Genomic DNA, 71,352 nt, shown 5'->3' on the forward strand with positions numbered 1-71,352 from the left:
TTTTTTTTCATTCATAGAAGTCTCAATCAGATAGAAGGTTTGAAATAAGTCCTAGAATAAAAATGTAATATTAATTTTTTTCATTATTAGAGAGGTATGATAGGAATTATAAAACATTCATTAGACTCCTAATTCCTTTCTCTCCAAATCCGCTTGATTTGGTGGAGAAAAAAATTATAGATTTAAGAGGGTTTGTATTGCATATGTTTCTCTTTTTTTTTTTTTTTATTTGGTGAAAAAATTTTCAATCAAGAGAAAATATTAGCTTTCTCTTCTATTTTTTTCTTTTCTCTCTGATTCTTCTCTCCCAATCAAGATGTTAGGGTTCAATTAGTTGAGGTTAATCTCGTATAGAAAAATAAATCCCATATTAGATTACCATATTTGATGTAAAAAATAAAAGAGAGAAATGATAAAAAAATTGATGAATCCTATGTTTATTTTTAAAAAGAGAAAATAAAATAAATACCATTAGGATTGATATTTGATAACTTCTTGAGTAGTAGTAATTTATATTTGACAAAAATATTCTCAATGAAGCTATATATATAATCATTGAATTTATTTTTATTTTTTTAAAATTTATTTAATAAAAATTTTTTATAAAAAAATGAAGATGCTGATAGCTTTATGCAAAAGACTATGCAATTATAATTATTATATAAAAAATAATTAGAGATAATAATACTTTCTTAATGTTAAAAAAATATTTTATATTGAAAATCATATTTATAAATTTTATCATATTCTTGTAGAGGATTAGCTTCAATCAAATATAGTAATCTTTTTTTAATGTCATTTTTTGAAGTCATTTTTTTCACCAATCAAATATAGTAAAAATTATATTTTTTTGCACCCAATTTTTTAAATAAATGATTCGCAACTAAACAGACCTTTAATAAGTGAACTAATCAAAACTTATTGAAACTGATTATTAATTTGGTGCATAATTTTTAAAATAGCCATGATATTTTGACTATAGTTTATTTTTCTTAGCTACGTCATATTTCTTTTGAAGAAATATTTCAATAAATTAATATCCTCAAGTTGCTTTTCCCGATCTTATGGCAAGCCATGGTGTTTCCATCTTTTGGTAAAAATTCCACATTTTTTACGAATTCCAAATCTTTGCCTCAGGAAAATCATCTCCAAACATCACGCTGGACGCTCGGCAGTTAGGAAACTCCAGCCGTAAGCACGTCAACGATATGCAAGACTTCCTCAAGATCCTCAACGACTAAAATCCCAAGCTAAAATCTGCCTCCGGGGCCCAAAAGTGGATACCGTTATAACACTCCATGGAACCTGGCTCTAATGGTTCAAAGCTTAGCGTGAGGCTACGATTGGATTAAACGACCCAGATAACCAACCTTTTTACTCAAATCAAAGAGACAGCATACGGACCCGTTACGGCTGACTTCCTCCATCCCGGGCCTCTTCCTGAACTCACAGAAGCAGTTTACAGCACACAATGGAGTCTCGAGTGATTGCAAAGGGAAACCACGAAACCCACAGGGTCTAGCTACAACGATTTGCTGATCGCGTCTGGTAGCCACATCACGGGCTTTTGTTGGAGACCTGCTATGTTTCGTCATCATTAGAGATTCCTACGTCCAAAAAGGTGGCCATGATCCTAGAGACATTCATCACCTACATTCTCAAAAGATTGGAAGTGCAATACCGATGGAGGTTTTTCTATTCCTTTTTCTTTGTTGCAGAAATTCGTAGTCATGCTAGCTGACATAGAGAAAAAATTGCTTCAAACATTTCAGGACGGAAAGAATTACAGCGTTTCCTCATTCAATGGTGTTTAGACTGCAGAACATAATGACGAGATGGAAAAAAATGAGACAGCAGAATGGCATTGCTTCTAATACACCTATCTATTTGAATATGATCATTATAAAGCCTAGTTTGCAACATAAATACTCGCTATCAAATGCCAACAATGAAGAATGCAACCACATTTTCTGAGAAAAGAAGGTAGGACAAATTGGGATAAGGCAACATTCAACAAGGGCAATTTGTTTCCAAGCTACACAAAGCATCTCTGATGAAAACCACCAACATACAGCGAAAAGAGTCATTTCAAAGTACCATCAGATCATTGATAGAATAAACTCATTGAATACTTGCAACAACAGATGCAAAGGAGGCAAGAAGATGTCAGAGGAGATACAGCTTACGAAGGGTAATACAGAGGCTGACCAGCTGATGCAGTAGTAGGTGGCCGTGCATTTGGCAGCAGACCATACTGAGGCATTGGTTGTGAAGCTTGAAGTGATTCAGCTGGAGCACTAGAGATGGCTGCTGAAGCAGGGTAATGGGAAACAGGGGGCGGTGCAAATGTTTGTCCCGGGTATGTGCTTGGAGCCGCGACATAGGCCCCTCCCCGTACGCTAGGATCCCAAGTGGGCATTTGCCCATTGGGACCTGGCGCCGGTGCACCAACAGCATTACCCGCATACATGGTTGCAGCCTGGTGATTAGCCTGCCAACCAGCGGCACCAGTTAGCAAACCAGGAGCTTGGGGCATCGTAAGCATACCTGTCTCTGGAATCGTGTAGTCTCTGCTTCTATCATTATGTGCCTGAAAACACAATGGTGTATCATCAACCACAAGAAGAGCAATATATAAATAAAATAAGGTGTCAAGAAACATACGCAGTTGGACAGTCAACAAATGGACATCAAGAACCCAACTGTTCTTTTTCCTGATGGACACCATAGGTTTCTTCCTCTAAACCCACTTTTTAGCTTGTTTTAACAGTTCTTATTACTTTATGTAACCCAAAAAATCATATTTGTACCTTTACATTGAGATCAGTATGACGAGAGTATGACAGATGAAGCTTACAATAACCACCCTCATAGATGCAGTGTCCCTCCAAAGACTCTTTGGCAACTGCCGCGGTTGTTACATCTGAAAGAACAGCGACTCGGAATCATAACCGTACCATTTACTTGGAAGAATAAGCATGCATGATTTTTCTCACCATAATGAAATACCAAATAGATAAAGATTTATCATTATAAAAAAATGTTCAAAATATAAGGGCACCAATTCACGTCTGAACACAAGGGTTGGCCATTTTACAGAAAAAACTCTCAAGCTGAGGCAATTGCCATGATGCTCAGTGCTACATTTAGAATCTCAGCACACACACACACAAAAAAAAAAAAAAAAAAAAGAAAAAGAAAACACATACATATGTGCATACAAAAATGAACAATATGAATTCGTTAATGGAAATAAAAGATTAAACCACAAAAAATCATCGAATATACTCAGTTTATTCAAAAGTAGTCAAAATTTAGCAGTTATGGATTAAAAACTCCAATTCATTGATCACTACACAAATCACCTCTTCAATCCCACAACACTTTTTCCCTGGTCAAGCATCAGTTCACCCTTTGAATGATTATTTGAACCAATGACCACCTTAACTATTTATACAAACATCTGAACAGCTAAACAGATGTAATGGCTTATTAATCTTGACCCAACCACCATCTGATTAGTCCTATGCATAAATGTGAAAACAGATCTCAGATTCTGGCTTGTGATAATAAGATTTGGCTTGAAAGTGAGAACTAAGTGAAAGCATAGGAGTTGTGAAGGATGAAATGGCAGAATCAATTAATATGTATGTGAAAACCTGAGGGGACTTCACATGATCTTGTTTGTGGAGAAGGGTCTGGAGAGAGGCAGATCAAAAGATGAGACTAGGTAGCAAGGATTAAAAAATGCTTGTACAGATGGCAGGATACATTCTTAGAACATTTAGCATGGCATCTCCTAAGCATGAACAAGCACGGTACATATCCACCCTCATGGCTTATTCCGTATTGGCGCTGATTATTTCACCAAAAAAAAGCAAATGTTGTTATGCATAGTTACACATGAATATGATTTTAACATCTTATGGAAATCGCAAAGGATTACAAGCTCATATTAGGCTCTTGAGGAGGCTCCCAAACCTTTAGATGGAGTCATCATAGCATATCAGACGCACCATTAAACATCATCAGAGCATCTGATGGAGTCCTTATAGCATGTCAAATGCATCACCAAACATCATCATAGCGCATCTTTGGAGCCCAAATGAAATTACTAAGTCTTCACTACATGTTTTAGTTTCTTTTTTGTTTAGTCCCTACTGTTTAGTTTTAGTGTGAAATAAGATGAGTTTAAGTGAATAATTTAGTCACCATGCTTAAGAAGCAAAAGGGAAATTTGGGCATTGCAGAAGGAACAACCCTTCATATGGGTTGGCTTGTTCCTCTATTTCCATTTTATATAGCGTCTGCACTTCTCTCAATGAAGCTATTTTCTTTTCCTTGTGTGGTTGTGGGTCAAATGTGAATGCAGGTGTGAATCCCTGGGAGCTAGTCCCCAGCCACCAACATGAGACCAGAGACCATAGCTTTCTTCATCTTCCTTTTCATTGCATTCTTGTTATTGTTTTCAGTTTTCATTTCTTGTTTTCAATCCAATCACAGCAAACTAAGCTTTCCATCTGTGTTTGACGTGGCAGCAGCCTCATCCATCCAAAGCAGGCTTTATCGGAGTACCTGCCTGGCTGGAACCAGTGCCTACAGGCACTGGCCAGGTCTGCTGTTCCAAAGGACCTCCTCGTTCCTTTCTTGAAGCTTTAATATTTCCTTTATTCCTCTGCTGAACCTCCACAAGTGCAACCAAATGATGATGCAAATTTATCACCTTGCAATCCCTTTTGATTTCAATGAGCTACAAAATTTTCTGATATGCTTTGTTCCAATCCCTCTGAAATTAATCTTTGAGATTCTTATTCATATTAACCCTTAAAATAGTTCCTGGAAGTCCTTGTTGTAAGCAACACCCTCAACCCAAGGGAAGCATTCAGCTGGAGGGCAGCCATACATGCTGCAACAGCAAGGAACAGGAACAAGATTGGACCATGCAGAGAGTTGTGGTCAGCTCACACTGAAAGAATGGACAACAATCATCACAAATTCTTCTAATTGATGGAAACTTTCACTATATTGTCCACAGACTGTATTTAGTTGTCTGCTAATTATCATCTGATGTTTATTTTCAGCAACCTGTATACACGGCATGGCTCCCATAAATTCTCTTTGCATCTAAATTAACTTCCAGTTCATTTACCAGGAATAGTAGTCCCTGAATTTAACTTCCAGATCATTAAATTCACTATCATATTGGAATTGGTTTCACATCATTATAAAAGCTAGGATTTCATTGAAAATGTGTGACACTGCATATGAGGTTCCGAAGGGTTGCCAGCATTAACAAGCCTTGTTTCTCTTTTTTAAAATTTTGGCTAAAGTAAAAACCCTTTCCATTATTCACATTGTAATCCTTACCAAACAAATGGTTCTATGAAGTAGATTTCTCTGAACCCAGCATGGCAGCATGCTTTAACAACTAAGCATACATTGGCCCCTTATTTCTTGGAAAGGCTTAAAGAAAGGGGAATTTGTCACAGATAGCAAGAATTTTTAAGAATGTGTAACATCCTGGGACAAATAAACCAAACACAACCCAAATGCCCTTTTCCCCAAAGGAGAACAATTATAAAAGGTGAAAAACTTCTGAAAAAGGCTAATAAGATGTCATTCAGACTCTAAACAAACATAAAGATTTTTAGACCAAACAAATAGACAAAAAATATCATGCAAATGTTGCAAGTACTACCATGGCTTACAAAAAAAAAAAACAACAAAAAATGAATCAACAAAATTTACACATGCATGTGTATCAGCATATCAGAATCATCTGTTATGATGCATGCATGCATGCCTTCCTGCAAACATGAGCACGAGCACAAGCATGTCCGACTAGAACTGCATAGTTATTAGCTCATACCTTACCATAGCGTGTGCCTAATATCAGTTTAATTATCATGTAAAAACCTCAAACAAATTTTCATAAGAAACATGCTTCTCATCCAACAGAAGCATAATATTCACAATTATTGTATGAAATTGATACCAGATATATTAAATACTATGCAAATAACATCCCTACCAGGATACTGAATTAAAGCCTGCATTCCACCATTCTTCTCAAAAATTGCAATTTTCTGCACAGTACCAAATGTCGAGAACACCTAAAAATGAAGTGCCAAATTTATTATTTGTCTGTACTTCAATATAGAACTGAAAATTAATATTTAAAAATATATTAAGCATCTTACCTTGTGAAGAACATCGACTGTCACAGCATATTGCATATTCTCGATAGAAGCTAAAAGTACATTACTCTCAGGCTCCTTTTTCTTTCCATCTGGACCCAATGCAGGCTGCAAATAACTACTGATGAGTACACCACAAAAAGAAGGAAAATGCGGTGAATAATTCTAATACACAGAAGTCACCTGTAAAGTTCCCTCAATAGCCGAGGGGTTTACAGGAAGATAAGGGTTTGTGTAATCCCTGCACAATCAACCAAAAAGTTAGGACGATCTAGTTTGAAACAAAACTAATCACATGCAAATGCAGAAAATATAGCAGTTGAGAAAGTAAGATGCTAATGTAAAGGGGAAGGCAGAGCATGTGTAACAGCATAGTGCATTCTAACCCAATATAATCACCACACGCAACCTAAAATAGTGATGAACTTATATCTTATAATAACTTTTATACAAGTGGTTCATTTAAAATCCCTTCTTTTTTGCATGATCCCTTAGAGGGCCAAGGCATCAGTAAGTGCAAGATTATTGAGATGCTGTCGCAACATCCATCTCCAAAGTCTTCCTTTCTTCCCGAACCTTAAACACAAAACCCAAGCCCTTCCGCGTGCCTGGTCTCCACTGGTATTTACAGGCACATAGCATCACAACCACCATCATCACTTGAAACTCCAGAAACATCATTTATGTAAAAGAAAGAAAAATACATCTGGCCATAAAAGGATTATTACTGCTCAAAAACATGGTATGCACCACTTCATACTCTTTAGCAGCAAGTTAAAAGATCCATATGCATTCAACTTGCCAAATGTGACATTTCTATGACTAACATGACTTCCACGCTTTTAAGAAGTGAGATCTATTTTTTGCTTCATACCCATTTGTTCCTCCAGTTTTCCTTGACTTCACCACCACCATGCAGAAACATATTTAAAGATATAAAAGGGGCAGGAAGACTTTAGCATTTGGAAATTCCCTGGAAAGCCTATAATAAACAAAACCACTTTAATGTATCCAAACAGGTTAAGCGAATTATCTACGCCTCTCCAGGCAGTTTCTTAGCTCTTGCAGTCCACAAGTTATCACACTCATGGAAAAATTTGCACAGTGAACAAAAGGACCCTAACAAGGAAAACAGCTCTTAACCAACATTACCAAATTATTGTTATACTCTTTATATTTCACATGCAACCCCATGCTAAAGTGGTATTTTTCCTGCACTTAATGGCCCCACCAGTAATATATGGTAGGCCTGTAATTGGTAAGATCCAACTTGAGAGACTTGTTACATGAAAGCTGATCTGCATAAGTGGCTTCATCATGCCAGAAGATGAGGCTAAGTACATCACATCTGTCTTCTTAAAATATACTATTCAAGTTCCCATAGGTCATGCTTCCCAACATCAGAAAATCCAAAAACTTTGGGCATAGCAAAACAAAGTAAAAGCCGTAACAAGCACAAAGTATATGAAGGGTACTGACTAAAGGTCCTTCAAGCTACATGCTTAAACAAGCCATATGTTCATCGGCTTACGTATTAAAGATTGTCAAGCATTCCTCAAAAGTATTCATCAGCCCCCACCCTATAACATTAAAACTAATATTCTTTGACGACTCACTGGATAAGTATTTGCTACAACACTTGTCAGAAATCTAAGATCTAGAAGAGCCAATCTTATAAAGTTCAATCAATTAGCAGTTGACATGAATCTCATGTAGCAATTGATGCAACTGCATAGATTTCCTTATGACCTTTGGCAATGTAGCCATGAGCTTAGGTATTACCAAATTAGCAAGGTTCAAGCATACACTGATATATAAGCACACTACTGAAACACTTGACAGATAACTAACAATTACAAAGGCTGCACCATACTGCACAATCACTACAGAAGCAGGTGGGGTGTCAATATTCTAGACTCGGCCTGTTTGTACAATAAGGGCAATGTCAAAGTGACAAGGTTATAGCAGCATTTGTATGCACAGAACTGTCTGAACATAAACTAAGCTTTGTCCCAAGAAAAACACAGACACATATAACACAAGTAATTAAAGAGAGAATGGTGATTTACAAATCAACATGAAACAGAATTTTCCATATAGTTATTTATAATTACAAAAACATATTACACGTTTAATTATGGAAACATAAGTTGCACCATACCACACAATCAGGTAGGAAGTAGGTGGGCTGTTGATATTCAAAAAGTTGCATCTGATTGTGCAATAAGGGTGATTTGAAAATGACCAGGTTGTGGCAATATTGGTACACACAGAACTATCTTAACATAATTTAATATATTTCTCAAAGCAGATCTAAAATGTTTCATTTTTGTTTTCAGCTAAAGATGTAATAATGCGTAAAACATGTTATACAACAGTTTCTTGCAGGAATAGATCATCTTCATGCTCATGAGACAAGAAGAATTACAAAAGGAAAATGAACTAATAACTCATATGAAGCAGCATGACTTTTCAGGAAACATTATAGCGCAATGAATCAAATCATCAATTAATATAAAAGCAAGAATGGGGTAAAACATAACCAGCACTCATAGATTGGTTGCACTGATTTACCTGCTACGATGTGATTGGAACTTGATATTCAAATCCGTGTGTGCAGAAAATGAGATACGCAAGTGGCAAGAGGTAACATGCTCCGGAAGTAAGTATCTGGAAATCTCAAGTTCAATCAGCATGTCATTCAAGAAAAGAAAATCGAACCTTGCATCCCAAATTTGTATTTTAAATGAACAAAAATTAAGTGGAACCTTGGAATACTTCTTCCATCCAAGGCATTTCTTGCATTTGAAGCAGTTTCTGAATCAGTGTACTGAATTAATGCCTGTGAAAAGTTCAAATACCAGGGTAAGGGACTGCCTTTAGGTCATATAAAATACTCTCCCCAGATAGCTATGTTTGTACCTGAAAACCAGCAGCCTTTTCAAAGGTAGCAATTTTGTGCACAAATCCAAAGGCAGAGAACACCTAAAAGACAAAGATGGAATATGATTACTGCACAAAATATTTTTACAAAAAATAACAAACAATACAGATGTTAGGTGCAACACCCCCCCCCCTCCCTTTTTCCAACACCCCCTGCGCACAAGAAACTATTAGTTGATCTCATTTGAAGGGCAGAGGGGGGCATGTAGGCCGAGCATGGCATTCATCAAAACTCTAGAAGCATCATATATAGTGTGATTGATATTTAAAGGATGGACATGATGCGTGAGATATTTATTTTCAACACCTCCATCAGAAAAAACAAATTAAATGAGGGAAAAAATGGATGCACCCAACGAATATGCCATTAAAGAGGAAGCATAGCCAAATCATGCTGGCAACCAGAAATTTAACCTGTAAATTAAATACTTCAGTTGTGAAGAACAGATTAACAAAAAAGCATTTGACAAATTACTGTCAAGCACAAAAGAACTTGCAAGCCCACCACAACATGCATTATATATATACATATATATATGTATATAACATTCATGAGGACTGTCATATTTCTAGGTATTGAAAATTTGACGACTAAAACAGTCCATTCAGATCAACTTTGCCATAGAACTCCAACGAGGCATGATGATAAAGTACAGTTAGAAAGTACCATTCTCTCAGGTCTAGGTTCAAAAAGCTCTAAATGGATTGGTCAAAAGAAAGAGATATCAAGAAACGTTGCATCTCTCCCAATGCAGTAGGTTGACAACAAGCATATCTTCATGTTAACATGGACCTGCTGATCCATGCAGAGAACGTCACGAAAAGTCAAAAGGATAAAGCAAGACCATCTTGGTTTCCAAAAAATACAAGTGACAAATTTCCACACATTTTTACTCATTAATACAGTCCAATCAACCATAAGTGCACTACTTAAAGATGATAACCATAATAGCTAAATGGGTCTCTTTATAAAGAAGAATCTCGGCAAATAGGACTAACCAGATGAATGACATCTATGCTAACATCGCCAGCTTCAACACCTTCAATAGTGACAAGTAAGACATTCCCTGCAACATCTCCAGAGCTCTTATTATTTGTAATTTCCTGCCTATTTGAATACTGTATATAAACAGTTTTGCCACGAACTTGTGCAGGCTCAGATGAAGAAGCATAATACGAGACCATTGAAATTGCTTGATTAAGATCCGCCTGAAAGAGGGGAAAAGTTACTAAATATAAATAAATGTGAATACCATGAAATTTTGAGTGAGAATACAAAATAAAAGTCGAATTCTAAAAAATAGCAAATTATACATTATCTGAATGCAAAAGGCTTCATCAATAACAATGCAAACAACTAAACTCAAAACAACCTCAACAATATAGGGGTACAACGTAGCAGGAAAACCATGAATAAGAACAAAAAGGAAAAGCAACAATTTGTGATGTTACAGCAACCAATATAGAAAGGAATTAAAAAGAAATTACAATCTGACAGGAAAAACACAGAAAATATACTTCCTCGCTTTGTCAGCTTTGTGCCTAGTGCAAAATGAAATAAGAAGTTTAAGAAATGGTTGCAAAACTATAAACTATACAAGTCATACATTAAAAATGAAAACCAAAATTTAAGCTAAGAACATCCAGGGAAGTATCCTGAGGTGGGTTCCCAGTATGATTGTATATTTGATGGATGACACGAACACCCCCTTTTAACCCTTCATCCTGCATTTAAGGCCTCCTGGGCATCTAGGCTCACCAAAACATTTTATATTATTTTTCAGATAATAGAAGCAGAAATAAATTTAATAATTTGTCTACACCAACTTATTTCTTCTAAAGTGATTAGAATTATGCATGAAGTCTTTCTGTTTAATGCAGCTCTACAAAAAAAGTAAACCTTCTTGGCAGCTTGGCAAGCAACAAAACGAAAGCAGCAGGGTTCTTCTCAACCCTCTCTAAAAGCCAATAAGTACAAGACGACCACCTAAACTTCCACTGAAAAGCAGCACATCTACCTTTATCAAGCATTGCACCATTATTTACAGCAATACCAATAAAAACATAGAATTTGTATCTAAGGATCATGGACTTCATTCCTGGAATATTCACCCTCACGAAAAACAGACTCTTGATTTTCTTGTTTCCCTGATCCCATCCATTAGGCTCACCGATTCTATGTCATCAAAAGCTACAGACATGAGATATGGCCATCTTGCCAAATCCCTGTACCCCAATACAATCAGAGACATCAGATAACATGTAAAACCTAAAGAGAAATTCACGACACAAATCCAATTGGATCATTGCTGGATAGCTCATAAAAAAGAAGTTTATTGTTTCTTTTTGCACGGAATTACTTACAAATTCGACAAAAGCCTGGTTGCGATTGGCACCGACGTTGCATTTGGTGTTGACGATCTTGCCGAAGGGGTTGCAGAGCTCGACGAGCTCCTCCTCCGTGCACTCCCACGGCAGGTTGCGGAGGTGGAGCACCTTGGATGGCGTCTGCGTGTACCGGAACTGCGGCTGCCCCGAGGTCGAAGACATCTCCCCCTAGCTCCCGATTACTAAATCACCTTCCGCCGCTATGACGGACGAAGGAGAGAAAACAAGATAACGGCGCAAGATTTAGGGTTAGGGCTTGGAAAAAAAAACAACTTTCCGAAACCCCAGCTCCTCCTTGGGCTGCGATGAAAAAAGCAAGCCAAGGGCGGAGGAGAAGAATTCTTGCTCTCTTTCGATGGAATTTAGGGTTATGGTCCGGGAGGGAGAACAAATTTCGGGGCTTTGGAGCTTGGGGAGATGGGATTGGGGATTAATTTTTTTCCCCAGGGCTTTTTCTTTGGTTGGCGTTTGAGAAGAGGATTGGGGTCCGACGAGGAGATCTAGCGGCTTCCTTTGGCTTATAGGGAGGAGGAAGAACGAGAGGAACGGTGCGACTCGCGCACGATTTATGGGTTGTACGACACGAGAGACGTGATCTGGACCGTTGATTTTGCCCAAGAAGGTAACCCGATAACCTTCTCCAAAAACAAACAAAAACCTTTAACAAATAGATATGGGTCAGGATGTTGGCTGACTCAAGTTGGGTGAAATAAGAATATTTTGAGTAATGAAACAAAGTTGTTCCAATGTTCATACCTTTTTGCTTCACAATCCAAGTTTTAAGTCTAAATCTTGGATGGTGCATCTTGATTGTAGAGTAGTAGGATCTAAATAATTATAATATAGAGGGTCTTCCTCTCTTTCACTCAAAAAAATAAAGAAAGAAAGAAATACTAGTTGTTTGAATCAAGTTAGAAATGTGACAATAAATTGTAAAGATCCGGTTAAGCATGTTAAATTAAACCAAGTATAATTTGAGTACTGAAAATAGGTTAAGCTATGAGTCTAATAGTTTCGATCGGATTATGAATATCAATTTGTATATGGGTACGGATCAAGAGATCGCCAAGTATTTGATGGGGTCAAGAATAGATTGAGATTTTATATGTTATATCTAGACTCGATCTAATTCAAACTTGACTCAACCTACATTAACCTAAAATGATAAAAATTTATCCAATGAAATGCAAGAAGATTGATGGCATCAAGAACATAGAAGTGGGGAAAATCATATGTAAGGCCGGGGCATAGAGATGATCATGGAGATTAGTCCTTTCTTTTATATAGTGCTATTGCTGTTAATAGGTAGATAAAAGAGCAGAGATAGTCCTCGTTCCTATAGGGCTCCTCAATGACATACAAGGAAACTTTGGGAACACAGAGAACATACTTTCTCTTATCTGGTGTTCTCCATGACAAGGATAACTGGGTTGGAAGGGAGATTGATTTGGATTGGATGGATATTGGTTAACTTAAATTTTTTACTACAACCCTAAACAATAAACAGCTAAGATTGATCTTTTTCTCTTTTTTGAGAAAAATATGAAAATGCATCATAGCAATTCCTAAAATATAGTACTATCTGCTTTATTTTCGATACCAAGATAACAAACTCCCTCTCCATCAACTTCTCGATACCAAGATAACAAAACCCCCTCTCAACTTATGACATGCGCATCCCACATTCCAAACTCATCACATACGACCATAGCTAATATGGCTCCTTGAACCCACCACTAGCTATTTTAACCTTTGAATCAAGAAAGAGACCCGCGTCGAAGGCCCACATACGGTATGCCACGCGTGGGAAACGCTGCTAATCACACACCGCTCTTGCTGTGAGCTGTGGCGGAGGCTCTTTCGGTCCCAGAAGACGAGCCCTCTGGATGTCAGAAAGAGGAAAGAAAGAACTCGCTTCGGCCATAACTGCCTTCCATAGCCCAAATGCTGAATTCTACAAGCGAATTCCTCTAAGTCATTTAAAATGAAATTGTGAGCAACGTATAATGAAAAAGTTAAATTTCACTCAATGTATTTATTGAATCAAACAGGATCCAGTTATCACATCTCTCTGCTCGGCAACAAAAGATTCTGAATTCAATTATTGGACGACACACCCAAAACTCTAGATCAGTTGATCTCTTATCACCTAGTACATATCTTCGGGAAAAAAAAAAAAAAAAGGTTCAGGTAGGTGATTCTTCTAAAAAGAGAATTGGGTCCGCTTGCCACAGAAAAATACTGGACATTCAAGAGGCATTGTCGTATCTCCTTCAATAGGAAGAGAAGCATTCTACTACATTACAAGCAACCAAAAAGAGAGCAACAACTATGGAGATGTTATTTGCAAGCTATTCCGTATACATGGGGACCTATAAGGGAGAGGGATGACAGGACTGTCATGTTGAGGTCCACACTTGAGAATCCAGCTTCGGAGATTAGCTTCCCGGTTTCCCTTGTCAGGTGACACCCATCTGAAACGAACTGCTGGAGTGGATCAAGAATGCTCTGCATGCATCGGAGAAGAGAGCCATCTGCAAGAGAAACTCCATTAACAAGAACAATACACAAAACTGTAAGATCTTAGTTGAACTGCTTATCAGTCTGGTAAGAAGTTCTGAAAAATACCATGCGCAGCCACGTGCTCGATGAATAAGAAAAGACCGCCTGGTTTTAACACCCTTTTAATCTCTGCATGCGTTCGTGATAAATCAGTATCTAGAGCACTAAATGCTAAAGGACTACAAGTTTAACATTTGAAAGCGACACAACACCCTTCGATTATTAGATAGAAGCATTAGTCCATTTGGCAGCACAGGGTTACCAAATATGTATGTATCTTCTAGACTGAACATGCCAGCATTTGAATATGGTATCAAAAGAAACTAGATTTGGAAAATGCATGTTAGTTCAAATTAAGCACCAAAAAGAACAACAATTTTGCTTTGGCCCAGTAGTTACAGCATGGGATTTTTTTTTTTTTTTTTAACTAAAAATAAATTCAGCACCAAAGTAACAAAACTCAGATGCAAAGTTATATGCTTAAGTTAATATGCATACCAGATTGGCACGTTACCACATAAACATTATTATAAATATAATAATCATTTTCTGTTGTTGGAATAGCAGCTAGACATTGTCAACAAATATTCTGATTTGCAAACTAAAATTTCCAAGGCAGGTTATATCAAAAAATTTACTAGTAGCTAACTAGCAATCCAAGCTTCAAAAATGCTAATATCATATAGCTTGTGCAGTTAGCTTCATATAAGGTGTAAATAGGTAAAAGAAATCCAAAGACATCTGAGTAATTATATTATATAATGAACTTATACAATCATGTAGACACATTTAGAGAGCTAATTCCAGAAGTTTACTTCCTGGGTAACTACCATTTAAGATACACATGGTTCATTATTGACACCTTTCCAAACACAATTGGAGGTATAAGTTTCATCCCCGAGATAAGAAAGACCTTAGACAAAGAAAAACATTACAGTTCTGGAACTATGTTGTCACCTACATATATTATTGTTTTCTGTAGGTTCGGCACCAGCAGAAACAATATCAACAAGCCTCATACTGCCAATTTAGGCCAATTGTATGGATTCTACTTCTTTAGCAGTTACTATCCAAGGATAGGACTTCTGATATAGGAAGTCTCTCCAAATCATTCTTTTCTAACTGATGATATAGAAGTCATCTTCAGTGTCCCCATTCTAGAATTCTTGCACCAAAAGCAGGTCAACCTATCATCTCTATCTTTCACTCACAAACACACACACACACACACACACACACACTACACATCTTTATGATGCAAAATCAGAGGTGCACAATAAAAGAGCTGTTAAACATGGACCTTAGAAAGGAACAAGGAATTTATATATACCTTTAAGTGCCATGTCAATGTCTGTGACAGAACACAAAACCAGAGTACCAATCACTGCATCCATGGTATCATCTCCTACAGGTAAAGATTCCCCAACCTACACAGAAGTATGGACTTGAATTCCTAAAGCAACTAACTCTCACAAAATAAAAAGCAATGCATTGCATTAGAGTTGGACTGACAATAAATGTTTCTGAAAAAACAACATAGAAGTCTATTAAAAAATTGAAAAGCTATAAATTCTAAACGTTTAGCACAGAAACCAACTTCACCAAGGGGGTACAAGTAATTAAAATAAATGTTAGTAGATGGTTGCCTTTTCTGCCTTTTGAAACTAAACTTTCATGCAAAATTTTTAGATACGTTGCTTTAGCTTTAAAGATCCAAAAAAAAAAAAAGCCAAGACTAACTAATACAATCGACATCATGATTAAACCTATATATCTTCGGCATTATAAACCATCAATAAACACAAATTATACTAGACAGCATGTGCGCAATTTTTTTACTTGCAGGTAGCCAGAAATTTTCGTACTTTTTTCAAGTCAACATCTAAGATTTCAGAACATATTGACCATTTTATGATAGATTGCCTAATATACTCCAGCTACTTTAAAATAAATGATAGATCACATCCCAAATCTAGTTTCTTCTAAAAAAAAATCACAATTATTATGTTAAACTTCCACCTTTCATGGGAAAAACATGCATATAGTAACAAGCAGGAGCTCTTCATGCATAAATTCTTTGTAACTCCTTAGCATTAAAAAATTGCTATACTTAAAAATTCTATTGGTTAAAAAAGGAATTTCCAGAAGAAAGTACAGAATAAAAATTCCTTTGCCATGCACAGTTTAAGTAACCTATCTCTGAGTAACATATGCTAACAAAATATTCATGTGGGTAAATGAACACCTCAAGGCTGCAAGTCTCCTTTTATTACTTCACAAGCCTCAGACACCCAGAAACTTTTAGGCCAATCCACCATTGTACGTGTGTCCTAAAACTGACAATGAATCAACTCTCTCAATATCTTCAGATGCAATTTTTTGTATGACCAGATTCATATAATGTATGCCAGATTACATGTATATTGATCTAATTTGCAAGTGATGTGTAAAATTACAGGCAATATTGCAACAGATCATTCTCAGCCATAAGCACCTAAGAAGTGAAAGAAGAATATCCTAAACATGTGTGGGACTGCTCAAAATAAAAGAAATGTTAGAGATATAACCAATAAAATGACCACTTTAACAGCATAACATTAACGGAAAAAAAAAATCTGGTGCAAACATGGAAAAGAAAGGAAAATGATAACAGCTCTTGAATAGAAAATGTAAGCAACTAGGCTAGCTCAGCCGGACTATATGGGATTCTAGCCATCAATGCAAAATCCTAAAATCAGGGATATAAATAATGAAGTTGAAAAAGATATTTGACAGAAAGTATCATACCCCTTGCATAAAACTAAAATTCGTTAATGGTAGCCCAGCTGCTACAGCTGCTGCCTGAGCATATTTCTCCATCTTTTTATTAGGGTCCACTCCTATGACATTAATATCTACCGCACTTGCGTAGTATTTGAAATTAGCACCAGTGCCAACACCAAGCTCCAGTATTTTCTTACTCTTTCCTGTCAACTGAGAAAAGAGTTTTGCTTTGTAGGCTGCAACCTTCACCAAAATGGAGGAGGAAATAAATAAGAATGATGAATAGAAGTCAACAATATCAGTAATCTCTCATAAATATTATATAGGAAAGTTTAGAAGCAGTTTCGTATGAGTCAGTATGTTGGGGAATAACGAAAGATAGGAACACAAATGTTGCAAATATGCCCATTCTATGTATCATACAACAAGAAAGGAAGTGCTGGAAACGATTAAATTAGAGGACTAAAAGAGGTGCATTTACACCCACATTATAAACTGCGGTAGAATCAACCAGGACAGTTAGTTCATGTGGAATTAAATGATGTGAAGATGATGTACCATTGGTAAAAAGGGTTTGGATAAACATAATGATCATCAAAAAGGCAAGGAAAGCCTTGGAAAACCTAAGGGCTTGTTTGTTTTGGGGGAAGAGAAGGGGGAAAGTGTGGTCAACAAGAAAATGAAGAAACCCTTCTTGTTTGATTGGAGTTTTCAAAGGAGAGAGATTAAAAAATGGCATTCCCATGAGAAATAAATTTTTATGTTTCATAAGAAAGAAAAACCCGTGTGAGACATGGATTTTTTTGCTTTCCCATAGGTTGAGAATTGTGATCTTTTTTCTTCAAAAGTTTCCTTAAAGTCATGAATAGAATGGAGTAAGATCTTTTCTTTTATCAAGGATATAATAGGTATTTTATATAGCTTTTCCAAAAAAAATAGTGCTCAACCAAACATAAGCCACTCTGGAATGTGCCACTTTCCCATGGTTAACCGAACATGCCAAAACTACTTTTCCAAGCATCATAATCCAAGGAATCGGCTTCCCATAAAAAACATTCCAGTGAGTGAAAATTCTTCCTGCAAACCAAATAAGCTCTAAAAGTAATTGCATAAAAAGAAGTTATGAGAAGTATGTGTCAATAGAGGATGATGACATATTACACAGGAGGATCCATGAAGCAAAACCAAATTGATCCGATCTAGCATCAATATGCAAGACAAGTGTAAGAATAGAACAAAACACTTAAAGCAGGCATAAGACAATGATAGTTGAGCTTCATTTGTGATGCAAAATATACAACTCAAAAGGGTCTCCTAGAGTTTTAGACAATATATAGTTCTAGTTGTATATATAGTGCAAATACGTTCGATGCATGCACACTTGTATCATTTATTATCTGTTATTACCTATGAACATTAAGGCTACAACTGATTGTATGCATGCTGGCCAACCAAAAACAAACTGATTTACTGCATTTTAATGTATGCTAAAAAGCACATTGCCCTTCCCAGTCAAGTTAAAGTCTTCATGTTTTCTTGCAATGTATGAGACGTCATACGGCTATTGTAGCTGGATATCCAAAAAACCCATTTAATTTTTTTTTAGAAAAAAGAACCTTTGACTTGTATTCTCCTACACACATCAAAACAAGAAAGTGATGGTTATATGCCTAAAACTTGATAAAAGTCCCGCTTTAGGTACGAACATGAATTTGTTTAGCTCATTGAAGTTGAAATAACATGAAACAACCTAATCAACAACAAAAATATGTGGAAACCATCTAACTCAGTTGAGGTTGGGCAAGCGATCCTCCAATGTGTTCATGTTTTCATGAAATATTATTATGTTGGAAGAAGGAAATCCAACCATTTTCCTAACGTTGCATTTGGTGCATCGTCAGGCAATCTTAAAAGATAATCTGGTTTACCTACAGGATAGATTGCCATCATTAAATTGTCAGTAATATTGATTACTATGTTTGGTACACGTAGATAATGTTGCAGTAAAATTACTAGGAATCTTTATTGACATGTTTGGTATGACAATCAGATTATTAGTAATGTAACATCAAATTTCCAAAATACCCTTTCCCCCTTCTTCCTTTCACCGCCCATTTCCCTCTTCTTCTTCCTTCTGTGTCCCCGATGTTACCCGCCACCGCCATCCTCACGGCGCACCCGGACATCTCCGAGTAACTCCACCGCATCCGCTGGCGGTATCTCTCTCGGATGGAACTCTATCGCATCCCCGCTGCCGGACGCGAAGCCACAGGGCATGGAGGAGGCATGACGGACGGAGGGAGGGGAGCATGGAGCAACGGCAGGCGGCGCGGTTGCGGGAGGGGGGGTTGGGGGGGAGGCGCGGGCAAGCAGCGGGTGGCGCAGGCGAGCAGCACGAGGAGGGGGGAGGGGAGGCCCGAAGGAGTGGCAGTGGGGTGGGGGTGCATGTTCGACGTGGAGCTGTGGAGGGAAAGAGGGATTTAGTTTATTTTTTTAATGAGGACGGTTTTGTCCAAATATTTTATTGCTAGACTACCAAATATTTGAAAATCTGGATAGCCATCCTTCCCTTAGGTAATCCGGATTACCTTCTGAGAGATAATCTGGATTGCCAAGACAATCCAGATTGCCATCCAAAGAATGTACCAAATGCAGTAATCCGGTTGGGCCCTTTTAAATTGCCAGCAATCTAGATAGACTGCCAGCTACCAAACGCAACCTAAGATTTGCATGTTGAGTAAATTAGAAAATCATTTATTGACTTCTTCCCAACAATCCTTTATCAAATTTTCTTATTAAAAAAAATCTTTTCAATGTGGTGAATATTTACTTGCCTGACAATGAAGTAAATCGAAGTGGTGTAACCCTAGCGAAGATCGAAGTCCTGCACCTCGAATCATGACAAACTAAATGGCACAATGGCATCAAACCATAATCTTGGCGGATCACTCCACCATGATCACACAATCCAAGCAGTTATGATCACAATAAAATGTGGGGATCCGTTACCATGTGGTCATTGTACGACAAAGATCGTTGGCCCAAACTCCACATATCTTGATAACGACCACCAATCTTTCTTTATAAATAGGAAAAATCAAAGGACTCTCAGGTAAGTCTCTAGATAAAGCATCCACCACAAGGGGTACAAATGGGTCAGATTAGACTGGATCATAAGTGATTCTAATCGAATCTAATTTCTTAATCGAATTTTAATGTTGGACTCAAACCCAACCCAATAGAAGATAATATAAAACAGATTGTCTCAGTTTTTTTACAAAATAAGATGGGTCGTCGTCTCGCCCATCCCAATACTTGGGACAGAGGATGTCCCAAGATCTTGATCGAGATGTTGGGACGCTAGCAGGACGGCCATATCCCGATATATGGGATGGTACCCCATCCCGATATCCCGCGAGACATCCTGTTGGGATCTGAATTCTTGATCCTAGCTATATTGCAATGCATTCAATCAAAAGAACAACTACATAAATGATGGACCAACAATAATAAATAAGTGCATCTGAATAAATTAATAAATGAAGATACAAACAAGATGAGGAGGAGATGACTAACATTAACCTCATTTGGTTTTGAAATCCCCAATTCTTACCCATTTCTCGATGATAATAAACCAACCAAAAAGGACCATGAACTTGAATGGTCTCACATTTGCTGACCAATTGAGATCCAAGACACATGGTGGTAAATCAGGCCTTGTACAAGGAATTTATGACATTAAACAAGCACTACCTGAGCCAACAGCATTGAAGATATAGATTTTTCTGCCTTGGTTCCAGATGGAACCTACCTATTCCTCTAGATAGCTTCAAGATAAACTGTTTTGAATCCTACTCTCCTGCTGATAGCTATAAGACAAACTGTGATGAGTCCTATTGTTTGTGATAAGTCCTATACTGTGAAGCCATACATGACAAGAATTAAGACCTCGCAAGACCACCATTTGCTGCAACTTCGGTTGTGTCACATAGCTTTTCTTATATTCTCGTCCATAATGCTCTTGTTCTCCCATGTCACAATTAGCATTGTTTTCATCATGCTGAACAATCAAATTGCCATATTAAGTCTATCAGTGACTGATATATTGGGTTCAAGTCGGCTCGGATCACAGATCAGACGATCCAAAATTGATCCAGCAATCACATGGAGTCAGGTTAGATCAAAATTTAGTAAATCCAGACCTAATCCAGGATCTAATTTTAGAACCCAGCCCGGCCCCACGAGCCTTTTAAAGTGGTTCAAATCTGGCATAAGCAGGTCAAGTCAAGTAGGACCCTGGATCAACCCGATCTATTTGCAATCTTATCCACTGCACTCTCTCTTCTATTGCTTTCTAGAATTCGACTGACTCAAGCGTCAAAAGGTCCCTCGCTGGAAAACCTTCGGCTCGCATGTCTGCCGACCTCAGATTCAAGCGGCAACACTTTTCAGACTACCATTCGATTGCTCTTCCATTCACCAACGTTCTCCTTAATTATTAACCTCTCCATTTTTTGCCACTCAAAAGATTGATTTTTAAATGTCAATTATTTTAACATCAAAGTTTCTATTTTTAAAAGGATAAATCTTTAAATAGCTGTCATATATTCGCGAAAGAAGGTACTCTACTACTGACCTTAGCTTCGTAGGATCTCATGCACTTCTTCAGAACCTTCGCGTACAATTCCTGGTACCAATCCGGCCTCCGAGGATGGAATCTCTCCATGATAGCCTAACAATAATAAAAAATACATGCAAACTTACATGAACTTTGCAATAAATCGAACAATTCCACCAAGAACTTAAGAAGCTCCTCTCTTTTTCTCGTAAGATCGCGAGTTCCTGCCTCTGGATCGGAAGGGCCGGCACCCGACGCCTTGGAGGGACGAAGACGGAGCAGTGCCGCCGCCCTGGTTCCCAATAGGCCCAGCCGCCGTCCGCAGGGACAGCATCGGAGAGAGTGGGACGAGCGCGGGGCCATGTTCAAGCCCGCCGGCTCCGACGACGCCTCTCCGGCGGGGGATGACCGGGCAAAGGACAGGGTTAGAGTACGGGCTTTCGGCGGAGGAGGAGAGGGGGGCCTCGGGAGAGGCGAGAGGGGGCAGGCGGAGGAGGAGGGTACGGAGACATCGGAGCAGCAGGGAAGACCTTTTTAACTTCGCTGCGAAGCCTTACAGTCAAAAAAAAAAAGAAAATGAAGCTTCGCTGCGAAGCCACCGCAACCAAAATAAATAAGAATAATAATTAAAAAAAAAAAAAAAGGAAAAGTCACGACTCCGAATGGGTTGCGTCGGATGTTGACACGGCGGACATCATCAGGAGCGCGCATCGTTAAAGGAGGAAGAGGGGGCAAAAAGCCAACGAAACCCAAGCATGCCGTTTCGGCGTAAACAAATACCACGGATCGGCGAATTATTCTCTGACGGCTTGCTTTGCTCCAAAGCTTCCAGGGAAGAAGTCCATCGCAAACCCATCGGCGCGGGGAAGAACCCCGAAGAGCCGATTTGGTCAGAGATAATCTGAAAAAATAAATCACATATCAAATTATGATATTTGATCTGAAAAAAAAATAATGATAATAAAATAAATGATGGATTTTATGTCTATTTTTTTAAAAAAATAAATAAATATCACTAAAACGTTGGTATTTATTTTTTCACGTTGAATTAAAAAATATCTTTTTTTGATAAAAAAAACCTCACTTATGTTCTATTAATATTATATTAATTACATTAATATAATTGAGATTAATTATATTAATATATTATATGAATATATTAACTAATAATATAAAAAATCTTGTACATTTAATATATTAATACATTTATGAGTAAATATTAATTATTTATAAATAATTAATACATATTTATTAATTATAAATAAATCCTATGTTAATATATATATTTATATATCAAAAAATATTGATACTTATTTATAATAAAAATTATATTTTTAATATATATAATTAATTAAAAATATTTATCAACTCATATAAATATATTTTAATATTTGAAATAGATAATATTGATAATATTTATATAAGCAGGCTATAAATGATTAACAAATGAATTGTAAAAAAAATATTATTATCTAAATATTTATTTGACAGTATTGTTTGAAATTTGAAAATATGTTAATATAAAATTATCTTTAATTAACTATAATAATATTTTTTTGCCACCATTTTTTAAAATATTTTTTTTTATCAACCGTATATGATAAAAATTAGTTTTCTTATGATCAATTTTTCAGATAAATAATTTTTAGATATCATCAAATTATCTCTTAATCTAACATAATCCAACCAAATAAACCCTAAGTCTTTCCTTGACTTAATCTTCTTTTATTTTTTATCTTATATTTTATTTTTCTCTTTTTTGAACTTTTTTTCTTCTAATCTAGCAGAGAGGTTAAACTACAGGAGACTAAAAAGGAAATAAGATGGTGTTTTCCTTTTATCTCCAGCTCCCACTTCTCTTGAACTTACTGCTTGTTACCTCAAAAACCCACAAGAAACAATTAATCGGAGTAGTATATGAATTATGGTATAAAAAATCTGACAAACATCAAACTGCTGTTACTTATACATATATTTTTTTTCCCATCATGCATCTTTTGTGTTTCTTATTGGATCCCTTCCAAGCCTTATTTTTTCCCCACCAGTCTCATCCAAAAACTCCAATTTGCATTCAAATTATCCTATTTATTTTTAAATTATTCACAGTCGTATTGATTTCTGATCTTCTCATGAAATTTTTTAATTATATTAGCCCCATCCTAGCTTATTAAAATATATTCCTAGATAATTATCAGCTTCAACTTCATTAATACATATATCGATAAACTCTATCAATCTGTGATTTCAAACTACAGTCTTTTTTTTTTTGCCATCTTGGGTTGATGGACTAGCAAGAATATTTTGATACTTTTTAAAGATTTCTTTTTTTATAGATGCAACAATAAAGACATAAAATTAATATTTTATCAATTATTAATCATGATTTCAACCATAGTCATAAGACAATTGTAAATTGTACATAACTATATCCAATTCACATACACATGTACATATAATATATACATATCCATTTCATTTATATAAACAAAATTACTTATGCATATATATATATATATATATATATATATATATATATATATATATATATATATATATATATATATATATATATATATAACTTGCATACACATATTTATACAATACATACCAATATAATTTACATACATATCCATTTCTTCCACACAAACAAAATGAAATAATATTTTTTAAATATATAAATTATTTACATCATAACTATGAATCGATTTAATGCTTTTGGGCATATTAAGTATGATTGCATAAAATACTCATTTGGATGACGGGTTGGATTAGGTTAGGTTGAGAGAAATTGATCCGATCGAATCCAATCAGATTGAAGAAAATTCAATCAGCTACTGACTGTTTATTATATATAAACCGTTTGAAATCGAAATTAATGGTTTGTAACAGGTTTAGATGGGTTGTGTCGGTTTGAACTTCAATGTTGATCTATTATTGATTTTAAACATCACAAACCAATACACCATTTAATTCATATAGAAATTAAGACACAATAATTTTTTAATATCCATAAGTTAGTATATAATATGTCATAACTGTCAATTTTTAATTCTCCAAATAGCTTAAGTATTAAAAATATTATATGGATCGATCAGATTCGGTCTCATATGGGTTAAAAATATAGAAATCGAACCGATCATAATTAATCAAATTTTTTATGAATCACGATTCGATTTAAATTTTTCAACCGATCGAAAATGATGTTTATCGGATCCGATTGAATGGATTTCTTCAAATTTCGATTATTTGCTCAATCCTACTCTTCAACCCTTAGTACAATCATAGCTACAACCAAAGTTCCACAAAACTTATGCTTCACTTATTCATTTTAATCATGCTTCTCCTCCAACATAATGGATCTGTAACACCATAGCCATCATTATTAAAATAAAATAATAGTACAATGGCCCGACATTGGTGGTAAATAACCTGTGCTGCATATTGAGTCATAATTAAAGATGAAAAGAGACCTAAGTAGAAAAATCGAAAATCCAAAGTGAGGCCCTATATATATATATATATATATATATATATATATATATATATATATATATATATATATATATATATATAACATCAGTTTATATACACGAGATATTATTATAGTGAAAGCTTTCTTTCTCTCTGTATACATCATGTCATGTCAATAAAAAAAATCATGTTATACATACATACACACACACACACACACACACACACACATATATATATATATATATATATATAATTACAAGATGTTATTATATAATTATCTTGTCCAACAACAACTTGCTTCTTTCTCGATCTGTTCGGATCCAAAGAGACAATGTACTGAGGACAATTCATTTTCCAATGTCCCTTCTTCTTGCAATAGAAGTATTTCGCCTGACTCTGATCGGACTTAGGTTTCTTGATCTGAGGACAAGATATAAAACTAATGCTGAATAAAAGTGTTTCATCTGTTAATATATGATGATGCATCTATTTTGATAAGACAGATAATTTATCGATGTTTGCAGTATTCTGGATATCGAACATAAGATTTTATATTTTATTATTTATTTTTATTTTTAAATTATATTATTATATTGATGTGATATGTGAAATTTTTATAACATGATATTTTTCATTGATATAATATGGTGCACATAAAGAAAAAAAAACTTTCGCTCTAATAATACCTCATGTATATAAACTGATGTCACTAATGTCACTACAGGACATGTTCTTGGAGCTAGACTACGATAGCCGAGAAGATGAACCTCATGAATCCAGCTAGTGTCTCCACATTCGATCACTTCTTTCTTCTCATCCCGAACACCCAGAGAGAGGAGACTTGAGGGGGATGATGAGAGATAGAGAGATGAAGAGATAGAGGGTCATATTATCTCCAAGGAGCCATTACTCCCCATTGATTAAATGATGCTGGGGGTGGAGGATGAGGAAAGAGAGAGAAAAAGAAGATGGGGAGAGGGGGGATGTTAGAGCAAGCAGGGATAGTATAAGGGTTTTAGAATGGCGCAGTGGAGGCGGCAGAGAGGAGGCCCCAAGCCACAAAGGCAACAATATCACTTGCAACCGTGCTCTAGAATGGAACATAAAAGTAAGAATGAAGCCAAAAACTCCCAAAAACATATCCAGAATCTTAAATAACTGGAAAGAAATAATAAACAATACTTTAATTGCATGAGAAGGGAAAGAGCCAAAGCCAATTGAGATTTCTTTTGTGTAGAAACAATACCTTGATCGGTGAGAAGTGGAGTCGAGACAGATTGGGGTTCTTTTTGCGCGTTAGGATTCTTGAAAGCACTCTCCACCCATTTGCACGATTGTTGTTTTCATGCATTATTATATTTTAAAGTGACACAATTATAATTATATGATTTTATCATGAATGCTTTGATTAGAAAATAAAATTTTATAAAATTAAAACAGCTTCCTGTAAACTAAAAAGTATACCGGAACAGAAACTTTAAAATGGAATTTTTCTCTAATAAACATTTTCAACATTTTGACAAAAATCAAAGTAATCTCCACATTATTTTTACCAAACACCACTAGAATTATCCAAACAAAATGCCTTTTGGCTTCCCAAAAACTTAGCCATCATAGCCTTAAGTCATCTGGGTGAATACTCAGCTCACATGGCTCGAATCACCATTTTTCATTTAAAATAGAGTTGTTTATGGAATCAAGCCTAGTATGGTGATCCCATCTCTCTGCTCAGCAACAAGAAGAGATTTCTTATTCAATTACTGGATGATGCATCCAAAACTCTAAACCAGTTGGTTAATGGGCCCATGCACACATGCCCAAAAAGGCACTAATAGTTTGATCCCTTGTCACCTAGTACATTATCTTCACACACGAAAAAAAAGAAAAAAGAAAAAAGGTGAAGGTAGACGATTCTTCTACTATAAGAATTGGGTCAACTTTGCACCAGAAAAAAACGGGTCATTCAAGGGGCATTGTCATATCCTCTTCAATAGGAAGAGAAGAATAATAATACATTACAAGAGACCAGAAAGAGAGCAATAACGATGTAGATGTTATTTACGAGCTATTCCATATACATGGGGACCTAACAAGGCGGCAGATGACAGGAATGCAGTGTTAAGGTCCACACTAGAGAATCCATTTTCTGAAATTAGCATCCCTGTTTCCCTAGTCAGTTGACACCCATCTGAAACGAACCGCTGGAGTGGATCAAGAATGCTCTGCACGCATCGGAGAAGAGAGCCATCTGCAAGAGAAACTCCATTAACAAGAACAATACACAAAACTGTAAGATCTTAGTTGACCTGCTCATCAGTTCGGTAAGAAGTTCAGAAAAATACCACGAGCAGCAACATGCTCGACGAATAAGTAAAGACCGCCTGGTTTCAACACCCTTCTGATCTCTGCATGCGTTTGTAATAATCAGTATCTATAGCACTAAATGCTAAAGAACTAGAAGTTTAACGTTTGAAGGCAACACGACACCCTTTGATTATTAGATAGAAGCATTAGTCCATTTGGCAGCACAGAGTTACCAAATATGCATCTCTTCTAGAATGAACATGCCAGCATTTGAATTTGGTATCAAGAAAAGCTAGATTTGGAAAATACATGTTAGTTCAAATTAAGCACCAAAAAGAACAACAATTTTGCTTTGGCCCAGTAGTTACAGCATGGGATTTTTTTTTTTTTTAACTAAAAAGAAATTCAGCACCAAAATAACAAAACTCAGATGCAAAGTTATATGCTTAAGTTAATATGCATACCAGATTGGCACGTTACCACATAAACATTATTATAAATATAATAATCATTTTCTGTTGTTGGAGTAGCAGCTAGACATTGTCAACAAATATTCTGATTTGCAAACTAAAATTTCCAAGGCAGGTAATATCAAGGAATTTACTAGTAGCAAACTAGCAACGCAAGCTTCAAAAATGATAATATCATATAGCTTGTACAGTTAGCTTCATATAAGGTGTAAATAGGTAAAAGAAATCCAAAGACATCTGAGTAATTATATTATATAATGAACTTATACAATCATGTAGACACATTTAGAGAGCTAATTCCAGAAGTTTACTTCCTAGGTAACTACCATTTAAGATACACATGGTTCATTATTGACACCTTTCCAAGCACAATTGGTGGTATAAGTTTCATCCCCGAGATAAGAAAGACCTTAGACAAAGAAAACATTACAGTTCTGGAATTATGTTGTCACCTACATATATTATTGTTTTCTGTAGGTTCCTCACCAGCAGAAATAATATCAACAAGCCTCATACTGCCAATTTAGGCCAATTGTATGGATTCTACTTCTTTAGCAGTTACTATCCAAGGATAGGACTTCTGATATAGGAAGTCTCTCCAAATCATTCTTTTCTAACTGATGATATAGAAGTCATCTTCAATGTCCCCATTCTAGAATTCTTGCACCACTAGCACGTCAACCTATCATCTCTCTCTCTCTCTCTCTCTCTCTCTCTCTCACACACACACACACACATTACACATCTTTATGATGCAAAATCAGAGGTGCACAATAAAAGAGCTGTTAAACATGGACCTTAGAAAGGAACAAGGAATTTATAAATACCTTTAAGTGCCATGTCAATGTCTGTGACAGAACACAAAACCAGAGTACCAATCACTGCATCCATGGTATCATCTCCTACAGGTAAAGCTTCCCCAACCTACACAGAAGTATGGACTTGAATTCCTAAAGCAACTAACTCTCACAAAGTAAAAAGTAATGCATTGCATTAGAGTTGGACTGACAATAAATGTTACTGAAAAAACAACATAAAAGTCTATTAAAAAATTGAAAAGTTATAAATTCTAAACGTTTAGCACAGAAACCAACTTCACCAAGGGGGCACAAGTAATTAAAATAAATGTTAGGAGATGGTTGCCATTTCTGCCTTTTGAAACTAAACTTTCATGCAAAATTTTTAGATACGTTGCTTTAGCTTTAAAGATCCCCAAAAAAAAAAAAGGCCAAGACTAACTTATACAATCTACATCATGATTAAACCTATATATCTTCGGCATTATAAACCATCAATAAACACAAATTATGCTAGACAGCAAGTGCGCAATTTTTTTTACTTGCAGGTAGCCAGAAATTTTCATACTTTTTTCAAGTCAACATCTAAGATTTCAGAACATATTGACCATTTAATGATAGATTGCCTAACATACTCCAGCTCCAGCTACTTTAAAATAAATGATAGATCACATCCCAAATCTAGTTTCTTCTAAAAAAAAATCACAATTATTATGTTAAACTTCCACCTTTCATGGGAAAAACATGCATATGGTAACAAGCAGGAGCTCTTCATGCATAAATTCTTTGTAACTCCCTAGCATTAAAAAATTGCTATACTTAAAAATTCTATTGGTTAAAAAAGGAATTTCCAGAAGAAAGTACAGAATAAAAAATTCCTTTGCCATGCACAGTTTAAGTAACCTATCTCCGAGTAACATATGCTAACAAAATATTCATGTGGGTAAATGAACACCTCAAGGCTGCAAGTCTCCTTTTATTACTTCACAAGCCTCAGACACCCAGAAACTTTTAGGCCAATCCACCATTGTACGTGTGTCCTAAAACTGACAATGAATCAACTATCTCAATATCTTCGGATGCAATTTTTTGTATGACCAGATTCATATAATGTATGCCAGATTACATGTATTTTGATCTAATTTGCAAGTGATGTGTAAAATTACAGGCAATATTGCAACAGATCATTCTCAGCCATAAGCACCTGAGAAGTGAAAGAAGAATATCCTAAACATGTGTGGGACTACTCAAAATAAAAGAAATGTTAGAGATATAACCAATAAAATGACCACTTTAACGGCATAACATTAACGGAAAATAATAATAATAATAATAATCTGGGGCAAACATGGAAAAGAAAGGGAAATGATAACAGCTCTTGAATAGAAAATGTAAGGAACTAGGCTAGCTCAGCCGGATTGTATGGGATTCTAGCCATCAATGCAAAATCCTAAAATCAGGGATATAAATAATGAAGTTGAAAAAGATATTTGACAGAAAGTATCATACCCCTCGCATAAAACTAAAATTCGTTAATGGTAGCCCAGCTGCTACAGCTGCTGCCTGAGCATATTTCTCCATCTTTTTATTAGGGTCCACTCCTATGACATTAATATCTACCGCACTTGCATAGTATTTGAAATTAGCACCAGTGCCAACACCAAGCTCCAGTATGTTCTTACTCTTTCCGGTCAATTGAGAAAAGAGTTTTGCTTTGTAGGCTGCAACCTTCACCAAAATGGAGGAGGAAATAAATAAGAATGATGAATAGAAGTCAACAATATCAGTCATCTCTCATAAATATTATATAGGAAAGTTTAGAAGCAGTTTCGTATGAGTCAGTATGTTGGGGAATAATGAAAGCTAGGAACACAAATGTTGCAAATATGCCCATTCTATGTATCATACAACAAGAAAGGAAGTGCTGGAAATGATTAAATTAGAGGACTAAAAGAGCTGCATTTACACCCACACTATAAACTGCGGTGGAATCAACCAGGACAGTTAGTTCATGTGGAATTAAATGATGTTAAGATGATGTACCATTGGTAAAAAGGGTTTGGATAAACATAATGATCATCAAAAAGGCAAGGAATGCCCTGGAAAACCTAAGGGCTTGTTTGTTTTGTGGGAAGAGAAGGGGGAAAGTGTGATCAACAAGAAAATGAAGAAACCCTTCTTCTTTGATTGGAGTTTTCAAAGGAGAGAGATTGAAAAATGGCATTCCCATGAGAAATAAATTTTTATGTTTCATAAGAAAGAAAAACCCATGTGGGATATGGATTTTTTTGCTTTCTCATACGTTGAGAATTGTGATCTTTTTTCTTCAAAAGTTTCCTTAAAGTCATGAATAGAATGGAGTAAGATCTTTTCATTTATCAAGGATATAATAGGTATTTTATACAGCTTCTCCAAAAAAAATAGTGTTCAACCAAACATAAGCCACTCTGAAATGTGCCACTTTCTCATGGTTAATTGAACATGCCTAAACTACTTTTCCAAGCATCATAATCCAAGAAATCGGCTTCCCATAAAAAACATTCCAGTGAGTGAAAATTCTTCCTGCAAACCAAATGAGCTCTAAAAGTAATTGCATAAAAAGAAGTTATGAGAAGTATGTGTCCATAGAGGATGATGACACATTATACAGGAGGATACATGAAGCAAAACCAAATTGATCCGATCAAGCATCAATATGCAAGACAAGTGTAAGAATAGAACAAAACACTTCAAGTAGGCATAAGACAATGATAGTTGAGCTTCATTTGTGATGCAAAATATACAACTCAAAAGGGTCTCCTAGAGTTTTAGACAATATATAGTTCTAGTTGTATATATAGTGCAAGTACGTTCGATGCATGCTCACTTGTATCATTTATTATATGTTATTACCTGTGAACATTAAGGCTACAACTGATTGTATGCATGCTGACCAACCAAAAACAAACTGATTTACTGCATTATAATGTATGCTAAAAAGCACATTGCCCTTCCCAGTCAAGTTAAAGTCTTCATGTTTTCTTGCAATGTATGAGACGTCATATGGCTATTGTAGCTGGATATCCAAAAAACCCATTTAAATTTTTTTTTAGAAAAAAGAACCTTTGACTTGTATTCTCCTAACGCACATCAAAACTAGAAAGTGATGATTATATGCCTGAAACTTGATAAAAGTCCCGCTTTAGGTACGAACATGAATTTGTTTAGCTCACTGAAGTTGAAATAACATGAAACAACCTAATCAACAACAAAAATATGTGGAAACCATCTAACTCAGTTGAGGTTGGGCAAGCGATCCTCCAATGTGTTCATGTTTTCACGAAATATTATTATGTTGGAAGAAGGAAATCCAACCATTTTCCTAAGGTTGCATTTGGTGCATCGCCAGGCAACCTTAAAAGGTAATCTGGATTACCTACAGGATAGATTGCCACCATTAAATTGTCAGTAATGTTGATTACTATGTTCGGTACATGCAGGTAATGTTGCAGTAAAATTACTGAAAATCTTCATTGATATGTTTGGTATGACAATCAGATTACTGGTAATGTAACATCAAATTCTCAAAATACCATTTCCCCCTTCTTCTTCTTTCCGTGTCCATTTTCCCCTTCTTCTTCCTTTCGTCGCCCATTTCCCCCTTCTTCTTCCTTCCATGTCCCCGGCGTTACCCACCACCGCCATCCTCACGACGCACCCGGACCTCTCTGAGTAACTCAACCGCATCCGCCAACGGTATCTCTCTCGGGTGGAACTCCATCGCATCCCCGCCACCGGACGCAAAGCCACAGGGCACAGAGGAGGCACGACAGACGAAGGGAGGGGAGAGTGGAGAAGTGGCGGGCGACGTGGTCACGGGAGGAGGGGTTGGGGGGAGGCGCGCGCAAGCGGCGGGTGGCGCTGCACGGACGGGGGGGGAGGAGAGGCCCGAAGGAGTGGCGGTGGGGTGGGGGTGCGTGTTCGACGCGGAGCCGCGGAGGGAAAGAGGGATTTAATTTATTTTTCTGATAAGGGCAGTTTTGTCCAAATATTTTATTGTTAGATTACCAAATATTTGGTAATCTAGATGGCCATCCTTCTCTTAGGTAATCCAGATTACCTTCTGAGAGGTAATTTGGATTGCCAAGACAATCCAGATTGCCATCCAAAGAACGTGCCAAATGCAGTAATCCAGTGGGGCTCCTTTAAATTGCCAGCAATTTGGATAGATTGCCGGCTACTAAATGCAACCTAAGATTTGCATGTTGAGTAAATTAGAAAATCATTTATTGACTTCTTCCCAACAATCCTTTATCAGATTTTCTTATTAAAAAAAAATCTTTTCAATGTGGTGAATATTTACTTGCCTGACCTCGAAGTAAATCGAAGTGGTGTAACCCTAGGGAAGACCAAAGTCCTGCACCTCGAATCATGACAAACTAAATGGCACAATGGCATCAAACCATGATCTTGGCAAATCACTCAACCATGATCACACAATCCAAGTGGTTATGATCACAATAAAATGTGGGGATCCATTACCATGTGGTCATTGTACGATAAAGATCATTGGCCCAAACTCCACATATCTCGATAACGACCATCGACCTTCCTTTATAAATAGGAAAAATCAGAGGACTCTCAGGTAAGTCTCTAGACAAAGCATCCACCACAAGGGGGTATAAATGGGTCAGACTAGACTGGATCATAAGTGATTCTGATCCAATCCAGCTTCTTAATCGAATCTTAATGTTGAACTCAAACCCAACCCAATAGAAGATAATATGGGACAGGTTGTCCCAGTTTTTTCACAGAATAGGATGGGTCGTCGTCTCGCCCTATCCCAATACTTGAGACAGAGGATGTCCCAAGACATCCTAATCGAGATGTTGGGACGCTAGCAGGATGGTCATGTCCCGACATATGGGATGGTACCCCATCCAGATATCCCGCGAGACATCCTGTTGGGATCTGAATTCTTGATCCTAGCTATATTGCAATGCATTCAATCAAAAGAGCAACTACATAAATGATGGACCAACAATAATAAATAAGTGCATCAGAATAAATTAATAAATGAAGATACAAACAAGATGAGGAGGAGATGACTAACATTAACCTCATTTGGTTTTGAAATCCCCAATTCTTACCCATTTCTCGATGATAATAAACCAACCAAAAAAGGATCATGAACTTGAATGGTCTCGCATTTGCTGACCAATAGAGATCCAAGACACAGGGTGGTAAATCAGGCCTTGTACAAGAAATTTATGACATTAAACAAGCACTACCTGAGCCAACAGCATTGAAGATATAGATTTTTCTGCCTTGGTTCCAGATGGAACCTACCTATTCCTCTAGATAGCTTCAAGATAAACCGTTTTGAATCCTACTCTCCCGCTGATAGCTATAAGACAAACTGTGATGAGTCCTATTGTTTGTGATGAGTCCTATACTCTGAAGCCATACATGACACGAATTAAGACCTCGCAAGACCACCATTTGCTGCAACTTCGGTTGTGTCACATAGCTTTTCTTATATTCTCGTCCATAATGCTCTTGTTCTCCCATGTCACAATTAGCATTGTTTTCATCATGCTGAACAATCGAATTGCCATATTAAGTCTATCAATGACTGATATATTGGGTTCAAGTCGGTTCGGATCACAGATCAGACGATCCAAAATTGATCCAACAATCACATGGAGTCAGGTTAGATCAAAATTCAGTAAATCCAGGCCTAATTCAGGATCTAATTTTAGAACCTGACGCGGCCCCATGAGCCCTTTAAAGTGGTTCAAACCTGGCATAAGCAGGTCAAGTCAAGTAGGACCCTGGATCAACCCGATCTATTTGCAATCTTATCCACTGCACTCTCTCTTCTATTGCTTTCTAGAATTCGACTGACTCAAGCGTCAAAAGGTCTCTTGCTGGAAAACCTTCGGCTCGCATGTCTGCCGACCTCAGATTCAAGCGGCAACACTTTTCAGACTTAATACCATTCGATTGCTCTTCCATTCAACAACGTTCTCTTTAATTATTAACCTCTCCCATTTTTGCCGCTCAAAAGATTGATTTTTAAATGTCAAGTATTTTAACATCAAAGTTTCTATCTTTGAAAGGATAAATCTTTAAATAGCTGTCATATATTAGCGAAAGAAGGTACTCTACTACTGACCTCAGCTTCGTAGGATGTCGTGCACTTCTTCAGAACCTTCGCGTACAATTCCTGGTACCAATCCGGCCTCCGAGGATGGAATCTCTCCACGATAGCCTAACAATAACAAAAAATACATGGAAACTTACATAAACTTTGCAATAAATCGAACAATTCCACCAAGAACTTAAGAAGCTCCTCTCTTTTTCTCGTAAGATCGCGAGTTCTTGCCTCTGGATCGGAAGGGCCGGCACCCGACGCCTTGGAGGGACGAACACGGAGCAGCGCCGCCACCCTGGTTCTCAATAGGCCCAGCCACCGTCCACAGGAACAGCATCGGAGAGCATGGGACGAGCGCGGGGCCATGTTCAAGCCCGCTGGCTCCGACGACGCCTCTCCGGCGGGGGATGACCGGGCGAAGGGCAGGGTTAGAGTACGGGCCTTCGGCGGAGGAGGAGAGGGGGACCTCGGGAGAGGCGAGAGGGGGCAGGCGGAGGAGGAGGGTACGGAGACATCGGAGCAGCAGAGAAGACCTTTTAACTTCGCTGCGAAGCCTTACAGTCAAAAGAAAAAAAGGAAAATGAAGCTTCGCTGCGAAGCCACCGCAAAGAAAAAAAATAATTAAAAAAAAAAAGAAAAATCACGACTCCGAATGGGTCATCTCCCATGCGTCGAATGTTGACACGGCGGATATCATCAGGAGCGCGCATCGTTAAAGGAGGAAGAGAGGGGGGGGGAAACACCAATGAAACCCAAGCACGCCGTTTCGGCGGAAACAAAGTGATCCACGTGTTTACCCCAATGCCCCACCAAACAAATGCCAAGGATCGGCGAAGTATTCTCTGACGGCTTGCTTTGCTCCAAAGCTTCCAAGGAAGAAGTCCATTGCAAACCCATCGGCGCGGGGAAGAGCCCCGAAGAGCCGATTTGGTCAGAGATAATCTGAGAAAATAAATCTCATATCAAATTATGATATTTGGTATGAAAAAAAAATAATGATAATAAAATAAATGATAGATTTTATCTTTATTTTTTTAAAAAATAAATAAATATCACTAAAACATTGGTATTTATTTTTTTCACATTGAATTGAAAAATATCATTTTTTTTTGGATAAAAAAGACCTCATTTATATTCTATTAATATTATATTAATTACATTAATATAATTGAGATTAATTATATTAATGTATTATATGAATATATTAACTAATAATATAAAAAATCTTGTACATTTAATATATTAATACATTTATGAGTAAATATTAATTATTTATAAATAATTAATAAATATTTATTAATTATAAATAAATCTAACATAGGATTTATTTATAATTAATATACTTATTTATATATCCAAAAATACTGATACTTATTTATAATAAAAAATATATTTTTAATATATGTAATTAATTAAAGATATTTATCAACTCATATATTGATAATATTTATATAAGCAGGCCATAAATGATTAACAAATGGATTGCAAAAAAAATATTATTATCTAAATATTTATTTAATGACGTTGCTAGAAATTTGAAAATATGTCAATATAAGATTATCTCCAATCAAATATAGTAATATTTTTTTGTTACCTTCTTTTAAAATACCTTTTTCACCAATCAAATATAATAAAAATTATTTTTTTTGTAATTAATTTTTTAGATAAATAATTTTTAGATATCACCAAATTATCTCTTAATCTAATATAACCCAACCAAATAAACCCTAAGGCTTCCTTTGACTTAATCTTCTTTTACTTTTTATCTTATATTTTATTTTTCTTTTTTTTGATCTTTTTTTCCTCTAATCTAGCAGAGAGGTTAAACTACAGGAGACTAAAATGGAAATAAGAAGGTATTTTCCTTTTATCTCCATCTCCCACTTCCCTTCAACTTGCTGCTTGTTACCTCAAAAACCCACAAGAAACAATTAATCATAGTAGTTTATGAATTATGGTATAAAAAATCTGACAAACATCAAACTGCTGTTACTTATACATATATTTTTTTCCCTACCAATCTCATCCAAAAACTCCAATCTGCATTCAAATTATCCTATTTATTTTTAAATTATTCGTAGTCGTATTGATTTCTAATCTTTTCATAAAATTTTTTAATTATATTGGCCCCATCCTAGCTTATTAAAATGTGTTTCTGGATAATTATCAGCTTCACCTTCACTAATACACATATCGATGAACTCCATCAATCTGTCATTCTAAACTACAGTCTTCTTTTTCTTGTCATCTTGGGTTGATGGACTAGCAAGAAAATTTTGATACTTTTTAGAGATTTCTTTTTTATAGATGCAACAATAAAAGCATAAAATTAATATTTTATTAATTATTAATCATGATTTCAACTTTAATCACAAGACACTTGTAAATTGTACATAACTATATCCAATTCACATACACATGCACATATAATATACACATATCCATTTCTTCTATATAAACAAAATTACTTATGCATTCATATATATATATATATATATATATATATATATATATATATATATATATATATATATATATAACTTGCATACACATATTTATACAATATATACAAATATAATTTACATACATATCCATTTCTTCCATATAAACAAAATAAAATAATATTTTCTAAATATATAAATTATTTACATCATAACTATGAATCGATTCAATGCTTTTGGGCATATTAAGTATGATTGCATAAAATGCTCATTTGGATGATCTCCTGCTCCTCAATAGGGTTGGATTGGATTAGGTTGAGAGGAATTAATCCGATCGAATCCAAGCAAATTATAGAAAATCTAACTCGCTATTGACTGTTTATTATATATAAATCATTTGAAATCGAAATTAATGGTTTGTAACAGATTTAGATGGGTTGTATCGATTTGAACTTCAATATTGATTTATTATTGATTTTAAACATCACAAACTAATATACCATTTAATTCATATAGAAACTAGAATACAATAATTACTTAATATCCATAAGTCAGTACATAACATGTCATAAATATCAATTTTTAATTCTTCAAATAGTTTAAGTATTGAAAATACTATATTGATCGGTTGGATTCGGTCTCATACGAATTAAAAATATAGAAATCGAATCGATCATAATTAATTAATTTTTTTATGAATCATAATTCAATTCAAATTTTTTAATCAATCAAAATTGATGTTTATCAGATCCGGTTAACTGGATCTCTTCGTATTTCAATTATTTGTGCAGTCTTACTCTTCAACTCGTAGTGCAGCCATGGCTACAACCAAACTTCCACAAAACTAATGTTTCGCTTATTTATTTTAATCATGCTTCTCCTCCGACATAATGGATCTGTGACATCATAGTCATCATTATTAAAATAAGATAGCAGTACTATGGCCCGACACTGGTGGTAGATAATCTGTGCCGCATGTTGAGTCATAATTAAAGGCGAAAAGAGACCTAAGTAGAAAAATCGAAAATCCGGAGTGAGGCCCTATATATATATATATATATATATATATATATATATAACATGATTTTTTTTTATTGATATGACATGATGCACATAGAGAGAAAGAAAGCTTTCGCTACGATAATGCCTCGTGTATATAAACTGATGTCACTACAGAACATGTTCTTGAAGCCAGACTACGGTGGCCGAAGAGATGAACCTCATGAACCCAGCTAGTGTCTCCACATTCGACCACTTCTTTCTTCTCATCCCGAACACCCAGAGGGAGGGGAATTGAGGGGGATGATGAGAGATAGAGAGACGAAGAGACAGAGGGTCATATTATCTCCAAGGAGCCATTACTCCCCATTGATTAAATGACGCTGGGGGTGGAGGAGGACGAGGAAAGAGAGGGAAACAGATGGGGAGAGGGGTGATGTTAGAGGGAGCAGGGATAGTACGGTTTTAGGATGGCACAGTGGAGGCGGCAGAGAGGAGGCCCCAAGCCACAAAGGCAACAATATCACTTGCAACGGTGCTCTGGAATGGAACATAAAAGTAAGAATGAAGCCAAAAAATCACAAAAACATATCAAGAATCTTAAATAACTGGAGAGAAATAATAAACAATACTTTAATTGCATGAGAAGGGAAAGAGCCAAAGCCAATTGGGATGTCTTTTGTGTAGAAACAATACCTTGATCGGTGAGAAGTAGAGTCGAGACTGATGTGGGGTTCTTTTTGTGCGTTAGGATTCTTGAAAGCACTCTCCACCCGTTTGCCCGATTGTTGTTTTCATGCATTATATTTTAAAGTGACACAATTATAATTATATGATTTTATCATGAATGCTTTGATTAGAAAATAAAATTTTATAAAATTAAAACAGCTTCTCTTAAACTAAAAAGTATGTCGGAACAGAAACTTTAAATTTTTTTCAAGTAAATATTTTCAGCATTTTGACAAAAATCAAAGTAATCTCCACATTATTTTTACCAAACACCAGTAGAATTATCCAAACAAAATACTTTTTGGCTTCCCAAAAACTTAGCCATCATAGCCTTAAGTCATCTGGGTGAATACTCAGCTCACATGGCTCGAATCACCATTTTTCATTTAAAATAGAGTTGTTTATTGAATCAAGCCTAGTATGGTGATCACATCTCTCTGCTCAGCAACAAGAAGAGATTCCTTATTCAATTACTGGATGATGCATGCAAAACTCTAAACCAGTTGGTGAATGTGCCCATGCGCACATGCCCAAAAAGGCACTAATAGTTTGATCCCTTGTCACCTAGTACATTATCTTCACACAAACACACACACACACACAAAAGAAAAAAAAAAAAGAAAAAAGGTGCAGGTAGACGATTCTTCTACTACAAGAAGTGGGTCAACTTTGCACCAGAAAAGAACGGGTCATTTAAGAGGCATTGTCATATCCTCTTCAATAGGAAGAGAAGAATAATAATACATTACAAGCGACCAGAAAGAGAGCAATAACGATGTAGATGTTATTTACGAGCTATTCCATATACATGGGGACCTAAAAAAGCGGCAGATGACAGGAATGCAGTGTTAAGGTCCACACTAGAGAATCCAGTTTCTGAAATTAGCCTCCCTGTTTCTCTAGTCAGGTGACACCCATCTGAAACGAACTGCTGGAGTGGATCAAGAATGCTCTGCACGCATCGGATAAGAGAGCCATCTGCAAGAGAAACTCCATTAACAAGAACAATACACAAAACTGTAAGATCTTAGTTGACCTGCTCATAAGTTCGGTAAGAAGTTCGGAAAAATACCACGAGCAGCAACATGCTCGATGAATAAGTAAAGACCGCCTGGTTTCAACACCCTTCTAATCTCTGCATGCGTTTGTGATAATCAGTATCTATAGCACTAAATGCTAAAGAACTAGAAGTTTAACATTTGAAAGCAACACGACACCCTTTGATTATTAGATAGAAGCATTAGTCCATTTGGCTGCACAGAGTTACCAAATATGTATCTCTCTTCTAGAATGAACATGCCAGCATTTGAATTTGGTATCAAGACAAGCTAGAATTGGAAAATACATGTTAGTTCAAATTAAGCACCAAAAATAACAATGTTACTTTGGCCGAGTGGCCACAGCATGGGATTTTTCTTTCTTTTTTTTTTTTTTTTTTACTCACAATAAATTAAGCACCAAATTAACAAAACTGAGATGCAAAGTTATATGCTTAAGTTAATATACATACCAGATTGGAATGTTAATGCATAAACATTATTATAAATATAATCATTTACTCTCATTGTAATAGAAGCTAGACATTGTCAGCAAATATTATGATTTGCAAACTAAAATTTCCAAGGCAGGTTGTATCAAGGAATTTACTAGTAGTAGTGCAAGCTACAAAAATGCTAGTATTATATAGCTTGTGCGTTTAGCTTCATATATGGTGTAAATAGGCAAAAGAAATTCAAAGCCATCTGAGTAATTATACTATATAATGAATATTTATAGAATCATGCAGACATATTTAGAGAGATAATTTCAGAAGTTTACTCCCTGGGTAACTACCAATTAAGATACACATGGTTCATTATTGATGCCTTTTCAAACATAATTGGTGGTGTAAATTTCATCCTTGGGATAAGAAAGGTCCTAGACAAAGAAAATCATTACACATTTTATGATGCAAAATCAGAGGTGCACGATAAAAGAGCTGTTAAACATGGACCTTACAAAGGAACAAGGAATTTTTGAATACCTCTAAGTGCCATGTCAACGTCCTTGACAGAACACAAAACCAAAGTACCAATCACTGTATCCATGGTCTCGTCTCTTACAGGTAAAGCTTCCCCAACCTACATGGAAGTATGGACTTGAATGCCCAAAGCAACCAGCTTTTGCAAATAAAAAGAAATGCAATGTTTTACCCAAAAAAAAAAAAAGAGAGAGACATGCAATGCATTAGAGTTGGATTGACCATAAACATTTCTAAGAAAACAACATGGAAGTCTACTAAAACATTGAGAAGCTATAAATGCTAAACTTTTAGCACAGAAACCAACTTCATCAAGGGGGTACAAGTAATTAAAATAAATGTTAGTCAATGGTTGCTTTTCTTCCTTTTGAAATTAAATTCTCATGCAACATTTTTAGATAAGCTTTAGCTTTAAAGATCCATAAAAAAAGCCAAGACTAACTTATTCAATCTACATCATGATTAAACATGTTATCATACATATCTTTGGCAATATAAACCATCAATAAACACCAATTATCCTAGATAGCATGTGCGTAAGCTTTTTACTTGCAGGTAGCCAGCAATTTTAATACTTTTTGCAAGTCAACATATAAGATTTTCAGAATAATTGACCGTTTTATGATAGATTGCCCAATATACTCCAGATACTTTAAAGTAAATGATAGCCCGTATCCAGTTCTAGTTTCTACTGAAAAGAAATCACAATTATTATGTTAAATTTCCACCTTTCATGGGAAAAACATGCACATACTAACAAGCAGGAGCTCTTCATGCATATATTCTTCTGTCAATCCTTAGCCCTAAAAAATTGTTATAATTAAAAATTCTATTGGTTAAAAAAAGGAATTTGCAGAAGAAAGTACAGAACAAAAAATTTCCTTTGCCATGCACAGTTTAAGTAACCTATCTCTGAATATCATATGCTACAAAATATTCATGTGAATAAATGAAAACCTCAAGGCAACAAATCTCCTTCTATTACTTCACAAGCCTCAGGCACCCAGCTACTTTTAGGCCAATCCACGATTGTACGAGTGTCCTAAAACTGACAATAAATCAATTCTCTCAATATCTTCAAATGCAATTTTCTGTATGATCTAATTCATATAATATATTCCAGATTACATGTATTTCAATCTAATTTGCAAGAGATATAAAATTACAGGCAATATCACAACAGATCATTCTCAGCCATAAGCACCTAAGAAGTGCAAGAAGAATATCTTGAACATGTGTGGGGACTACGCAATATAAAAGAAATATTAGAGATATAACCAATAAAATGACCACTTTAATGGCATAATATACAAACTCGGGCAACATGGAAGAGAATGGGAAATGATAACAACTCTTGAATAGAAAATGTAAGGAATTAGGCTAGCTCAGCTGGATTGTATGGGATTCAAGCCATTAATGTGATCCTAAAATCAGGGATATAAATAATGAAGTTGAAAAAGTTATTGGACAGGAAACATCATACCCCTCGCATAAAACTAAAATTTGTTAATGGCAGCCCAGCTGCTACAGCTGCCGCCTGAGCATATTTCTCCATCTTTTTATTAGGGTCCACTCCTATGACATTAATATCTGTTGCACTTGCATAGTATTTGAAATTAGGACCAGTACCAACGCCAAGCTCCAGTATTTTCTTACTCTTTCCTGTCAATTGAGAAAAGATTTTTGCTTTGTAGGCTGCAACCTTCACCAAAATGAAAGATGAAACAAATAAGAATTATGAATAAAAATCAACAATATGAGTCATCTCCCTATATGTTATATAGGAAAGGTTAGAAGCACAGTCTTGTATGAGTCAGTATGATGGGGAATAATGAAAGATAGGAACATAACTGTTGCAAATATGCTCATTTTATGTTGTACAACTAGAAAAGAAGTGCTGGAAATGAGTAAATTAGAGGACTAAAAGTGCTGCATTTACACCCACAAAAGATGAATTGAGGGGGGATAAACCAGGACAGTTTGTTTGTGTGGAACTGGAATCAAATGATGTTGAGATGGTGCCCAATTGATAAAAAGGGTTTGGATTAATAAAATGATTGTCAAAAAGGCAAGGAAAGCATTGGAAAACCTAAAAGTAATTGCACAAAATGATGTTAAGAGAAGTATGTGTCAAGAAAAGATGACTGACATATTATACAGGAGGATCCATGAAGCTAAACCAAATCGGTCGGATCAAGAAGACTGACTATGGTCATAGTACCAATTGTTAAATGTATGCCCTAGAAGTCAATATGACAGATACATTGTAATAATTCTAAGATATATATTTGTACTTAAACTATTGATTCATTAATAAAATAGACTTTCTCTATCCATTTTTGCCTAATGTGTCCAAGAATAGTCCTACAAATTAATAATTTAAAGATACATATTCTCAAAAATTGAGACTTAGAGACATATGATTAATTCATAAAATGCTCCCGATCGATGGATCATCATGAAGATGGTGACTGATCCAGTTAAATTGGCACACGGATCGCTTTATTCGAGATAGACAAGTCTCTAGTCAATAGTGTAGAGATACTGAGCGGGAGTGCCGGTAGTTGTTAGAGAATATTGATACTGAGTGTGACCAAACGAGAGATCACATGAATGTCTACTCACTCGTCAGTGATCTTTTCGATGCTGTAGTGGTGTGAGTAGTTCTTTGACCTGCAATACCTCGACTGCTCACAATGGAATTGTTGTAGTTTGACTGCACATAAACATGGTCTCCTAGCCATTTGAATTCTTGTAGTGTATATTGGCTACAGTAGATTCAATGTAGTAGTAAGGTGCATACCTAGATGGGATCTATCGATATTAGTAAATAAGGAGTAGTCCTATGAGGTTTGAGAGGCTGAGTACTAAAATCTGTAGCCACAACAAGGTGATTGATGGAAAGGAGTTTCCGTCAATATCATGATTTGGATTCGAGCTAATCGAATCTTTCATATGACGGATGTTGGGGTTTGACAAGTTTTCATAATCTTCATCATGTCAGGATTCACGATAGAGGAACTGAATCACATGATAACTATATCTAAGGATTCTAATCATTCTATACTGCTAGACATTACTAATGGACTGTGAGAGCTCTCTAAGATCATTTTGGATCGATGATTCTTGATGGATGAGAGTTGAAATATTCTAAACCATTGAAAGATATTTCGATGATACTATGATGGAGATCATGGTATGTCTCACTATCAGACAGAACAAAACCTATAGGATCATACACAAAAGGGACTTGATCAGATCAAATGATTGGATCATATTCAAATTATCAGTATGATTGATGATTTAGATCAATTTATAAAAGTTACAAATATAGGATCAGCTAACAGTTAGCAAGGAGGACCTAATTGCAATTATTGCAATCCAATTTGATGAGATCAAGTTGGAATCAAATCCTAAATAATTAAATCAAATTTGATTTATTTGGGTTTGACTTAATTGAGTCTAATTAGATATCTGAATTTCAGATTTGAGTCCTAATTGGATTAGGACTGAGTATGAAATGAATCAGGCTCGAATCGAATTTAAATTGAACCCAAATTAAGCTTAATGGAATAAGGATGCAAGAGTCTCAGATTTACTGGGACTCTTTCTCTCCTACATTAGAAAGGAGGGGCACGCATTCCCGTTTGGCATACGCAAAAAGGGAGAGAGGACGCCAACCACTTCCCTTGGCTTCTCTCTCTCTCCTTACCACATGGGATTGGATTAGTTCAATTTGAATTTGAACTTCTTATTTGATAAGAATTTAAATTGGTTGAACTCTATCTAATCCCCTTGGCCACCATCTACAAAAAGGGTAGGGTTTTTGGGCGTGGAGATAAACACATCATGAATCAAGTCATAGAATTCATCTGTGTCACTCCTCTTCTTCCATCGTCCACATGCCCAAACCTCTCCTTCTGGTCGGCCACATAGAGAGAGAGATCAGAAAAAAGAGAGAAAAAGGAAGGAGGAGTTCTCCTATTGTCTCTCTACATTCCTCCAGTGCTGCGTGACGGCAGTCCACGCGTAGTTCCTCGGATCCTCTTCTACGATGGTCGAAGAAGGAGATCAGATCCAAACCAGCGAAGTGAAGATCTGAAAGAGAGCTAGCACCTCGATGGTCTCCAGCACTTCCGATTTACTTTAGCCCCGTGTGGATATCCGTAGAGACCGAATGCGTGTGCGACTTTCAATAGAACCTACAAACATTCTCTGATCCAGATCTAAAAAAGGATTATGTGATTTATGTAGGTGATTTGATCACCAGTTAAATTTTATTTTTGATTTTTGAAATCAGATGTGTGCTTCTCATGTTATTTTCATCATATGAACTAAATCTGTAGGTATAAGATTAGATCTATGCATGCGTAGATTAAAAATAGTTTTAATCTATCTTCTATTGCATGTTTCAAAATTATTTTAAAAATTATGCATGCATGACACCTAATGAAACCCAACATCAATATGCAAGACAAGTATAGAACAAAATACTTAAGGTAGGTAAAAGACAATGATGCCATAGTTGAGCTTCATTTATGATGCAAATACACAACTCAGAAGGGTCTGCTAAAGTTTTAGACAATATATACTTCTAGTTGTATATATATTACGTTCAATGCATGCTCACTTATATCATTTATTATCTCATAGTTGTGAAAATTTGTGTTACAACCTATTGTATGTGTTTACTGGCTAACCCAAACCATACTGATTTACCGCATTATAATGTGTGCTAACAAGCACATTCCCCTTCTCGGCCAAGTTGAAGCCTTTTCATGTTTCCTTGCAATGTATGAGATGTCATATGACAATTGTAACTGGATATCCAAAACACCCATTTAAATTTGACAAAAACTGTTTGACTTGCATTCTCCTAGACACATCAAAATAAAAAGTGATGGTTATATGCCTAAAACTTGATTAAAAGTCCTGCGATAGCTATGAGCATGAATATTGTTTAGCTTGCTAAAGTTGGGGGGTGTTTGGTTGAAGAAATAAAGATATGGAATGGGAATGGGAATGAATGACTCCGATTCTACTTGTTTGGTTGGGGGGAGTCCCACTCCGATTCCCATTCCAGAGAGGAATGGAAATGGCCCAATTCTCCTGTAACTGAATCAAGATCATCCCGATGGGAGTCAAAGTTTCATTCCGATGGAATGAGATAAAAAATTTTTTAAAAAAAACACCCATCGGCGGGGCGGGGAGCTGGTGTTTGCAGGTGGGCGGAGGAGCACGGAGGTGCGGTGGGGGCGAGTGGGGGTTTGGTGGTGCAAAGAAACCATGGGCCGCAAGGGGGAGCCGCGAGCCGTGGTGGGGCCGGGTGGGTGGAGGAGGGCGCGGTGGTGCGAAGAAACCACTAGCCTCAGGGGGCGGGTGAGGGTGTGGAGGAGCTTTGCGATCGGTGCGAGGAGCAATCGATGGTGGTGTTGGGGATCTCCGAGCTTTTGAATTTGAAGATTGCAGGAGTCGAGGAGAACGAGTCGGTCCACACCGACGATCGGAGTCGATCAGATTACCCCGATTTTCAGGTTGGAGAGGACCAGGGTGCCATTAAAGGAGAAGGAGGTGGACCCGATCCAGAGTGTTGGGCGAGCCTGGTTGGCGCGCCAAATGGGCAAGGAGGAGGGGAGGTGGAGGACCACGAGCGCAAGCTGGGTGGAGTTGAAGCGGAGGAAGCCCAGGGAGAAAACGCCGTTCAGGTCGATGAGGAGAGGTTGGAACTCGGAATAGGATGGGTCGTGAGTGGCCGAGAAGCCTCTCTCGATCTGTTTGGCTGGCAAAGACGTCGCGTTTCCAACTTAAGCTGATCTTGCAGTGATGGAGCCGTGGATGGCGGGTGGCCGGGGGTGGGACGAGGCAGCGGAGTCGGGGATGACGGGTCGCCGAGGTTGGGGGACGCATGCAGCGGAGGAGCCCATGTGGCGTCAGGAGTGGGGTGGGGTGGGCGCGGATAAGGCACAGGCAGAAGGAGCTCCATACCTTCTTCTATTTTTCTTTTTTTCTTTTTTTTCTATTTTTTCTTTTCATTTTTTTATTTTTCATAAAATTATTTATATTTTATATTTTATTTTATAAAATATTTCATCTCTTATTTAATTTTTTTTTATTTTATATAAAAATCTATTTTGATTTATATTTTCAAAATAAAGATTCATTCCGATTCTTATATTTAGATGAATCAAACAACGACAATTGGAATCATCCATTCCGATTTCGATTCCGATTCCGATCACGAACTAAACGCTTTGGAGAATTTGGCTATTCCGATTCCGATTCCAAGCCATTCCAATTTTCATTCTCATTCTAATTTTGGTTACGAACCAAATGCCCCCTTGAAGTAACATGGCAAACCTAATCCAGCACAAATATGTAGAAACTGCCTAGTTCAGTTGAGGTTGGGCACGCAATCCTCCAATGTGATCATGTTTTCATAAAATATTATTACATTGGAAGAAGGAAACCCAATCATTTTCCGAGGATTTGCATGTTAAGTAAAGTAGAAAACCATTTATTGACTTCTACCCAACCATCTTTTTTTCAGATTTTTTTATCAAAAATAATCTTTTCAGACTTAATACCATCGCCAAGTGCTCTTTTATTCCACTTAAAGGATAGATTTTTAAAGGTTAAGTATTTTAACATCAAAGTTTCTATTTTTAAAAGGATTAATCTTCAAATAGCTGTCATATATTCGACAAAGAAGGCACTCTACTACTGACCTCAGCTTCGTAGGGCATGATCATGCCCTGCTCCAGAACCTTCGCGTAGAGCTCCTCGTACCAATCCGGCCTCGAAGGATGGAATCTCTCCACCATATCCTAGCAACAACAAGTACATGCAAATTTACAGTGAACTTCGCACCAAATCGAACAATTCCACCCATGCTCGTAAGATCGCGAGTTCTTGCCTCCGGGTCGGGAGGGCCATCACCCAACGCCTGAGGGGGAGGAACTCGGAACAACGCCACCGCCGCGGTTCCCCCCAAGAGGCCCAGCCGCCGTCCGCAGGTGCAGCACTGGAGAGCGCGGGATAAGCGCAGGTCCGAGACCAAGCCCACCGGTTCCGGCGACGCCTTTCCGGTGGGCGATGACCGGGCTAGGGTTAGGGTTAGAGTACGGGCTTTCGACGGAGGCAGAGAGGAGGTCCTCGGGAGCGGCAAGAGGGGGGAAGCGGTGGAGGAGAGAACGGAGACGGAGGAGTACATGGTCCCGCGCTGCCGCCTGCCGCCTGCCGGATCTGGCGAGGAATTCTGTGGATTGATCGATCCGGGCCGTCCCTTATATGGGGCCCTGAAGGAGGGGACGAGGGTGGTCATTGCGTCATTTATGTGGCATTTACGACACAGGTTCGTGACAGATGCGTGAACACCCGTTTACGTTGGAGAGGCAAATCCTGCTTTGTCTAAAAAAATCCAATGTAAGATATTTGTACTAAATTTGAGTTAAGATATTTTAAGGGAAAAAAAAAAATTTCTCATGAGAATTATTTGATCGAAAAAGAGTTATTATGATCGAATCAGAGTTGATCAAAATAAAATCATTATAGCTGAATTTGAGTTATCGTGACTAAAATAATATCTTGATGACTGACTGATCATTTTTTTATCATGACCGATCGATCATCTGCATGACCGACCGATCATCTTTATGGCATAATCGACTGATCATCTTCATGGCATAGCCAACTGACCATCTTCATGGCCGACTAACGATCTTCGTGACCAAACCAGCATTATAACGGCCGACTGGCAAATATATAATCACGATACTACAATCGTGGATAATAACTATATGCCACGATCGTTAATCGGCATAAATTACCCACTAACTTCATAATTATGACCTGATAATCAAGATAACTATCCCTTAGTGCCATAAAAATGAAACCACTTGCTCGACGGTTACACCCGAGTCACCTATAAAGAGGAGGTAAGAGAACAGGCAAGCGGTAAGACACTTCTGGGCTGATATTTTATCAATTTTGATATTCTACTTCCTATTCGATCACTCCCCTTGATTTAAGTATCGGAGGATCTTTGTCGAACACAACTCCAGTCAGTGTGGACTTATTTTACAGATGCTCTTCTCCGACAACAGATATAACAGAAGATTGGTCGCAACAGATTGACGCACCAGGAAGGAAGGCAAAGATCGAGTTATCATGGCAAAAACGAGAGCCTATAATGTTTCCACCGGCTTTATCCGACAATCTTCCTATCGAAAAGATCCCCTACTTCCATCAGTAGAGCCCAGTTCTTCGGGTCTAGTCATCATTGTGGATGCTTAACAATTTGCTGCCTTCGTCTAGTAAATAAAGATGATGATAGAGGGTAGTTCACAGCCTCTAGCAACAATCAAGAGAGCTCTCACCAGCGTCGATTGTTCCCTCAAATCGACATCGCCAACCAGTGACTGTCCTGGCTCGACACAGCTAACAATCGATGATGGCACAATCTTGACAGCAATCTCATCGATGGGATGGACCACATCACTCTCAACGCGCTGATTGCTGTCTATTCCCCCTCCCCCCACAAAGCCGATAAAGGGAAACGATGATGTTCATTTCCTCCATCCATCGAAAGTTCTACTCTTGGGTGCTCTTTCGGAGAAGATTCTCGACGCATGGACAACTATGAGCGAAAGTCCTAGAAAGCAACTAAGTGACGAGTCTTCGGGAGGCAGACGATTTGAAAAGCTTTTCCAAATGATGAATCGATTATGATCAATGATTTTGAAAGCTTCTCCAAATGATGAATCGATCGTAATCAATGATTAGAAAAGTTTCTCTAAATGACGAATTGATCGTGATTGACGATATGAAAAGCTCCCTCCAAATGATGAATTGATCCTAATCAATGATTCGGAAAGTTCCTCCAAATAGTGACTATGCTCCTCTACAATGGAACGACTTACAATCATGTTCCGAATCAATGCAACAATCTACAACAATATTCCTCTATGATAAAATGATTGCTCTTTAGACATGGAATGCCAACAATCTACGACTGTATCTTCAGTAAAGTTATCCTTACGACATAATATATTCGAACGATATGTTCGATTTTTAATATACTTTCAATTGAAATATGATACAATAAGCTCCGATTTAAGATGATTCAGTGACAAAATATGAGTTCTAGCTCCAAGATGATTCGATAATAAATACAAGCTCCGGCTCAAGTCTCGAAAGGCCAAAGTAGAAAAATATCGATCTCCGGATCGAAATGAGTCCTAAGAAGATCAATATGCCGACTCGACTCCAATCGGATGGAACAATATACCGACTCGACTTCAGTCCAATGGAACAAAATGCCAACTCAACTTTGGTCGGATGGAACAACATGCCGACTCGACTTCGATCAAGCGGAATAACATGCCGACTCAACTACAATCGGATGGAACAACATATCGACTCGACTGCGGTTGGATAGAACAATATGTCGACTCGGCTACAATCGAACGAAACAATATACCAGCTCGACTACGGGCAGATAGAATAATATGCTGACTCGACTACGATTGATCGAAAGAATATGCCAATTTAACTTCGGTCAGTCAAAAAATATTCAACAGTTATCTATGATGAATGATGATCACATTCAAAGAGACAATACAAATAATTTTTTTTTTTACTACAATCTAAAGGCTACAAAATCAGACTAAGATTCTGTAACAAAAGAAAAATTACTTTCATTATCAACTAAAATGACTACAGAATCGAGACTCGAAGTCATGACAGAAGATACGCTGACTTCCATCGTCCAGCACATCAAGCCATCTTGAATTTGGAAGTGGGGGGCAACTATTAGGACAATAGAATTTGCTTCCTTCGATTCTACGTTGGCTCCTATATTCGAGATCGGCCCTTTATTTCATACTTATATAAGAAGAATCAAGAGATCCCAAGAGAAGAGGCTCTGGAAGGGAAGAAACTTTCAGAATTTAGTTCTCATGAGAGTCATCTGACTAAAGTAGAGTCATTATGGCCGAACCAGATTCATCTGGCCAAAGCAGAGTCATCATGGATGAACTTGAGTCATCATGACTGAACTAACATCTTCATGGCCGACTGACCATCTTCATGGCATAGCCGACTGACCATCTTCATAGCCGACTAACCATCTTTGTGTCATGGCCGACTGACCATCTTCATGGTCGACTGACCATCTTTCTATCATAGCCGACTGACCATTTTCATGACTGACTGACCATCTTCATGGCATAGCCAACTGACCATCTTCATGGCATAGCCGACTGACCATCTTCATGACCAAACCAGCATTATAACAATCGATTGTTAAACAATCGACTGCTGACTGTCAAACGGCCGACTGCTAAATATATAATCACGATACTACAATCGTAGGTAATAACAACATGTTACGATCGTTAGTGGACATAAATTGCCCACTAACTCGATGATTATGGCCTGATAATCGAGGTAACTATCCCTTAGTACTATAAAAAATGGGATCACATGCTCGACGGTTACACTGGAGTCACCGATAAAAGAGAGGAAAGGATACAAGCAAGGGGTAAGATACTTCTGAGTTGATACTATGCCAACCTTGATATTCTACTTCCTGTTCGAACACCTCTTACTGACTTAAGCATCGGAGAATTTTCGTCGGATATAACTTCGATCAGTGTGGACTTATTTTGTAGATGCTTTTCTTTGACAACGGGTGTAACGGAGGATTGGCCGCAATATTCATCATTTTTTTTACGTTAAATTTTTGTTATATTGTTAGTTTTGACATGAGAAAGTGTGGGGGCTAGGATTTTTTTCATCTTTTGAGTGCTTGGCGTCATTTCTCAATGAGTTCTATAGCTCTTTCCTGAGTTTCGGATGATAAAACTAGGTCATGTTTTGAAAATTTGATTGCATTTTATTCCCAAAAGGGAAAAAAAAGTTGAGTTTTTTAATTACTCCAAAGAAAGGGAGCTCCATTGAAATTTGTGATATCTACTATATAACCTAGTATGCTTCTATTCTCATTTTCTTTTTAAGTCATACAAAATAATTGTCATGCCCCGAGCCCATCATATAGATTGGCCATATAAATCCTAGAGTAGTGCCTTTCTAATAACACTAGAATATTAAATTATCATGCCCCAAGCCCGTTATATAGGTTGGCCATATGAACCCTAGAGTAGTGCCTTTCCAATAGCACTAGAATATTAAATTATGCATAAAATTTAACCCTAATAGTCTAACTAAATAAATCCATTATAAGCACTCTATTATAAAATTCATATATTCCTCTAATATTAGAAAGAAAGTCAACTCTCTAACTAATAATTTCATTGCTTGAACTCCATATCTAACCTTTCTGAAACAAAGCATCCTATAATTTTGAAAGGAATAGTGAAGAGGTGGCGCAAGGTTTACAGCCTAGTTAGGATCCTTCACAATCACACCCATGTAGATAAAATAAAATTAAAATAAAGGTTAACTACCAACCATATCAAAATATAGGCAAAAATTATAAAACCTCATACCCTCAAATAAGTCCACATGGATATACACGTATAAATATACATCATCAAATATATATCTCATTCAAGAAAACATATTGGATGTATCATCAATCTAAAACTTTTATTCAATAATAGTTTTATATATTTTATCTTCCATTACTATCCAGATTTTCGATCATAATTACCTTTTCGATTTAGATTATCCATGGCTATGTTTCAATTTGTGACTGGCAAACCATAATCCCATGCTTCGGTCTATGATGGCAAATCATAAGATCTATATTTTAACCTATGATAACAAATCAAAATATCATAATTTAGCCTATGAATAACAATCTATAATACCCACACTTCAGTCCATGATGACAAACCAAAGTAGAATGATAGGGTCTATAACTAGCAATCCTTGGCTAGTTCAAATCTATTTACTCAACAATCAAATTATTCAATTTCATCTATGCCAAAAAAAAATATATTTCCATGTTATATTTCTTGCCAAATTAAAAATAATCATTATTATATATGAAACAACAAACATCATCAATATCTGATACATGAAAGGCTGCAAACAGATCGGGTTGATCCGTGATCCGACCCGACCCGATTCGGTTAGACTCGATCCGAATCCATTTAAAAGACCCATGGAGCCGGGTCGGATTCAAAAATTAGACCCGTTCATCTTTTCGGGTCGGATCTGAATTTTCTGAATTTGGATCCGACCTGATCCGATCCGACCCGTAGAGACTTTTGGGTTAATTTGGATCTTAAGATATGTGACTCGATCCGAATCGGATCCAAATATAAGATCCGAACTCAGTTAGAATGACTCATCCAAATAAGAATTTGGGCTTGGGCCAAAAGAGTGACTCACCCAAATTCTTTCTTAAATCTCTTACTAAAATCTTTAATACCGTCACACTATCACAAGATCATTAATGCACTGCACAAGAAATGCCATTCTTACAGCTAATCTCGAAATTTTTCTAAAAGTCCTTCCACAAACATAAAGTAAACTGGGGACATATCAACAGTTGTTCATAATTTAAATATCCAGTTACTTGTTTACTGTTGTACATTACTATTGCCTTAGGGATGGTATACAATATCCACTATCAATGGTGAAGTGAGAAGACGTGGGAAGAGAGGAGAGGAGAGAATAACTATATGAAAAGATAGATATGGCCATACTATTTTGCTGTTGATGTAACCTCTAATTCCATTTTATGTAGATTTTTAAACTCATGATCCGATCCGACCCAAATTAGACCCGAACCGGACCCGTATTTTATGGATTGGGACTGGGTTATATATGGACTCGACCCAATCCGAATGATCTAATGGATCAATAAATTCGGCCATGGACCTGATCCGATCCGATCCGATTTTTTATTGAGATGGGTATGAGTCCAATATCAAGATCCGATCAAAAAATCGGATCGGATTGAGATCACTCAAGATCCGATCCGACCCGATCCATTTGCAAGCCTAAATACATGTATACAATAAAGAAACATATATTTATATACTCAAACCAGCAATCAATCGACAATGATAATATAATTGATACAAATCTAAGATCATTAATATAAATTACAAAAATATATATATCTAATCAATGATTGTGTGCAAGAATACTTTAACTTCATCAACAATCAAATCAAATAAAACAAGTATCAACCCACACCTTGATCTACAAATTAGATTGCAGAGTACCCTGCTTAACACCTATTTGCTCACATGATTGCTCTCTATTGCTCTCTTACAGAGCCAAATCCAATCATCAAAATAATTATAAATGATTAGGGTTAATGGTGGAAAATTATAGAAGGATGGGGTAGATGGTTGCACAATTTTAGCCTAAAAATCTCTGATCATGTAATGCCGGTCTAGGACCCTTCCTAAGGTCAACATTCTATTTGGATTTATTTGGATGTTTGGACCTTCCATTGGTCCATAAGACATAGAGAGAGAGAGAAAAAAAACAGAGGGAGAATACAAAGAAAGAAAAGAGGGAAAGGGAAGAGAAAGATCATGGAACTTTTTTTTTTTCTTTCTTTTCAAAATAGAGGAGGAAAAGGAGGGGTAACCTACGCTAGGATGGTGGTCTCCAGAGGGTGATGACCCACAGTAGATGGTGCTAGACCATGGTAACAACCCATGGCAACAACCAAACCGTAGCCACATCTAGTGATGGCGGTTGGCCTAATGAAATATAAAAATAGGAACACCCTGTTCACTGCTAAATCGATAACTCATTGCTTCAAACTAGCTGGTAACCGCATCATTGAAATTGAAAAAAATGATGGAAACAAGGGTTTGGTGGCCTTAATCATCTTTGACGAGGTATTTGGTCCACCTTCTCAGTTAGAATGGTGGCTGAGATGAGATGAGGAGCTTGGAAAAGGCAAGAATTTTAGTGACAGTTGCTTGGGGCTTGTCAACAAAGTGCTTAGAAGAAGAGAGGAGGAGTTTTTATAGATCAAAATCCTAAGATTCACCAACGTCTGGCATGCCCTAGGATTTTTTTTTTTTTGTGATAGGATTGGGGGAGGAGGCAGGCTCCCAGTTCTCCCACCTCACTAGCTAGTCATGTGAGGTTATAAGTTTTTTCATCACATACGCTAATAATCATGCTATTTTCCATACATACGGGTTGATCAATGGATCATGCCCTTACAATAGCAACACAAGCCTCTTTTCTTTTTCTACGTAAAACAATGCTTTAATACTGCATCTCTTCTCCAATAATCAAAGAAATGATTAAATTCTCTTGTAACACTAAATCGTTAAGATGAGATAGTTGCTTTAGATAATGACAACATACTTGCATGTGTGGTGAGAATTTTAAAATAGATTTCTATTATGGATGGTTGTAATGCTTTGATGGAATTTTTGCACTTAAATAGCTTGATGAGACACTCTCTCAAATTTGATTACTACTTTTTTTTGTGGTGTCTACTAACACGTCGATAGAAATAATGAAGGTATGTTTACTCGTAAAGATGAGTATTCATAAAGTTTAATAGAAATGGCGTGGATAGTTTGGACTATGTAAGATAATACAGCCATGTAGTGGCATATGCCCTAGAGCATTTAGAGCTTTGCATGCATTTGTATCATGCATTTTGGTTTCCTAATGTGATAGAATAAATATGAAACAAGATTATATATTTCTCAAATAAAGTAGTATGATGTAATGATATGTAGTGCACCAGACGGTAAATGCTTGTAGAAACAGATTACAGATAGGTCAGACGCACGAGATATCTCTACGCGATCAGGGTTTCAGAGACGCCTTTAAACCGTTATAACAGAACGATGCCAAAAAAACCGTTATAACAGACGCCGTTAAGTTAGACCATCGGCCCATCCCCGACCGGACCTGCCGAGCCGGAACGATCCAGCCGGTAGCTCGTCTCCTCGCCCATCCTTTGTGGCCTCTCTCTCCCACCATAAACCCCACAGCGTCGTCTCTTCCACACAGGATAAGGATATAAGTCCCGCCTTCCGCCCCTCCCCTCCCCCCCACCCCTCTCGCTCGACGGATAGAGGAAGAGAGCGACGAATCTCTCCTTCTCTTTCTCCTGACTTCCAGTCCTCTCTCGCTCGAAGCATCGGAGGAGAGCGAGGTGGGCAGCGGCCATCTCTCCATCCTTTTCTGGGCTAAAAGGTGCTCTTTTTCCACCTATTCGAACTCTGGATTCGTGCCACTAATCATGTTATGGAGTTGTCTGCATGCCTTTTTGATGCGACTGGGATGTGGCACTTTCATTTCTGCCCGCTGGGTTTTTGTTAGATTTTTCCCAAGTTGGAGTTTTGATTTGTCTGTTTACGAATTGCTGTAGAAAAACACCTTCTTTGCCTTGGTTTTTTGGATTTTAATCCATTAGTGGCAAGGGGTTTCATCGTATGGTGATAATTCTGGGAACAAGATGGTAAATGACTGGTTGCAGAGAGTGTTTGTTTTATGGAAATAAAAGCATTTCCGTTCTTCTTGGAGGTCTCAGATGTAACTGTGAGAAGGAATTATGCATTAAAAGAATCTGGTGAAGTTTGTACTTGTAGCAGTGTAAATATGATGTTTAGATGCGAGAAGAAGTCTCTAATGTGCTGGAGATATACGAGGAGCATAGACTTATTATTATTACTATTATTTTGTAAAAATGTTTGATGTGGTGAAAGGTTTATATGAATTTAAAAAAGTGCTTAGTGGAGAATATTAACTCCAAGAAGGAGTTATCTTTTGGTTTTTTGGGGAGTGATTGGACGGTTTGTTCAAAACTTAAATCTGTCAAGTGGGTTTTCCCCTTATTCTTTGCATTGTTAAAATAGAAGGGGATTACTGATAGCAAGCATCTGGTTTTCATGATTGGTTAAAATAGATGACATTTTCTATTTGAAACAACCACTGTGTACAGCTTCTTTATGCTAGTTATTGTGATACAATTTTGAAGCATGGTGATCATTTTGGAAAGGCTTCTGGGAAGTAAGTGTGAAGGGTCACAAAATATACATTCTCATATGTAGCTGCAGACGTTTTACACTTGGCAGAAAATTAGTTAGTGTCCTCTATCATCAAAAGATGTTTGAAATTTGAGCTTGGACATGATGTTGATATGAACATGTTTGTTCATCTCCAATGTCTTTTTTATCCTGGTTATGTTGATACTGTTCATATATCTTCTTTTTTACAGCTAACCTGCTACTTGATCTTATGATCTGGTCGTGGACTTCTATAAACTTATTGCTCTGCACAGGCAGGTTATGGAGGATTAGATTTCTTTATTGAGACATAAGAACCCAATACTTACAATCTTGCTAGACTTCACCATGTCATGACCAAATTTTTTATCATATCATGACCAAGGGTTGATGCATCGGGTATCACTGATGTGTCAACCTGCTAATGGCTCGGTAGGCACACATGCCTGATCAGCCGTGCCAATTCTTGGCGTGCGCTGACTTGGTAGCATACCAAGTACAGGAATGCAGCTTGTATTTTGTCAGATTCTTGTGCCGATAAGGCATTGACATGATGTGTATCATGCATTCCATGTCATGCCATGCTTTCTGATACTTCGATTAAAGGTCGTGACCCCAGATCTTAGTGATGATGCAAGATCATCATAGAATTAAACATTTAATGGTATATACTCTGTCCAGTAGGAAGCAAAGTTTTTCATACCTGCAAATTTCAATTTTTTTTAACACCCACAAGATTTTTGTTATTTGTAATCACGTGATACTTTTTATCCTATTGCCATAATAAGATATTCTTAGGTAGGAGACGTTAGTTTCACTAGTTTCTTCAATTTCTCCACACCTTTTATTGTTAATGAACTGGCTCCTTCACTGTTTATTATACAAGGATTCCTTTGGAGTTTACTGTCCTTAATCTTTAGTAACGAGTTATAGAGTTTGCAGGTGATTATCCTGAGCTTGAGGTGTTCTGTCACAGTTATGTTCCATAAGGTTGTGAGCATTTTTGTATTGCATGGGTTTAGAAGACTATCTATGGGATAACAGAGCTCATGAAATCACAGACCTGTTATTACATGAACGTCTGTGGTAGAGCAGCACATTGTACTGTATCAGACACCTATCTGAATATGGTTAGGTTAAGAACACATAGCTTAGGGAGAATTCCTCTAGCAATAATGCATGAGCATTCAGAAATTTGAACTATGTAGGTTTGTTATTTTTGTGCAAAAACATTACCATGATGCTCTCCTTTTAAAATTGATTCAACCTTGAAGGTAGCACTTTTTTAATCAATGCCTCATGCTTTCAAAATGGGTGTTAATCTTAGCTCTAAACAAACTTCAACTATTCTTTTATAGAATGTAGATCTGGGCATGGTAAGTGATAATCCACTTCACTAATTGAAAACATGTGTAATAATACTTAAGCTGAAGCATGGGTACCTTCACTTTGACTTTAGGGTAGTATAAATGCCCAGTACTGGTTCATAAAGTTCCATATTTGTTTCGGTACATTTGTAAAGAGGTTCTAGTACCACAAAAGTTTGTTTTCTTGTAGAAAATACTTCTAAGTATTTAATGACTGATATAATTAAAAAATCAGTTCGTTGGATTAACTGCCATATTAAATAAATATTAGGTCTTGGTAGGGTAGGATATCATTGCATAACTCATTAATTTGTAACTGTTACACTTCAGCCTTTAATATATATTGTTCATGGGACCAGAGTTAAAGCCATCTAAAGATAATATGCATAACTGGTCATCTGGTCCCAATGTATAATTCGATCCCAATGGTGCAAGTTTTTTCAACTATCTCTTGTTGTTTGTCTTTATAATTGTTATATATACCAATAAATGATGACCATATGCAGTATATTCTCTGATTCAATTGTTGTTCACAAAAAGCTCTAAAGGATGAGTCATCCCAATTATGCCTACGATCTACATTCGACATAAATTATTTCAATTGATACCAATTGAACAATAACTAGTCTTGGGTTTAAGGGCTTCACTGCAGTATATGTATCTGTGAATGAAAGATAAATGGAACTCTTTTATTATTCAGATGTAGGACCTTGATCAAGATCTTATTACATGATGAATCAACAGAGTATCACACAGTTATAGAGGTCTCCAGACGGTTGATTAATGACATGTGGTCTGATCTGATGATTACTCATCAATATATTTATTTAGAAATACCATTAGGACTGATTCGGTTATTTTATATTTACAGCCCGTTCACTTTGGGAGTAATCTGCTAACAAATGAACCTGTTGTAGGGCAAGAAAGGAATTGGAACCTCTAGTTGCTGGCTGATATTTTAATTCAGAGGGCTACATTCAACATGGTACCTGTAATTAATTGCTCTGTGGGCAATATCACTCTGCTTCCTGGATCGACTTGTGGCCTTAGGAAGGAGATCCAATCAACAAGATGCCATGTTTCTGGAAAATATTTAAGGCCAACACCGTTGTCTCAGGGGTTTTTATTTACAAAAATGTCATTAAGGCTGTTTCAGAGAAACTATAGAGGCTATGTTTCAAAGCATGGTTCAAGAGTCCGAATCTTTGCTGCTGTTGGCGCTGATATAACAATAGAGGAGCCAGATCCTGCTGTTTCAGATGAAGTTGCTGATGAAACTTCAGAAACTGCAGCTAGTTCAGCTGAAACAAATGAGCCAGCCCCTGCAAACCCTGCTGTTACTTCCACTGCTAAAAGCAAACGCCCTAGACCTGTAAGGAAAAGTGAGATGCCACCTGTGAAGGATGAGGAACTAGTGCCAGGAGCTTCCTTCAAAGGGAAAGTAAGATCAATTCAACCATTTGGTGCTTTTGTTGACTTTGGGGCCTTTACAAATGGACTGGTGCATGTCTCCAGGTTGAGTGATGAATATGTCAAGGATGTGGCATCTTTTGTTTCTGTTGGGCAAGAAGTGACAGTGAGGATTGTGGAAGTAAATAAGGAAAGTGGGAGGATCTCTCTAACAATGCGTGATACTGATGAACCCAGGAAGATACAGCAGAGAAGAGACACTCCTGCTGATGGAAGTAATAACAAGCCAAGAGCTGCCAGAAAAAATGCTGCAAGGTCGAATCAGAAGGATGGTGCGGTGCAAAAGATTTCTAAGTTTGTTAAGGGCCAAAATTTAGTTGGCACTGTGAAAAATATAACCAGATCGGGAGCTTTTGTTTCGCTTCCAGCAGGGGAGGAAGGATTTCTCCCCATCTCTGAGGAATCTGAAGGGTTTGGTGGCATTTTGGGGAACTCCTCTCTGCAGGTTGGTCAAGAAGTTAAGGTACGGGTGTTGCGCGTTACAAGAGGGCAGGTGACTTTAACAATGAAAAAAGAAGAAGATGTTGAAAGGCTGAACATACAACTAAATCAGGGGGTGGTGCATGTGGCAACGAACCCATTTGAGCTGGCTTTTCGTAAGAATAAGGAGATTGCGGCATTTTTGGATGAACGGGAGAGAGACCGGAATTCTTCTGAAAATTTAAGCATGTCAAAGACTTTAGAACAAGCAGGAGGAGATGATGATGAAGCTGTAGCCAATTCTAACACTCTTGAAGTTGATGGCTCAACGGCAAGCAGTGATGAGAACCAGGTTGTTGGGCCCTCTGATTTAGGGGATGAGCTGGAGGATGAAAAAGGCACTGTCGAAGAGCTGCGAGAACAAGCTTCTGTTGAAGATCCCATTCCTACTGATTTGGGGAGCAAGGATGTGGAATCTGCAAGCACTCAGGCTAAGAATGCTGAGATCGTTCCTGAAACTGTGCAAGAAGATGTGGAGAGCTCTAAAACCTCAACTGAGCCCACTTCAGATTCTGTTTTAGATGAGGCCTCTGTAACAGATGATGTGCAGGATTCAAGTGCTGCAAAGGTCACTGCAGAGGAACAAAACCTAAGTTCAAAAGCTTCAAATTTGGGGGGAGGTGAATCGTCTGCAGATGGCTCCGCTGAAAATTTGCTAACTAGTGTATCTTCCATAACTTCTGAAGGCAAGGAAGAAAGTGCTAATATCAAAACTGTAAAGAAAAGTGAAGGAGTTCTGGTTTCGGAAAGTACAGTAGCCTCTGTAACCAATGAAGCTAGGGAAGCTGATGTCACAACTGGAACTGTCCTGGAAGATGAGACCGATGGTAAAACTTTGAGTGCAGAAGAAAATGAACCCTCTGTAGATTCTGCAGGAAGTGAGAAATCTTCTGCGATAAAGGATTCCAGCATCAATGTGGATTCATCTGGAGAAATTGGTAATCAGAAGCTATCTTCAGGTGTGCTTCCTGATGAAGTTGTTACTAATCAATCAGATGATACTTTAACTGATGAGAAAGTGGAGAAAGTAACACCTATGCCAGTTGTAAATGAAGAAGCCTTTGCTGAATTAAAAGAAGCACATGCAGAGGCTTCTGAAATCTTAAATGGGCAAGCTACTAATCCGGATCAAGAAAGTGCTTCAAAAGGTTAGTAGTTATCTTGATTAATCACTTGTTTAACCAGAAGGCAAGCTTCCTAAGTAAGTTTCTCAAAGTTAACATTACTTCCTATGTTTTATCTGGATGATGGAAATGCATCTTACTGGCTGCAGTACAAGAGCAATGGACAGATATATTGATATTGTCCAACACAATCAATATAAACAGTACTGCATCTGTCAAAAACATCGAGATAAAACAATACAGCCATAGAACAATGGAAGATTAACCTTGGACATTTAAGAATTTTGTGACTTTGATCAGGTTTCACTTTTTAGCCAATGCCAATTAATTGCTTTGTAAAGTTAATATAACAAAAAAAAAAAAAAAGAAATTGTAGGCAATCTTCCCCCTCTTTGTAGGGCTTTTTTGGATATTCCTACAGGATTGGACTGAAAATCTGGTAGGAATTGGGCCTGTTGGCGCATCTAGCTTATATTTTCTAAGAGTTTATCTAAACCTAGCCCAGATTCTAGCCTTTGGGCTACATGAAGAAAAAAAAGACCTATAGAGATCGTTTTCTTCTTTTCACGGGATTTGAGTTGGGTGGTATTTAGTTGATATAGGGCCATGCTTAAATGGATAGCCCAATCCATGAATCCTATAAGATTTTCAGCCCAATCTTATATGAATATCCAAACAGCCCTTAATTTTTCAGAAGAGTAATTCTTTGTCCATTGCCCTTCGGTGGAGAAAAAATGCACTGTCCAACCACATTGGGCCATGTAGCATAATTAATAATGGGATAAATATTTTATGCCGCTTAGCTTTTTTTTCTCAAATTTTTCCTAATAAAAATGTCCTTTTCTTTCATAGAACAAATAAAGAATAGTATTATTACTTTTTGATACCTTATATGACTTTCTGTGATTATATATAATATCTTGAATAATATATATGACTTCTTGTATCTTTTGTATGATATCATGTTGGTTATATGACTTTCTGAATAATATATATAACATCCTGAACAATATATATGACCTTCTATAAATATATATGACATTCTAAATAATATATATAACTTTGTAATGCTTTATATGACTTCCTATCAATATATATGATATTCTGAGCCATATATATGATTTTTTGATGCCTTATATGATTTTCTGTGATTATATATGACATCCTGAATAATATATATAACTTCTTATATCTTTATATGATATTCTGTTGGTTATTATAACTTCCTAATACCTTATATAACTTTTTGTGAAAATATACGACATCCTGAATAATATATACGATTTTCTGTGAATATATATGACATCGAGAACAATATATATGACTTCTTGTGGTTATTATGACTTTCTAATGCCTTATATTACTTTATATTGGTTATAATAACTAACATGATATCATATAAAAATACAAAAAGTCATATATTGTTCAAAATATCATATATATTCATAGAAAGTCATCTATATTATTCAGTATATCATATATACTCACAGAAAATCATATAAGGCAACAGAATATCATATAAAGATATAGAAAGTCATATATGTTGTTCAGAATATCATATATACTCACAGAAACTCATATAAGACATTAGGAAGTAATAATACTATTTTTTCTTTGTTTAAATGGTATTTTTGTCAAAAAAAAGTTTGAGAAAAAAAGTTGAGCGGCATTAAATATTTGTCCCATTATTAATTACGCTACGTGGCTCAATGTGATTGGACAGTGCGCTTGTTTTCCACCAGAGGTGGTGGACAAAGAATTTCTCTTTTCATAATCTACCGTGAATACCTAATGTGTATCTGCCTTTCACATCTTTATTTATTGGTACTACAAATTTGATATCACCGTGTACATGTGGTGACATTTGGAAATGGTGGACACTGAATCAGTATCAATTTTGACACCCCGAAGTTGGAACCATACTGGCATCAACCTTGTCCTATTCTTTGCATCACTGCACATTGTTGTACTTTACCATGTTCTTGTATGTTTACGATGCAACAAACTGTTGAAATTACCTGATCATTTTTTTATGCTTGAAATACTCGTTGAAAGTGTTACCTGGTCATCAATTTTCCATCACCAAGAATCGATGTCACACTCAAATTTTTTACAGTATGTAACTGATTTCATATCTCGATTGACCAAGGATTTTTTTTCCTCTCTGAGTCTCATGCATCATTAGCTATGCCTGCAGTGTCTGTGGTATTATTTGCACCATAATATTAAGAGGAATCTTTAGCAAATTGATTAACACTAATAGAATCTTGTTGGCAAATCTATCCTTTGTTCTAATAATATGTGTGTGGCTTGCAGTTGGTGCGCAAAATGCAACAACTATTTCTGCAGCTCTTGTAAAGCAATTACGTGAAGAAACTGGGGCAGGAATGATGGACTGTAAGAAGGCTCTTGCAGAGACTGGGGGTGACATTGTGAAAGCCCAAGAGTTTCTCCGGAAGAAGGGTTTAGCAAGTGCTGAGAAAAAGGCCAGCAGAGCCACTGCAGAAGGAAGAATTGGGTCTTATATCCATGACAACAGAATTGGAGTCCTAATTGAGGTGAACTGTGAAACAGATTTCGTTTCTCGAGGTGAAATTTTCAAGGAGTTAGTTGATGACCTTGCTATGCAAGTCGCTGCTTGTCCTCAAGTACGCTACTTGGTTATTGAAGATGTTCCAGAAGAAATTGTTAACAAGGAGAGAGAACTAGAAATGCAAAAGGAAGACCTTTTGACAAAACCAGAGAACATCAGGTCAAAAATTGTAGATGGCCGAATAAGAAAGAGACTTGAAGAATTTTCATTGCTTGAGCAACCATATATTAAGAATGATAAGATAATAGTTAAGGATTGGGTGAAGCAAACCATTGCCTCAATTGGGGAAAATATCAAAGTAAGAAGGTTTGTTCGCTACAATCTTGGAGAAGGTTTGGAAAAGAAGAGCCAGGACTTTGCTGCTGAAGTGGCTGCCCAAACTGCGGCAAAACCATCACCAGAAGTCCCCGTGGATCAACCATCTGAAGCCAAGGAAGCTGCTGAGAAGTAAGCCTCCTCCCCTTTTTCATGCACAGGTTCACATCCATAGTATCCAAACCAAGTTGCTGGTCTTTCTGGATCAATAACTTCTGTGAAACTTTCAAAAGATGCATATTCATGATTATAATAGCATGCCATACATAGGAGCACGAATCGTAGATAATAAGGTGCTGTGTTAGTTGAAATGTAATTACCTACTTTGTGGCTATATCTGATGAAGTGGTTGAATCGTCGAATCAAAGTGTGAATCATAGATAATAAGGTGCTCTGTTAGTTCAGGGTTAAAAGAAACTGGAAAAGAAAACGGTGCATGCTTGTTCATTATTGTATCTGGTCTAATGCATTCATGTCTTTGGCTGTCTGTGTAGATAATTTTTGGAATTTTAGTGAGAATAGATCTTCCTGTTTAGCATTTCTGATGACCTTAGAAACTTCTCATTTGCAGGCCACCGACAGTTGCAGTGTCAGCTGCCCTGGTCAAGCAACTTAGGGAGGAAACAGGTGCTGGCATGATGGATTGTAAGAAAGCTCTTACAGAAACTGGTGGAAACCTTGAGAAGGCTCAGGAGTACCTTAGGAAGAAGGGTCTATCATCTGCTGACAAGAAATCTTCCAGACTAGCTGCAGAAGGTCTGATCTCTTCCTACATCCATGATTCTCGAATTGGTGTGCTCATCGAGGTCAACTGTGAGACTGATTTTGTTGGTCGGAACGAAAAGTTCAAGCAGTTGGTTGATGACCTTGCAATGCAAGTCGTTGCATGCCCACAAGTTGAGTTTGTCTCCATAGAGGACATCCCAGAACATATTGTACAAAAGGAGAAAGAAATAGAGATGCAGAGAGAGGACCTGAAGTCAAAGCCTGAGCATATAAGGGAGAAGATAGTGGAAGGAAGGATTGGGAAGAGGCTGGGAGAACTTGCTCTCTTGGAGCAGCCATTTATCAAGGATGACACTGTGTTGGTGAAGGATCTGGTGAAGCAGACGGTCTCTGCCCTTGGAGAGAACATCAAAGTTCGGAGATTTGTTCGCTACACTCTTGGAGAGAGCAAGGATTGAGAGGTGTGAAAGGTCATGGCGCTGCATTTTTCATAGGCCTTTCACACGAAGAGTTGAAGGTGATGCCAGAAGGGTTATGTGCTTCATGTAAACGTAAGGTTATTGCATTCAGTTGTATTTATTTGATCATATCATTCCGATATATGGAATCAAGGGACCAGAAGTGCAAATTTTGATCCTATTTCTGTTTTTTCCATCATGTGTTCTTCATTTTTCTTCTTTTTCTTTTTTCTGCTGCTGCCAATCTGCAGGTATGTTCAAATACGAAAAGAAACAAGTTTGTCAGAGGTGGTAACTTTTGCCAGCATGGAACATGGTTTCTTGGTGGAAACTAGAGCGCCGCTGTTACGTTCTATGCTGAAGACATGCATATCAGTTTCAGGGTAAAAATTTGAGTATTGGTCTTGTAACCTTAGCCGTGGCTTCTATTTGCCATCTGGCATTTTGAACAGTCCACAATCTGATATGCTAGCAGGACTTTGTATGCCAACTACCATGTTAGGATAGCTATTCAAACATACCCTCCCAAGTCTGTCTTATATTTAGATTAAAGAATCCTTTATTGTTGCACTTACCAGTATCATGCAGTAGAAATATGCTGGTGGCATTGCATCTAAGAGGCTGTATTGGACCATATATTATGCAAGCCATTCAAATAAACTGATAGAGCGCTATATCGTTGAAGCTAACTAAATTGGCCGTTTAGTTAGTTGAACAGGGGAGGGATATTTTATCAAAAAGTTTCGGAGCGGAGAACCATTGTACCACATTAATTACTGGACATGGGCTTGGTAAAAGGGAACGGCGGAGTCTTCAAAGAATCTCAACCGGATCTCTGGTGCTACATATTTCTCTTCCATTCCCTCCTAAGAATACAAGTCTGGCGTCGTCCAGTTGGGTTCAGAGTTCTCTCTCTTTTTCTGGTTATTGTTGTGTACATGTTGATGCCATATGGCTAATAAAAATTTGTCCTCTATTGCATGGGAAGCGCTCAAAGCTGTTATCAGACACTGGGTTAAGGTTTATGCCTGAAGGCTGACTACCAGATGGTAGTTGGGTGGCTGCTTAAGTGTAAAGATAACAGCATAGATGTTGGTTGCCCTATTCTAGAATAGGGTATCCATTTTTCTGTCAATGTCTATGTAAAAAATCTATATCCTATTCTATATAATTTTGGCTTGTACTCTCATCTCTGTGCCAAATAGGGACCAATTTGATGGTTTGGGAAAATCACTTCGCATAACCTCTTAGTGAGAAGGTCAAAAAGAACTTCTGGAGAAAAATAATGACATATGTCCTGAAGAATTATTCTTGTGCTACATTGTGATATTAGAAATTTAGGTTTTGTGCAAAATGACCTTATGCCATCTTTAACCTGTGAAATATATTTTATGTTTTTTTCCCTATTTTTTGAAGTTTTCTCGACAAGTCCAAATGACTTGCAGGACAACTTTTCTGATGGATGGTCCTGAATTTTCTTTAATGAAAAGATGAAAATTTTTTTATTAAGCCATGAAATTTGTTAAGCAGCTTCTAACAATTGATTGAAAATAAAAGAGAGCATCCTCCAATCAAATTGATTCACAGTCAAGCGAAGGAGCATTTTTAGATAAAAGATGTGTAACAGGATTCCATTTTCCCATTATATGAAAGATGACACAACTCTTGAAACTTTTTCAAATCACTTTTATATCTTTAATAATTACTTAAATAATTTACTGACTGTAATTCCCTCTCCAATTTCTCTGATCCTTCAAGTCAGATAATTTTGATAGGATTGAATATAACACATAAATTAGCACAATCAAATAATAATCATGCTCTCTGAATTAGTGGTGCAAGGGAAGGTCTATGCTTTGCTATCGCTATAATTAGTACTGGATCTATTTTATTTCATGATAGGATGATATGAGAGTCTTTGCAAATGAGAGAGGCTTCATATATGAATTTTGATGCAGAGTTTTCCTGTTTGACAGCTTTAAAATATCAATTTTTTCAAAAAATTGTATATTTTTTAAAATTTTAAAAGAAAATCAGGGAAGTATATCTTTTCTCGAAAGCCCTTGAAGCCTTTCTTGTTAATTTTTAGCTAAATTCTTTCTCAAATGGTCGGGTTTGAATAATGCAAAGCTCAAGTAATTACTCTGATGACTCTTTATATCCATTTCTCAACTCTAGAGGAGTCGAATGGAATCTTACCTCTTGTTGCTTCAAAAATTAAATATTTTTTTTGGTTCGCTCTAATGTATAACTAAAATGCTAGAGGTCTATGAAAGAAATTGGATGAGTATCTTGGTGGTTGTATTCTTTACAATTGCAATATAGCATTTGTGGATCATATTTCTTATTTCCTATCCTTTTACCTCTTGAATTTGAGATGTTTTCTTATATGCATTGAGTTCCCTATCTCTTGATAGCTTTGTTGAGCCTTGCACAATTTGAAGAAATAGCTATTTCTCTAAAGAGTGGCGGCGTGCTACCTTCATGTTAATTGCTGCTATTTCATATTATTGGAAGAACAGAAAATTGAAGATCTTCCTTAAAAAATTCTTCTTGACTGAATTTGTGGTTTTTAAAAGATCTTAAATTTCAAATGAATGGTCTCTTCTCTGCAATCACAAAGATCTACTTAGGAGTTATTAAATTTTAGATAAAAATCAAGCAAGTGCATCAATTCTTTTCTTTTGCTGCTGATTAACCTTCTGAAGTTGTTTTCAGCAAGAGAAAGCTTGGGCTTAGTGAAGTTGAAAATTCTTATTTTGAAGCACTAAAGTGGAGGAAATTCAGAAATTGTGAAAAGTCCTCAGCCTCAAAAGCAAGATGCCATTCCTCCTACTGCCTTCTCTCTCTCAATCTTCTTTTAAAAAAAAAAATTATTATTTTTTTTTCCTCGCCTGTTTACCTTCTTCGTATTTCATCCTTTTGTTTCTTCCCCTCCTCTCCTTTTCCTGTACATTTTAACCATTAATAAATCAGGTGGCCGAGCCTTCCATTTCCGAAAAAAAAAAACAAAAGAAAAGATTTAAAAGAGAAAAAACCAATCTAATTGGTGTTAATTTTATGTTACTTGCTTCTAGAAACGTGATTACTTTCCCTTTCCGGAGGTGAAAAAAAGAGGAGGTCCGGTCCTCTCCCATCCTCCGACGTCCAGAGCCAGTTCTTCTCCTCTCTACAGAGGGGTACGCCACCTTCCCCTCTTCTCCCAACTCTCCTCTTCTTTCACGAATCCTGGTCCTCAATTCTCCCCGCCGTTCTGGAACCCTGCGGATTTTTTTCTTTCTTTTTACCAGGGTCTAGGGTTTTTGTTCTTCATGCTCTCTCTTACAGCTGGTTCTTTCTGCTGCGTTCTTTAGGGTCTCAGGTTTGTGGCTTAGGTTTCCCCTGCTCTGTCTTTCATATACGTGTATGTAGTCATATCAGTAGCATCTAATTGTATGGAATGGTTAGATTTGAATGCTCTGTTGCATGGCTTTGGCAGCAAGTGAAGCAAGTCCTTGGTCGATCAGCCACATTCTTGTAATTGTTCATAAATTCACATGGCTTGGTGTATTATATGATGTATGGGGATAATTACAAATCCACCAGAGAAATGCAGGTCATATTTTAGTTGAAGATAACTTTTGTTCTTGTGTTCTATACATGGTTTGGGATTTATGTATCTAATTGTAGTGTAATTCATGGCTTGTTTGCTAGCACTGTCCATCTCATCTTGGGGCAATGGGTTAATGAACAATGCTTTGTTGTGCTATATGCACAATTGTGGAAGCAGCATAGGCAAATTCTTGCTATTAGTACAACATCGCACTAGCATTAATGGCAAATTCTTGCTGTGTGGCCATCCAAACAGGCTGACTCCTGTTTGTGTGTAAATTCTTTTTTTTTTTTTTTTTTTGTCAATACTTATGTACAGATAATTTCTTTAATACATATACATAAATAAATTCTTTGGTATATGATATTTTCCCTGAGTTATGCGGCAGATTTTTGGTCTAGAAGTGAGATACAAAGGCAGTTTGATTCAATGGCTGATTGGAGGAATAGCAAAAGCAAACGGCCCTATTATCAGGAAGACAATGTCTACAACTGGCGAAGCAAAAGAAGAAATCCTGGTTATGATAGAGACCCTAATGTTCCTGGACCAGAAGATACTGTCTACCGATACTTGTGTCCAGCAAGAAAGATAGGAGGCATCATAGGAATCGGTGGTGAGATTGTGAAGCAACTGAGGGCTGAAACTCTAGCCAAGATTAGGATCGGAGAGAATGTACCAGGTTGTGGGGAGCGAGTCATAACTATCATTAGCTCAAGCTCAGAAACTAGTGCCTTTGGAGATACTGATGATTATATTTGTCCTGCACAAGATGCACTATTCAGGGTGCATGAGAAGCTTGCAGCATGTGAGGTGCAGTATGATGAAGACAAAGGAATGGGTGAACCACAAGTAACTGCTCGTCTGCTTGTACCATCTGATCAGATTGGATGTGTAATTGGGAGAGGTGGGGGAATTATTCAACGCATCTGTGCTGACACAGGTGCTCAGATTTGCATCTTGAGGGATGAACATCTTCCTTCATCTGCCGTTAGGGGTGATGGGCTTCTCCAGGTATTGTAGTTTGTTCATTATCAATCTAATTTTGCTGAGTAGCATGATAAATTATGATACTGTCAGAACTGTTCATAATGAATCGTTTGTATACAAAAGCTTTTGATGATTTCCTGGACTTGCATCTGTAGTGACTTGTAACTGGTGTATCTGATGTTGCACTTCAGACAGTCTTGGTGTTACAACCACTAATGGCAGCTAACACGCCATATCCCTTGATCCATGTCAAATGCTAATATTTATTCTTCTCTTAGTTGTGTATATTTGGATGCACATAACTCTGTTATACATGTTCTCATGGATGTCACTTCTCTCTATTCTGCCATGTCTTGCAATGAATATCTTATCGAGTGTAACCTATTGGATATCAGATTACTGGTGAAGGCCCAGCTGTGAAGAAGGCATTGTTTCAGGTCTCATTTCGTCTTCATGACAATCCATCTCAGTTGCAACACCTGCTTTCTCCCAACATGTCTCATTCTTGCGAAGCAGGTGGTCCATATCGTGGTCCAAATGTAAGTGATGCAGTAAGTGAACGGCCAAGAACTTGCCCTTCAAGGGACGAAACTTCTGCAAGGGAATTCGTGCTCCGCTTGTTGTGTCCATCTGTCAACATTGGCCAGGTTATTGGCAAGGGTGGTGAAATTCTCAATCAGATCAGGCAGGATTCCAGAGCATTTATCAAAGTAGATAGTTACTATGATGATGACGACTTCACCATATCAATTTCAGCCGAAGAGGTGAGAGTCATGTATACTTATGAAATTTCAGTATTGATCTCATAATTCTATCAAGGTTTATCATCTTTCCATTTTCCTCTCTTCAGTTCTTTGAGGATCCAATTTCTCCAACTATCGATGCTGCAGTTCGCTTGCAGCCTCGTTGTAGTGAGAAGACTGAGGAAGACTCTGGTGAACCTTCATACGCTACTCGCTTACTTGTATCAGCACGGCAAATCGGTTGTCTGATTGGTGTTGGTGGATCTAAGATATCTGAGATGAAGAGAGCCACACGAGCAAATATCAGAATAATTAAGACAGACCTTCCCAAAGCTGCTTCTGATGATGATGCGACAGTCCAGGTTGACATGCTTTTGGTTTATAACTATTGTTGTATATTATTATTTGAATATTTGTGATGGCAAGTTTTCTCTTCTTTTACATAAGCAAAAGAGCATGAGTATTTTGTTGTTTAATGTTTGTACAGATCAGTGGAGACAATAATGCTGTCAGACATGCTCTCATACAAGTAACTGAACGGTTAAGGGCTAATTTATTTGGAAGGGAGGATGCTTTGTCTTCAATTCTGTCTTCCATGTACCATTTCATTCCAAGAGATGCACATGGTCATGGGTGTTCTTATTCTGCTGAATATGGTACTTCAGGTGATGTGCCACCCTCTGAAAAC

General features: G+C 37.0%; 6 protein-coding genes across 18 annotated transcripts in view; 2 read left to right on the forward strand and 4 right to left on the reverse strand.

Moving 5' to 3' along the window:
- Positions 1-1,984: 1,984 nt before the first annotated feature.
- LOC105056622 (polypyrimidine tract-binding protein homolog 1) lies at positions 1,985-12,061 on the reverse strand. 3 transcript variants are annotated; one of them, XM_010938879.3, is made up of 10 exons: positions 11,505-12,061; positions 10,140-10,349; positions 9,120-9,182; positions 8,966-9,039; positions 8,772-8,867; positions 6,381-6,438; positions 6,201-6,305; positions 6,032-6,113; positions 2,811-2,923; positions 1,985-2,590 (listed from the first exon to the last, which is right to left on the reverse strand). In XM_010938879.3, exons 1-10 carry the CDS (start codon positions 11,688-11,690, stop codon positions 2,183-2,185), a joined length of 1,395 nt encoding a protein of 464 aa, XP_010937181.1. In that variant the 5' UTR covers positions 11,691-12,061; the 3' UTR covers positions 1,985-2,182. The 3 variants fall into 3 exon arrangements, 2 of the variants coding, with proteins under 2 accessions (XP_010937181.1, XP_019710084.1); XR_012136151.1 differs by having other exon boundaries at positions 2,390-2,590; positions 2,665-2,923; XM_019854525.3 differs by having other exon boundaries at positions 2,390-2,590; positions 2,858-2,923.
- A 1,471-nt stretch (positions 12,062-13,532) lies between these two features.
- Positions 13,533-22,049, reverse strand: LOC105056624 (uncharacterized). The gene is made up of 6 exons (XM_019854510.3): positions 21,700-22,049; positions 21,490-21,585; positions 16,878-17,096; positions 15,421-15,517; positions 14,157-14,219; positions 13,533-14,062 (listed from the first exon to the last, which is right to left on the reverse strand). Exons 1-6 carry the CDS (start codon positions 21,832-21,834, stop codon positions 13,869-13,871), a joined length of 804 nt encoding a protein of 267 aa, XP_019710069.2. The 5' UTR covers positions 21,835-22,049; the 3' UTR covers positions 13,533-13,868.
- A 4,855-nt stretch (positions 22,050-26,904) lies between these two features.
- LOC105037459 (uncharacterized) lies at positions 26,905-35,564 on the reverse strand. Its single transcript, XM_073247539.1, has 7 exons — positions 35,450-35,564; positions 34,884-35,206; positions 34,674-34,769; positions 30,026-30,244; positions 28,547-28,643; positions 27,288-27,350; positions 26,905-27,193 (listed from the first exon to the last, which is right to left on the reverse strand). Exons 1-7 carry the CDS (start codon positions 35,547-35,549, stop codon positions 27,000-27,002), a joined length of 1,092 nt encoding a protein of 363 aa, XP_073103640.1. The 5' UTR covers positions 35,550-35,564; the 3' UTR covers positions 26,905-26,999.
- Positions 35,565-39,462: 3,898 nt separating this feature from the next.
- On the reverse strand, positions 39,463-48,177 carry LOC105056623 (uncharacterized). Its single transcript, XM_010938881.4, has 6 exons — positions 47,755-48,177; positions 47,567-47,665; positions 42,325-42,543; positions 40,845-40,941; positions 39,894-39,956; positions 39,463-39,799 (listed from the first exon to the last, which is right to left on the reverse strand). Exons 1-6 carry the CDS (start codon positions 48,160-48,162, stop codon positions 39,606-39,608), a joined length of 1,080 nt encoding a protein of 359 aa, XP_010937183.1. The 5' UTR covers positions 48,163-48,177; the 3' UTR covers positions 39,463-39,605.
- A 7,618-nt stretch (positions 48,178-55,795) lies between these two features.
- Positions 55,796-65,912, forward strand: LOC105056625 (polyprotein of EF-Ts, chloroplastic). 4 transcript variants are annotated; one of them, XR_833867.4, is made up of 5 exons: positions 55,796-55,997; positions 59,094-61,274; positions 63,567-64,290; positions 64,730-65,435; positions 65,594-65,912. XR_833867.4 is itself a non-coding variant. In XM_010938884.3 (4 exons), the coding sequence occupies exons 2-4, from the start codon at positions 59,159-59,161 to the stop codon at positions 65,340-65,342; spliced, it is 3,453 nt and encodes a 1,150-aa protein (XP_010937186.1). In that variant the 5' UTR covers positions 55,796-55,997; positions 59,094-59,158; the 3' UTR covers positions 65,343-65,536. The 4 variants fall into 4 exon arrangements, 1 of the variants encoding a protein (XP_010937186.1); XR_012136331.1 differs by having other exon boundaries at positions 55,837-55,997; positions 59,048-61,274; XR_012136332.1 differs by having other exon boundaries at positions 55,849-55,956.
- Positions 65,913-68,299: 2,387 nt separating this feature from the next.
- The window catches only part of LOC105056626 (KH domain-containing protein At4g18375), a 4,303-nt gene continuing 1,250 nt past the window's right edge, over positions 68,300-71,352 (forward strand). For 2 of the 8 annotated variants that reach the window (XM_073247786.1, XM_073247787.1), the window contains exons 1-4: positions 68,307-69,945; positions 70,317-70,685; positions 70,772-71,026; positions 71,152-71,352. The exon at positions 71,152-71,352 is cut by the window's right edge and continues 23 nt beyond it. In XM_073247786.1, coding sequence (XP_073103887.1) covers positions 69,295-69,945; positions 70,317-70,685; positions 70,772-71,026; positions 71,152-71,352 — 1,476 coding nt within the window. In that variant the 5' untranslated portion in view covers positions 68,307-69,294. Of the gene's footprint in view, positions 69,946-70,316; positions 70,686-70,771; positions 71,027-71,151 lie in introns of all 8 variants that reach the window. The other 6 variants (XM_073247788.1, XM_073247789.1, XM_010938889.2 and 3 more) reach the window with 6 other exon arrangements.

The sequence above is a fragment of the Elaeis guineensis genome, chromosome 13 (genome assembly GCF_000442705.2).
Source record: "Elaeis guineensis isolate ETL-2024a chromosome 13, EG11, whole genome shotgun sequence".
Lineage (NCBI taxonomy): Eukaryota > Viridiplantae > Streptophyta > Magnoliopsida > Arecales > Arecaceae > Elaeis > Elaeis guineensis.

Excerpts from the sequence above, each read along its gene's own strand:
- LOC105056622 (XM_010938879.3), bottom strand. The coding sequence starts at position 11,690 with ATGTCTTCGACCTCGGGGCAGCCGCAGTTCCGGTACACGCAGACGCCA. Across the intron at positions 8,868-8,965 it reads GATGGAAGAAGTATTCCAAG|ATACTTACTTCCGGAGCATG; the intron begins GTTCCACTTAAT and ends TGAGATTTCCAG. Across the intron at positions 2,924-6,031 it reads GGCTTTAATTCAGTATCCTG|ATGTAACAACCGCGGCAGTT; the intron begins GTAGGGATGTTA and ends CTGTTCTTTCAG.
- LOC105056625 (XM_010938884.3), top strand. The coding sequence starts at position 59,159 with ATGGTACCTGTAATTAATTGCTCTGTGGGCAATATCACTCTGCTTCCT. Across the intron at positions 61,275-63,566 it reads TCAAGAAAGTGCTTCAAAAG|TTGGTGCGCAAAATGCAACA; the intron begins GTTAGTAGTTAT and ends TGTGGCTTGCAG. Across the intron at positions 64,291-64,729 it reads GCCAAGGAAGCTGCTGAGAA|GCCACCGACAGTTGCAGTGT; the intron begins GTAAGCCTCCTC and ends TCTCATTTGCAG.
- LOC105037459 (XM_073247539.1), bottom strand. The coding sequence starts at position 35,549 with ATGGGTTTGCAATGGACTTCTTCCTTGGAAGCTTTGGAGCAAAGCAAG. Across the intron at positions 34,770-34,883 it reads CCGGCCCTTCCGATCCAGAG|GCTATCGTGGAGAGATTCCA; the intron begins GCAAGAACTCGC and ends TGTTATTGTTAG. Across the intron at positions 27,194-27,287 it reads CGAGCATGTTGCTGCTCGTG|ATGGCTCTCTTCTCCGATGC; the intron begins GTATTTTTCTGA and ends TTTCTCTTGCAG.
- LOC105056624 (XM_019854510.3), bottom strand. The coding sequence starts at position 21,834 with ATGGCCCCGCGCTCGTCCCACTCTCTCCGATGCTGTCCCTGCGGACGG. Across the intron at positions 17,097-21,489 it reads TGAGATCCTACGAAGCTAAG|GTTGCAGCCTACAAAGCAAA; the intron begins GTCAGTAGTAGA and ends ATTTTGGTGAAG. Across the intron at positions 15,518-16,877 it reads ATTTTAGTTTTATGCAAGGG|GTTGGGGAATCTTTACCTGT; the intron begins GTATGATACTTT and ends ACTTCTGTGTAG.
- LOC105056623 (XM_010938881.4), bottom strand. The coding sequence starts at position 48,162 with ATGACCACCCTCGTCCCCTCCTTCAGGGCCCCATATAAGGGACGGCCC. Across the intron at positions 47,666-47,754 it reads ATGGCCCTCCCGACCCGGAG|GATATGGTGGAGAGATTCCA; the intron begins GCAAGAACTCGC and ends TGTTGTTGCTAG. Across the intron at positions 39,800-39,893 it reads CGAGCATGTTGCTGCTCGTG|ATGGCTCTCTTATCCGATGC; the intron begins GTATTTTTCCGA and ends TTTCTCTTGCAG.